General features: G+C 47.4%; 3 protein-coding genes across 5 annotated transcripts in view; 1 reads left to right on the top strand and 2 right to left on the bottom strand.

Annotated features, from left to right (window-relative positions):
- The window catches only part of pkmyt1 (protein kinase, membrane associated tyrosine/threonine 1), a 22,244-nt gene extending 16,139 nt beyond the window's left edge, over positions 1-6,105 (top strand). Inside the window, exons 7-8 of one of the 2 annotated variants that reach the window (XM_063062565.1) lie at positions 207-278; positions 662-6,105. In XM_063062565.1, the coding sequence (XP_062918635.1) occupies positions 207-278; positions 662-815 (226 nt within the window). In that variant the 3' untranslated portion in view covers positions 816-6,105. The remainder of the gene's footprint in view (positions 1-206; positions 279-661) is intronic. The other variant, XM_063062566.1, reaches the window with a different exon arrangement.
- A 15,307-nt stretch (positions 6,106-21,412) lies between these two features.
- paqr4a (progestin and adipoQ receptor family member IVa) lies at positions 21,413-48,891 on the bottom strand. Of its 2 annotated transcripts, none has more exons than XM_063062563.1 (3): positions 48,644-48,891; positions 22,549-22,767; positions 21,413-21,944 (listed from the first exon to the last, which is right to left on the bottom strand). In XM_063062563.1, the coding sequence occupies exons 1-3, from the start codon at positions 48,801-48,803 to the stop codon at positions 21,514-21,516; spliced, it is 810 nt and encodes a 269-aa protein (XP_062918633.1). In that variant the 5' UTR covers positions 48,804-48,891; the 3' UTR covers positions 21,413-21,513. The 2 variants fall into 2 exon arrangements, with proteins under 2 accessions (XP_062918633.1, XP_062918634.1); XM_063062564.1 differs by lacking the exon at positions 48,644-48,891 and adding an exon at positions 25,751-25,929.
- Positions 48,892-62,859: 13,968 nt separating this feature from the next.
- The window catches only part of LOC134354357 (kremen protein 2-like), an 11,260-nt gene continuing 2,859 nt past the window's right edge, over positions 62,860-71,260 (bottom strand). Inside the window, exons 2-10 of the mRNA XM_063063299.1 lie at positions 71,104-71,196; positions 70,212-70,392; positions 69,521-69,612; positions 68,469-68,593; positions 67,203-67,356; positions 66,373-66,705; positions 64,842-64,952; positions 64,262-64,334; positions 62,860-63,221 (exon numbers count right to left, since the gene is read on the bottom strand). Of these exons, the coding sequence (XP_062919369.1) occupies positions 62,999-63,221; positions 64,262-64,334; positions 64,842-64,952; positions 66,373-66,705; positions 67,203-67,356; positions 68,469-68,593; positions 69,521-69,612; positions 70,212-70,392; positions 71,104-71,196 (1,385 nt within the window). The 3' untranslated portion in view covers positions 62,860-62,998. The remainder of the gene's footprint in view (positions 63,222-64,261; positions 64,335-64,841; positions 64,953-66,372; positions 66,706-67,202; positions 67,357-68,468; positions 68,594-69,520; positions 69,613-70,211; positions 70,393-71,103; positions 71,197-71,260) is intronic.

Below are 71,260 nucleotides of genomic sequence, written 5' to 3'. Positions count from 1 at the left end.
ATGGGACGGTGTGGAGGGAGCTTCACCTTGTATCTGACCCTGGGTGTGTAATGGGACAGTGCAGAGGGATCTTCACCCCGTTTCTGACTCTGGGAGTGTGTGATGGGATGGTGTGGAGGGAGCTTCACCTTGTATCTGACCCTGGGAGTGTGTGATGGGATGAGACACTTGAATTTTGGCATTAGTAATTTGTCCTCTCTCAACAGTGTCACCAGACCTTCATTAGGGAGCACATCAACCCCACGAAACCTGACTGCTGAACATTCCAGTATCCAAAGGTGTGCCATATTCAGCATGGTTATATTTCAGGAACTACAGGCTGGGATGGGGTTTATATATAATCGCCAGGAGAGGGTTACAGGCTGGGATCTAATCCAGATGTTCGGGGTGTTTATATATAGAATAACAGATCCCCAGGAGAGGGTTACAGGCTGGGATCTAATCCAGGCATTTGGGTGTTTGTGTGTGTGTATATATATACACAGAATAACAGATCCTGGAAGTGGGTTTATATAAAGAATAACAGATCCTGGGTGTGGGTTACAGGCTTGGATCTAATCCAGGGGTTTAGGGGGTTTATCTATCAGGTTGTCTGAGGTATTGTGACTGTGTCTGGTCTCTGCTCTCTCCACCCATTCCCGCACCCCTTCGTTGTCTGCAGGACATCCTACCGAGCCAGCCCCAACCTCAGCCGTATCGGAGGGGACTCGCCCCTCCCTTTCGCCGAGGAGGACAGGATGGGCCCCCCTTCTGCCCGGCCAGCCTTGGAGCCCCGCAACCTGCTCAGCCTCTTTGAATCAGCCGAATGTGACTGAGTGCATTACTGTTTTGTGGGGGGGTGGTGATGGTTATTTTATAGGGATGTATGGATGAATCCTTTTCTGGCGGTATTGGGTACGGGCAGGGGAGTACCATTCCTGAGGAGCTGGGAAGGTGTGAAAACTGTGGCACCATTCTGCAGTGGGTGGGGATGTACCTTTGCTGCAGCGCTGGTGGCGGGGAGGGGAGAAGGGGGTGGGGCTAACCGTTCCATAGTGGGGGGGAGGCTCTTGGGCTATACTTTTGCCAGTTTGATGGGTGGAATGGTGGGCAGAGGTGGCTTTTATCATTGCATGGCAAGAGAGTGGAGTGTATTGTGCGTTCAATTCTGGTTCCTCTCCCCCTCCCCACCCCACTCCCTCTATCTTTCCCCTCCCAATCCACTCAGAGTTCACTGATCAGATCCAGGTATTGTAGTCTCGGGATCGGAACTGATTACATTCTGCGCACTGCCGTTGTGTACATATTAAAATGCTGGAGTTTTTGTGTATGTTTCCTTGAAATAAACAGCTTGTTCTTCGGCTGATCGGTTGTGCGGTTAATTATCCAGGCAGGGTTCTGTCCACATGTCCCAACTGTACACTGTGACAGTCGAGGGAAGTACCTCTTTCATGAGCGATGATTTGACAGAGATGTCCCTCCTCTAGACTGTCGTTGTCACGTGTACCCCAGAACAGTGAAACACTTTGCCCACATGCCATTCACACAGATCGTTTCACCACGTCAGTGGACTGAGGTTGCACAAGGGAAAACAATAACAGAATGCAGAAAAAAGTGTAACAAAGAAAGTGCAGTGCAGGCAATAACCTGCGAGGACCACGCCAAGGTAGGTTGAGAGATCAAGAGTCCATCTTATCGTACAAGAGGTCTATTCCAGAGTCTAATAATAGTGGGGTAAAACTGTCCTTGAGCCTAGTGGGATGTGCTTCCAGGCTTTTGTATCTTCTGCCCAAAGGGAGAGGGGTGAAGAGGGAATACGTCTCCAGGGTGGGTGGTGTCTTTCATCAGTCTGGCAGCTTTACTGCTGCAGCAGGAAGTGTAGACAGTGTCCGTGGGGGAAGAGGCCGGTTTCCATAATGTGCTGAGCTGTGTCCACAACTCTCTTCAGTTTCTTGTGGTCTTGGCTGAACATTTGCTGTGTCAACCTGAAATGCATCAGGATAGGATGCTTTCAGTAGTAAATCAATAAAAATTGGTGAGGGTTGTTGGGGGATATGCTGAATTTCTTAAGGCTCCCAAGGAAGTAGAGAGGTTGGTGAGCCTTAGCTGTGATTTCAATAATGGCTGGCTCAGGACTGGCTATTGGTGATGTTTACATCTAGGAACCTGAATCTTTGAAACCTCTTGACCTCAGAGTTGTGTATTGTACAGGAGACAGAGTGACTAAGAGTTCCCCTCTGTGGCCATTGGCTTTATATCAACCTTGCCCTGAAGCAAGAAGCTTTCTAGTCTAATCTCACTTCCCTCCTTTGAAAAGGTCCTGGACAGATACACAGATAGGAAAGATTTAGAGGAGGGGTTCCCAACTTGGGGTCCACAAACCCCTTGATAATGGTATTGGTCCATGGCATAAAAAGGGTTGGGAACTGCTGCTTCAGAGGGATGTGGGCCACACGCAGGCAAATGGGATTGGGATTAGCAAGGATAAATAGGGCCATAGACTCTATTTCAATGCTTCCATTTACTATCAGAGAATATATAGAGTACAACCTGAAATTTAAAAGCCTTCCTGTTTGAGTGTCCCTACAAGCTTGTGACCACAGTCACTCAGTACAGCTTCCACCACCGACTAAACATGCCCACAATTTACTAACCCGTTTATCTTCTGGAATATGGTGGCGGGGAGAATGTACAAACTGCTTTCTGACGGCAGTGGGAACTGAACCATGTCAGTGGCACCGTAAAGCATTAACATACGGGGAGGGGGTGGTGTAAAGAGGTAGTTTTTTTTAAACCCAGAGTGGTGGGTGTGTAAAACGCACTGCCAGGGTGACGGCAGAGGCAGATACGCGAGGGACATCTGAAAGATTATTAATTAGGTGCATAGATGAAAGGAAAAATGCAGGGCTATGTGGGATGAAAGGGTTAGGTTGATCTTAGAGTAGGTTAAAAGATCGGCACAACATTGTAGGCCGTTCCATGTTTTAACCACCATACTACGGTGCCGCCTAAGTGCACATTCACCATGATTTTATACACCTCCGTACGCGGTCACTCACCTCAGTCTCCTATATTCCAAGTAATACAGTCCCAACCTCTCTCCAGCATCAGTCAGGTTTAATATCACCAGCATATGTCGTGAAATTTGTTGACGTTGTAGTGGCAGTACATGATATGGGGGGAGGGGGAACGGGGGGGGACTGCATAACAGTAAGTATATATGTGTGTATTAAGTTGTTAAAAAAAAGTGCAAAAAAAAAACAAAATTTTAAAAAATAGTGACATAGGTTTGTGGTTTCAATGCCCATTCAGAAATCAGATGGCAGAGGGGAAGAAGCTGTCCTGAGTTGCTGAACGTGTCCCCTCAGGTTCATATACCTCCTTCCCAGCGGTAACAATGAGAAGAAGTCATGTCCTGGGTGGTAGGGTGCTCAATGATGGACACTGCCTTTTTGAAGCATCGCTCCTTGAAGATGTCTTGGATACTATGGAGGCTAGTACCCATGATGGGGCTAATTTTACCACTCTGCAACTTACTTTGATCCTGTGCAGTAGCCCCACCATACCAGACTGTGATGCAGCCAGTTAGAATACTCTCCATGGTACATAACTTAGTCTCTTGAGTCCTGGCAACATCCCTATAATTCTCTGTACTTTTTCCAGCTTAACAGCATCTTTCCTGCAGCAGGGTGACCAAAAGAGAACACGTTACTCTGACTGTGCCCTCATCAATATCTTGCACCACTTCAACATAACGTCCTAACTTCTGTACCCGGTGACCTGACTAATGGAGGCCAGATGGCCAAACACCTTCTACGTCACTCTGTCTATCTGTGACACCACTCTCAGGGAATTGTGTACCTGTAATCCTTAGTTCCTCCGTTCACTGTGAAAGTCATATTTCTTACCAAAACTTTGCACTTATTCAAATTAAACTCCATTTGCCATTCCTCAGCCCACTTACCCAGCTAATCATGTTCTCCCTGTAAACCATGATAACCATCTTCACAGATGAAAGCACCACCTATTTCAGTGTTGTCTTCAAACCTATGGCTTTAGTCACTTGCTGAGACTGTTTTGCTTCTTGTATGCAGTATTATCCTCTGCCTTGATCCTCTGGCCAGTAACTCAAGAGGCACAGAAAGTATAAATGTAGTCATTTTTCCCAGGGTTAGGGACCCAAGAAACAGAGGGCACAGGTTTAAGGTGAGAAGGGAAATGTTTAAAGGGGATCTGCGAAGCAACTTTTCCAAAGTGCAGTGAGTGTATGGAACGAGGCAGGTACAATAGTCTCATTTAAGAAGAACTTGGATAGATAGGTAGATGGAGAGTGGTGAAACAGGAGCTGGGATCTCACCACCCTCCCTACTCCCCAAGGGCAACATCCTACCTCTTTATTGCCACCATTGCCCTTCTTGCTCCTTGCAGTTTGAGAGGTAGCAGCTTAAACCTCCTTTGCTCTTCACATCCCTACCCAGTTGGTAGGGGGCCTGTGGAAGCCTCCTCTTACAACATATTCCCAGTGCCCCTTGCTTATACAGACCGTTCAGCCCAACTCATCCATGCTGACTCAGTTCCCTTCCGGAACTAGTCCCATTTGGCGCATGTCCCTCTAAATGCCATAAGAAAGCAGCAACCACCATCCAGGCTACACTCTTTTCACTACTACAATTGTGCAGAAAGTACAGAAGCCTCAGTGAAAAGATTGTCTTGTATACTGTTCATACAGGTCAAATCATTACACAATGTATTGAGGTAGAACAAAATAAGACAATAAAAGAATGCAGAATAAGATGAGAAAGATAAAGTGCAAGCAGGCAATCAGGTGCAAGATCATAGCAAGCTGGAGTGTGAGATCAAGACCCCATCTTATTGTATTAAAGGTGGTTCAATAGTCTGATAACATTGGGGTAGAAGCCTGGTGGGATGTGCTTTCACACTTTTGCATCTTCTGCACAATGGGAGAGGGGTGAAAAGAGAATATCCAGGTCTTTGATTGAGCTGGCTGCTTTCTCAAAGCAGTGGGGTGTAAAGAGCCCATAGAGTTGCAGGGGATGGGAACCAGGTTGCCAGAACAGTTAGTGGAGAGGTTGTGGAGACAGATGTGGTTAAGATCTCAGACAAAGTCAGGAATCAAAAAGTTGAGCACGGTGTGACTAGTGTCCTGAGCTGTGTATATTTCAATGCATCATTGTACCTTCAGAAAGGCAGATGAACTCGGCATGGATCAACACATGGAAGTATAATATTGTAGCCTTTAGTGAGAGCTGGTTGCAGGAGGGGCAGGACTGTCAGCTCAGTGTTCCAGGGTTCCGTTGCAACAGAGCAGGAGGCATTAAAGGAGGAGGAATGGTGTTACCAGTCAGGGAAAACGTCACGGCAGTGCTCAGTCAGAACAGACTGGAGAACTCATCCAGTGAGGTGTTATAGGTGGAACTGAGAAATAAGAAGGTCTGACCATGTTAAAGGGGTTATATTACAGATCACCAAGCTATTTAAAGGAACAAATTTGTAGAGATTGCAGACTGTCGCAAAACAACACAAGGTTGTTAAAGAAGGTGATTTTAACTTTTCACATATCGACTGGGACTCCCATACTGTAAAAGGACTATATGGGATAGAGTTTGTCAAATGCTTTCATAAAAGTTTCCTTAATCAGTACACAGAATTCCCAACAAGAGAGTGCGCAATACTTGATTTCTTATTCGGGAATGAGACAGGGCAGGTGACAGAAGTTTGTGCAAGGGGAACACTTTGTATCTCGTGATCACAATGCCATTAGTTTCAAAGTAAATATGTAAAAAAGATAGGTCTGGTCCACAGGTTGAGATTCTAAATTGGTCAAAGGCCAATTTTGATGTTATCAGAGAAGATCTGGCAAGTGTGAATTGGGTCAGGCTGTTTTCTTGCCAAGTTGTACTTGGCAAGTGGGAGGCCTTCAGAAGTGTAATTTTGAGAGTATACAACTTGTCCATCCTTCCACTATGGATCAATCTTATTTAGATAGGAAAATCAAAGGTATAGTATGATTTTGTGATTTATTTTTGGATAATTGTTTTATGTCCTTCGAACAACCATCTAATAAATATAAGCAACATACATCAAAGTTGCTGGTGAACGCAGCAGGCCAGGCAGCATCTATAGGAAGAGGCGCAGTCGACGTTTCAGGCCGAGACCCTTCGTCAGGACTAACTGAAGGAAGAGTGAGTAAGGGATTTGAAAGCTTTCAAATCCCTTACTCACTCTTCCTTCAGTTAGTCCTGACGAAGGGTCTCGGCCTGAAACGTCGACTGCGCCTCTTCCTATAGATGCTGCCTGGCCTGCTGCGTTCACCAGCAACTTTGATGTATGTTGCTTGAATTTCCAGCATCTGCAGAATTCCTGTTGTTTACATCTAATAAATATAATTTGCCTAGATCTCACTTTTTTTTTAGATATCTACAGGTTAGAAACTTTTTAATTACTGTTTCTCCTAATTTTCCACATTTATATCCAATGGATATTTTGGAAAAATATTTAGATTTAAATCTTTTTCAGAAAGGTGTTGTAGCAATTATTTATAATATAATTATGAATTTATGTCCTGATGTATCTAATAAAATTAAAACTGATTGGGAAAGAGAACTTAAGATCACTGTACCGATTGAAAAATGGGAAAAAATTCATCTATATGTGCTAAACATGGGTTGATACAGTTTAAAGCAGTGCACAGGGCTCACATGTCCAAAGATAAACTATCTCATTATTACTCTTATATAAATCATATATGTGATAGATGTCATTCCAAGATAGCTTCTTTAGCTCACATGTTTTGGTCATGTCCTTTGTTGAAACAATATTGGATATTTTTGATATTATTTCAATAGTTCTGAATATAGACTTACAACCTCACCCAATTACTGCTATTTTTGGGTTACCAATGATAGAATCAAATCACTTAACCTCTTCAGTTCATCGGGTGATTGCATTTCTTACTTTAATGGCTAGAAGATCCATTTTGCTGAATTGGAAAGAGATTAATCCTCCTACCACATTTCATTGGTTTTCTCAAACTATGCTGTGTTTAACTTTGGAAAAAAAATAGAAGTGTTGTTTATGATCCCTCTATTAAATTCGAAAAGACTTGGAGGCCATTTATTCAACATTTTCATATGATGTAATTTGACCTTTTCAAAACTTATTTTATTTCTTTGTAATATTGGTTGAGAGGAACAGAGTCGTCGACACTAAGGTTTTCTCTTTTTTTACGATGTTACAAAACAGCCCATGTCTTTTTTTTTAGTTTAGTTGATTAATTCTGTTTGGTTCTGTTTTTTTTGGGGGGGGGGGTTATAATTTTTTTTTCCTTTTTCATGATTTTTTTTAGATATTTTTCTTTGTTTTATATTGTTCACTTGTATCCTATATGATTGGGAGTTTTATCATTTAAGTGTCAACTGGTTTTATTATCACTTATGCTAATTATAACAATGTATTCCCAATAACTTTGTACCATTACCATGTTATGTTTATTTTTATGAAACGAATAAAAAGATTGAAAAAGAAAAGAAAACTTGTCCGTCAGAATAAAAGGTAAAGATAACTGATGTAGGGAACCTTATTTTTAAAGAGATATTGAGACCCTGGTTATGAAAACAAAAAGAGGAAAGTTTGCAAACACGAGGACTTCTGCAGACGCTGGAAATTCAAGCAACACACATCAAAGTTGCTGGTGAACGCAGCAGGCCAGGCAGTATCTCTAGGAAGAGGTACAGTTGATGTTTCGGGTCGAGACCCTTCGTCAGGACTAACTGAAGGAAGAGTTAGTAAGAGATTTGAAAGTGGAAGGGGGAGGGGGAGATCCAAAATGATAGGAGAAGACAGGAGGAGGCTGCGTTCACCAGCAACTTTGATGTGTGTTGCTTAGAGGAAAGACTGAATAGGTTAGGACTTTATTCCTTGGAACATAGAAGTTTGAGAGGAGATTTGATAGAGGTATACAAAATAATGAGAGGTATAGATAGGGTAAACCCAAGCAAGCTTTTTCCACTGAGGTTGGGTGGAACTACAACCAGAGGTCTTGGGTTAAAGGTGAAAGGTTTAAGGGGAACAACTTCATTCAGTGGGTTTCGAGAGTATGGAACAAGTGGTACAGTCAAGCTCAATTTCAACATTTAAGAGGTTTGCATAGGTACAGGGATGGTAGGGATGGAGAACTATGGTCCCAGTGCAGGTGGATGGGGGTAAGCAGTTTAAATGGTTCAGCATGGACTAGATGGGCTGAAGAGCCTGTTTCTGTGCTGTACTTTTCTATACTTATAGAGAGGAGGCTGGTGTCTCTGATGTGTTGAGCTGTGTCCACAACTCTCTGTGGTTTCTTGGCAGAGAATTTGCTTCAATAAGTGTGATACATCTGGATAGGATACTTCCTGTGGTGCATCGATAAAAACTGGTGAGGGTTGACGGGGACATGACAAATTTCTTCAGCCGCCTGATGAAGTAGAAGCACTACTGACCTCTCTGGGCCATGGTGTCTCCATGCTTGGACCAGGTCAGGCTAACGGTGATGTTCACACCAAGGAACATGAAGCTCTCAACTCTCTTGACCTCAACACTGTTGATGTAGGCAAGATAATGTATACCATCTCTCCCTCCAACACCACCACTCCTGAAGTCACTGAGCATCTGTTTTGTTTTGATGACATTGAGGGAAAGGTTGTTTTCATGACACCATGTCACTAGGTTCACTATCTCCTTCCTGTACATTTTTCTGACGCTGTCTGCCTCTCCAGCATCATGCATAGACTCTACAATGTAAAATTATTGTTAGAACCTTAGACAGTGATGAGGAGGCATACAGGAGTGAGGTAGATCAGCCAGTTGAGTGGTGTCACAGCAACAACCTTGCAGTCAGTATCAGTAAGAACAAGGTGTTTGACTGTGGTCTTCTGGAATGGGAAGTCATGGGAACACACACCAGTTCTCACTGAGGAGTCATCAATGGAAAGGGTGAGCAGCTTGAAGTCCCAGGGTGTCAACATTGCTGAAGATCTATCCTGGGCCCAACATATTGATGCAATCATGAAGAAGGCACACCAGAAACTCTACTTCATTAGAAGTTTGAGGAGATTTGGTATGTCACCAAAGTTTCTACAAATGTAACGTGGACAGCATTCTGACTGGTTGCATCACAGTTTGGCATGGCAAGGCCAATGCACAGGATTGCAAGAGGCTGCAGAGGGTTGTAGGCTCAGCAGGCTCCATAATGGGCACAACCCTCCCCACTGTGGAGGGCATCTTCAAGAGGCAGCATCCATCACTAAGTATCTTCACCACCCAGGGCATGTCCTTTTCTTGTTACTACTATTGGGGAGGAGATACAGGAGCCCGAAGACCCACACTCAATATTTTAGGAACAGCTTCTTCCCCTCCACCATCAGATTTCTGAATGGTCCGTGGACACCTCGTTAATCCTCTTTTGCACTGATTATTTATTTTTATAACACCATCATTTTATGCATTTTACTTGCTGCCACCTTAAAACAATAAATTAATGATGTACATCAGTGATAATAAACCTGATTCTCATTCTGAAGTAAATATTTGTTGCTTTCTGAGTCTTGTGCAGTCCCAAACCTCACCTCTAGACTGGCCTTTCCAAGATCTTCTCCTCCTCATCACGAGAACTCAATCCATGAGGATTGAGAAAAATGTCTTCACCTCGCCAACCATCAACACAGGCACACATCAAGCTATGCGTGTTGCTCTCTGCTCTATTCCACAGGTACAAAATGACTGCATGGCTAAACATAGTTCCAACGCCATCTACACATTTGCTGACAATACCACTGCTGATAGGCGAGTCGCGGGTGGAGATGAGTCAGTGTACTGGAGCCAGAGAGGTTACCTGGTTGAGTGGTACCACAACAGGCTCTCACTTCACGTCAGCAAAACTAAAGATCTCATCATTGACTTCAACAAGGGGAAGTAGGGTGAATGTACTCCAGTCTACATTGGGGGCAGGGTTGGCAGTGCAGAGAGCCAGCAGTTTTAAATCCCTGGACATTAGCATCTTAGGTGACTTGTCCTGGATCCAGCACACCAATACACCAGTTCTCACTGACGGATCAGAAGTGGAAAGGGTGAGCAGCTTCAAGTTCCTGGGTGCCAACATCTCTGAAGATCTATCCTAGGCCCAGCATATTGATGCAATTACACAGAAGGCAGAACAGCAGCTGTACTTCATTCGGAGTCTGAAGAGACTCGGTAATGTCACCAAGGACTCTTACAAATTCATACAGATGTACCATGGAGAACATTCTAATAGGTTGCCACTGCACAGTACTGGAAAAATTGCAAATTCAGCCAGTTCCATCATGGGCACTAGCTTCCCCAGCACTAAGGAAATCTTCAAAAGGCTATGCCCCAATAAGGCAGCATCCATCATTAAAGACCCTCAACACCCTGAACATACCCTCCTTTCATTGCTACCAGCAACAAGGAGCTCCAGGAGCCTGAAGACACACACTCAACAGCAAGGGTAAAAAGACCCTGATGGGAGTTATATACAGGCCCCCGGACAGTGGCTGTGAGACACAAATGACAATGGGAAATAGAAAAGGCATGTAAAAAAGGCAATGTTACAATACTCATGGGGATTTCAATATGTAGGTAAATTGGGAAAATTAGGTTGGTGCTGGATCCCAAGGAAAGGAATTTGTAGAATGCTTACGTTAGATGTCTTGGATTGGGTCCATGGCTTTCTAAAGGGGGAGGATGAGCAGCTCGAAGTCTTGGTACATATTGGCACCAATGACATAGGTAGGAAAGGAGATGAGATTCTGAAGAGAGATTTCAGGAAGCCACTGCAAGTAGAAAGCTAAAAACCAGGACTATTGGGTTGGCAATCTCTGGATTGCTGCCTGTGCCACATGTCAGTGAGGGTGAGAAAAGGATGATTTAACAGATGAATGTGTGGCTGAGGAACTGGTGCAGGGGGCAGCATTTCAGATTACTGGATCAGTGGGATCTCTTCTGGGGAAGGTATGACCTGTGTAAAAGGGATGGATTACATCTGAACCTAAAGGGGACCAATATCCGTGCAGACAGGTTTAGTGGTGCTGTACAGGAGGGTTTCAACTAATTTGGCAGGGGGATGGTGACCAGAGTGATAGGGTTGAGGATGGGGTAGTTAGTTTACAAACACAGGCAGTGTGTAGTGTAGTGGCTGGGCAAAATTGCAGTGAATGGGATGAGTTGCAATGTAAAAGGGGGACAAAATTGAAAAGGGTGACAAAACAGGACTGAAGGTGTTACATTTGAATGCACACAGCATACCGAATAAGGCAGATGAACTTGCAGCACTGTTTGGCATGTATAACGTTGTGGGCATCACTGAATCGTGGTTGAAAGAAGATTTCTGCAGGGAGCTTAATGTCCAAGGATACACAATGTATTGAAAGGACAAGCAGGTGGGTAGAAGTGGTGGGGTGGCTCTGTTGGCAAAAAAATGAAATTATTAGAAAGAGGAAATAGGATCAGAAGGTGTAGAATGGTTGTGAGTAGAGCTAAGAAGCTGCAAGTGTAAAAAGACCCTGAGGGGAGTTATTTACAGATCTCCAAACAGCAGTAAAGATGTGGTCTACAAATTACAAGAGATAGAAATGCATGTCAAAGGGGCAATGTTATGATAGTCATGGGGGATTTCAATATGCAGACAGATTGAGAAAATCAGGTTGGTGCTGTATCCCAAAAGAGGGAATTTGTAGATTGCCTACGAAATGGCTTTTTAGAGCAGCTCGTGTTTGAGCCCACCTGGGATCAGCTGTTCTAGATTGGATGCTGTTCAATGAGCTGGAATTGATTAGAACTTAAGGTAAAGGGACCCTTAGGGGTCAGTGATCATAATATCTTAGAATTCACCCTGCAATTTGAGGAGAAGCTAAAGTTGAAGATGCATCAGCATTACAAAGGAGTGAAGGGAATTAACGAGGCTTAAGAGAGGAGATGGCCAAAATTGATTGGAAGGGAACACTAGCAGGGATGACAGCAAAGCAGCAATGGCTTGAATTTCTTGGAGCAATCCGGAAGGCGCAGGATATATACATCCCAAAGACGAAGTATTCGAAAGGCAGGATAATGCAACTGAGGCTAAGAAGAGAAGTCCCAAGCCAACATAAAGGCCAAAGAGAGGGCATACAATATAGCAAAAATTAGTGGGAAATTAGAGGATTGGAAAGCTTTTAAAAACTAATAGAAGGCAACTAAAAATCATAAAGAAGGAAAGGATGGATACCAAAAGTTTCTAGTTTCTTCACACACACATATAAGTGTAGAAGAGAGGCGAGAGTAGATATCCGACCACTGAAAACTGATGCTGGAGAGGTAGTAATGGGGGGGGGGGGGGGAAGGGGACAAGAAAATGGTGGATGAACTGACTAAGTACTTTACATCAATCTTCACTGTGGAAGACACTAGCACTATGCCGGAAGCTTGAGAGTGCCAGGGGGTAGAAGTATGTCAAGTTGTCATTACAAGAGAGAAGCTGTATGGGAAACTGAAAGGTCTGGAGGTAGATAAGTCACCTGGACCAGATGTTCTACACCCCTGGGTTCTGAAAGAGGTGGCTGAAGAGATTCTGGAGATGTCAGTAATGATATTTCAAGAAACAATAGATTCTGGCATGATTCCAGAGGAGTGGAAAATTGCAAATGTCACTCCACTCTTCAAGAAGGAAGATAGGCAAAAGAAAGGACATTAGAGGCCAGTTAGTCTGACCTTAGTGATTGGGAAGATATTGAAGTGGATTATTAAGGATGAGGTCTCAGGGTACTTGGAGGCACATAATAAAACAGGCTGTAGTTAGCATGGTTTCCTCAAGGGAAAAATCTATTGGAACTATTTGAAGAAATAACAAGCAGGATAGACAAAGGAAAATTGGTGGATGTTGTGTACATAAGATTTTTAGAAGGCTGTTGACAAGGTACCACACATGAGGCCGCTTAACAAGTTAAAACTCCATGGTATTATTACAGGAAAGGTACTAGTATGGGTGGAGGAGCATTGGCTGATTGTCCAGAGGTACAGAATGGGAATTAAGGGAGCCTTTTCTGGCTAGCTGACAGTGACTAGTGTTGTTCCACAGGGGTTTGTTGGGACTGCTTCTTTTCACGTTATATGTCAATGATTTTGAAAGAAGCAGAGAGGTTACAGAAGGACCTAGACAGATTAGGAGAATGGGCAAAGAAGTGGCATATGGAATACAGCGTCAGGAAGTATATCGTCATGCACTTTGATAGAAGAAACAAAAGTGTAGACAAAGAAATGGCGGATGAACTTGATAAGTATTTTGCATCAGTTTTCACTGTATGCTGGAAGTTCAAGAGAGTCAGGGGCCAGATGTGAGTGTAATTGCTATTACTAAGGAGAAGGTGCTTGGGAAGCTGATAGGTCTGAAGGTGATAAGTCACCTGGAACAGATGGACTACGCCCTAGTGTTCTGAAAGAGGCAGCTGAAAAGAAGGTAGAGTCATTAGTAATAATCTTTCAAGAGTCATTAGATTCGAGAATGTTACTGGGAATCACTATAGAAATATCGAAAACCTACAGCACAATACAGGCCCTTCAGTCCACAAAGCTGTCTCAAACATGTCCTGTCCTTAGAGATTACCTAGGGTTACCCATAGCGCTCTATTTTTCTGAGATCCATGTACCTGTCCAGGAGTCTCTTAAAAGACCCGATCGTATCCGCCTGCACCACTGCCGCCAGCAGCCCATTCCACGCGCTCACCACTCTCTGAGTAATAAACTTACCCCTGACTTCTCCTCTGGACCTACCTCCACTATGACTGCAAAATTACAAATGTCACTCCACTCTTTAAGAAGGGAGGGAGGGAAAAGAAGAGAAATTATAGGCTAACTAGGCTGACTTCAGTGGCTGGGAAGATTCTTTGTTGTAGTCCACTATTAAGGACGGGGTTTTGGGGTCCTTGGAGGCACACGATATAATAGGCCAAAGTCAAAAACAAGAGAAAGTCTGCAGATGCTGAAAATCCAATCAACACACACAAAATGCTGAAGGTCCTGCCAAGGGGTTTCAGCCCAAAGCATCGATTGTACTTTTTCCATAGATGCTGCCTGGCCTGCTGAGTTCCTGCACAATTTTGTGTATGTTGCTAGGCCAAAGTCAGCATAGTTTCCCCGAGGGGAAATACTGCCTGATTCAGTTCCTGTCTTATGGTTAATGTTTAAGGAACAGCTTCTTCCCCTCCACCATCAGATTTCCGAATGGACAATGAACCCATGTACAATACCTCACTTTCGTTTTCTTCTTTTGTTCCCCTTTTCAACTATTTAATTTATCATCTTAAAATATATTTCTTATTGTAATATAGATTACTTTTTTTGTGTATTACAATGTACTGCTGCTGCAAAAGAACAAATTTCACTGCATATGCTAGTGATGTTGAACCTGATCCAGATGAGGAAGGCCTCTTTACTTTGTTGGGAGGTTAAAGAAACTCAAGTTTGTCACCAAACACTCTAAGTTCAAATTTCTACAGATGCATCTTAGCAAGGTATCCTGACTGGTTGCATCAGTCTAGTACAGCAATTCAAATGCGCAGGAACATAAGAAGCCGCAGAGAGTAGTGGAGTCAACCCAATACATCACAGGCACATTCCTCCCAGCCATCAGTGGTACCTACAGGAAGCAATACTTCAAGAAGGCAACATCCATCATTAAAGATCCCTGCTATCCAGACCATGGCAGCTTCTCACAGCTACTATTAGGCAAGATGTACAGAAGCCTGAAGTCCCACACCACCAGGTTCAACAATAATGACTTCCCTTCAACCAGCCAGTTCTTGAAGCAGCCGGCACAACCCTAATCACTGCCTCAGTACAGTAACACTGTGATCACTTTGCATTTGAACAGACTTTATGGTTTGCTCTGATTGTGTTAATTTTGTAATTTTTATTGACGCACCATCCTATTCGGACACATCATGGCTTGGAATGGCAATTGTTCTGTCTGCAACCACAAGACACTGCAGAGAGTTGTGGACACAACTCAGCACACCACAGAATCCAGCTTCCCCTCCATGGACTCTGTCTACTCTTCTCATTGCCTCAGTAAGGCAGCTAGCACAATCAAAGACCCCACCCACCCCAGACATTCTCTCTTCTCCCTCCTTCTGTCAGGCAGAAGATAGAAAAGCCTGAAAACACATCCCACCAGTCTCAACAACAGCATCTCCCCTGCTGTTATAAGGCAATTAAATAGTTCCCTAGTATTTTAAGATGGCCTTTTGATCTCACAATCTACCTCGTTATGAAAAACAGAGAACGGTAGAGCACATTAGAGGCCTTACAGCTCATGATGTTGTTCTGTCCCATTAACGTACTCCAAGGTCAACTTAACCCCTTTCTCCTGCATAGCCCTCCATTTTTCTTTCATTTATATGTCTGAGTCTCTTAAATGTCCACCACCCCTGGCAGTGCTTTCCATGCACTAACCATGCTTTGTAAAAGACTTACCTCTAACATGTCCCCCATACTTCCTTCCTAATCACCTTAAAGTTACACCCCCTTGTGTTAGTCACTTCCACCCAGGGGGAAAAAAAAAGTATTTGGCTGTCAATTCCATTTACGCCTGTTACCATCTCGTACACCTCTATCAAGTCACCTCTCGAGAACTTCACTCCAAACAGAAAAGCCCTAGCTCTATAACCTTACCTCAAAATACATGCTTTCTAATCCAGGCAGCATCCTGGTAAATCTCTTCTGCACCCTCTCTTAAAGATTCCACATGCTTCCTATAATGAGATGATCAGAACTGAACACAATACTCCCAAGTGTGGTCTAACCAGGGTTTTCTAGAGCTACAACGTTATCTTGCAGCTTTTGATCTCAATCCCACAACTAATGAAGTCTAACACACCACACACCTTGTGAACCAGAAGAGGTTCAGCAGATGCTGGAGGAACTCAGCAGCTCAGACAACATCTGTGAAAGGTCAATATTGCAAGCCAAGACCATTCATCAGGACAGCTTTTCAAGAAAGTTGTTGATAAAGAAGCAGAGAGATTTAAGGTCTCCTTGATGGGGGATAGAAGTGATAATACCAATGGTGAAAATCAGGACCAAGGCATGAAAAGATGTTGAAGAGACTGAGAGATGTGAGAAGTTGTAGAAATGGGTGGGACGGGATTGAACCAAGAGGGATAAAATGGAGTAAGGAATGTGCGCAGGAACAGGCAGAAACAATGGGCCTATCCAGTCAGTGAGGTTTGTGGATCTTAGGTAGGAGGTAGAACTGAGCAGAGCAGGATAAGGGACTATGAGGTTGGTGGCAGTGGAGAGATCCCAGAGATGATAAGATTAGTGACTGTGCAGGGGACAATGACCTGAAGTTCCTGAGTGGGGTGCTGTGCAAGAGGTAAGTAATAGGAGTTGTTTGAGACATGCTGCCTGGCCTCAGCAAGGTAGAGGCCAGTCTATAAGACTACAACAGCAACCATTTTTCTGCAAGTGTGATGGTGAGGATGGGATTGGTGTAGAGAGAGTGAAGGGCAATGTGTTCAGAGGCACACTGAAATAGGAGAGAGGAATGCTGATCAAGACCATAAGACACAGGAGCAGAATTAAGCCATTCGGCTCATCAAGTCTGCTCCACCATTCCATCATGGCTGATTTATTATCCCTTTCAACCTCATTTCCTACCTTCACCCATAACCTCTGACACCCTGACTAATGGAAAAAAACCATCAACCACTGTTTTAAGTAGACTGAATGACTTGGCCTCCACAGTCGTCTACGCCAATGAATTCCAGAGATTCACCACCCTCTGGCTAAAGAAATGCCCCTCATCTCTGATCTAAATGGACATCCCTCTATTCTGAGGCTGCGTACTCGGTCTTAGATGCCTCCCCCCCAACCCCTATAGGAAACATCCTTTCACAAGAACATAAGAAATAGGAGCAGGAGTAGGCTATCTGGCCTGTCAAGCCTGCTCCGCCATTCAATAAGGTCATGGCTGATCTGGCCATCGACTCACCTCCACCTACCTGCCTTTTCCCCATAACCCTTATTCCCCTACTATGCAAAAATCCATCCAGCCTTGTCTTAAATATATTTACTGAGGCAGCCTCCACAGCTTCATTGGACAGAGAATTCCACAAATTCACCACTCTAGAATCCCCCCAAATCTTGAGGCTCTCCCCTAGTTCTAGTCTCACCTACCAGTGGAAACAACTTTCCTGCCTCTATCTTATATATTCCTTTCATAATTTTTATAAGATCTCCTCTCATCCTTCTGAATTCCAACGAGTACACTCCCAGGCAACTCAAAGTCTCCTCTTAGTCTGACCCGCTCATCTCTGGAATCAACCTGGTGAATCTCCTCTGCATCGCCTCAAAAGCCAGTACATCCTTTCTGCATCCACCTTTCAATATTCAATAGGTTACAATGAGTTCCCTCTTCACTCTTCTAAACTCCAGTGAGTACAGGCTCAGAACCATCAAATGCTCCTCATACAATAACCCAGAGTTCCTAGAGTCATTCTCGTGAACCTCCTCTGGACCTTCTCCAATGCCAACACATCTTTTCTTAGATAAGAGGCCCAAAACTGCTCACAATACTCTGCGGTCTGACCTTGCTCTTGTATTGTAATCCTCTCGAAATGAATGCTAATGTTGCATTTGCCTTCCTTACCACTGACTCAACCTGTGAGTTAACCTTTAGGGAATCCCGCACAAGGACTCTCGAGACCTTTTGCACCTGATTTTTGAATTTTCTCCCTGTTTAGAAAATAGACTATACTTTTATCCCTCTACCAAAGGGCATGGCGATACATTTCCCCACACTGTTTTCCATCTGCCACTTCTTTGCTCATTCTCCTAATTTGTCTATCCTTTTGCAGAGTCCCTGCTTCCTCAACAATACCTGCCCCTCCACCCATCATCATATTGTCTGCAAACTTGGCCACAACATCATCAATTCCATCATCTAAACTATTGATATATATGAAAAGAAGCAGCTCAACACCAACTCCTGTGGAACACCACTAGTCACTGGCAACCAATCAGAAAAGGACAGCTTTATTCTCACTCTTTTCCTCCTTTTGATGTCATGTTAGCAATTGGAAATGAAAAGATCCAGAATGGCGTCCGCCAGAAGAGGAGGGGTGGAGACAGGAGAAAGGGTGAGAGTCATTAGTGTAGGGTGGGGAAACCTTGCCAAAGTGGGCTTGGTGAAGGAGGCAATGAAAGAAGAGCTCAGCATCTTGGTAGGTGCTGAACTTACTGAGGTGCGGATGCAGGGGGACAAAGGTAAGGCTTTTGCTGAGGACAGAACATTCCACCTCAAAGAGGGGAAGGTCAGAGAGATGATAAAGACAAGGCAGGGATTACAGCTGGGATGAGGGGGGAGAAGAGAGTTTGAGGCGTCAGTGGAGAAGGAAGGATTGGGGTGTTCAGTAAAGATAGGATGAGGAAGATTGTGTGAGAAATGAAGCGGTGTCAGGGGAGCCTGAGAGACTCAGGGTTGGTGGGAGGTACTGCTGAGGGAAGGGAAGTCAAGGGACCCAGTAGCACTGAGAATGGTCTTGGCCTGGAGGTGAAGGTGGCCAAGGTTGGGGATGCAGCCGGAGCTAGAGGATGCATAATCGGTGGATTGGAAGCATCCAGATCATTGGAACTGGAGATGTTGGGATCTGTTGTCAGTTCTGATTTAGGGTCTTACCCAGAAACGCCAACTGTTTACTCCTCTCCATAGATGCTGCCTGACCTGCTGAGTTCCTCCAGTGTGATACACATTCTTAGCCAACCTAACAAACTTGGGTGGAAACTTTCAGCAACGTACTGTATGGTCCTGGTCTCCTAGGTCCCTCTGCTCCTCCACACTGCTAAGAAATCTGCCGTTTATTCTACCTTCAAGTTCAACCTTCCAAAGTGGATCACTTCACACTGTTCCAGATTTAACTTCATCTGCTACTTCACAGTCCAGCTCCGCACCCTGTCAATGCCTTGCTATAATCCCCAACAACCTTCTAAACTATCCATAACTCCATCAACCTTCATGTATTCTACAAAATTAATAACCCACCCTACCACTTCCCTACAGGGGTCTCAGAACAGATCCATGTGGAAAACCACTAGTCAGTGACCTCCAAGCAGAATGCTCTCCATTTGCTACAACCCCTCTACCTTCCATAGAAAAGCAAATCCGGATGCACGGGGCTAAGTTTCCCCAGATCCCGTGCCTCCTGACTTTTAGAGTGAGCTTACTGTGCGGAACCTTGTCAAATGCTTACTAAAATACATATACACTTTAACCACTGCTCTATCTTCATCAATTTGATTTGTCACTTCCTCAAAGAATACAATCAGGCTCGCAAGGCGCGACCTGCCCCTCTCAAAGCCATGCCGACTTTCGCTAATCAGATAATGCTTCTCCAGATGGTCGTAAATCCGCTCTCTAAGAATCTTCTCCAATAGTTTGCACGCCACTGAAGTAAGACTCACTAGTCTGTTACAATTAGAGGGCACGGGTTTAAGGTGAGGGGGGAGAGACTTAAAGGGGCATATTCTTCACCCAGAGGGTGGTCCATATATAGAACAAGCTGCCAGAGGATGTGGTTGAGGCAGGTACATTAATAATATTTAAAAGACACTTGGACAGGTACATGGATAGGGAATGTCTAAAGAGATATGGGCCATACACAGCTGAGTGGTTGTAGGTTCTACCTCATTGTGACCCTTACACCTTATTGTCTGACAGAACGGCACTTGCTCCGTAACTGTAACACTATTTTGCATTCTGCTACTTGTACGGCCTCAATGCGTTGATGTGATGAAATGATCTGCATGGAACAAAATGTTTCACCTTACCAGGGTACACGTGACAACGATGAACGAATTTCCCAATTCAGAATTCCCTGACACACCTATCAAGTGCACCGCGTCAGTCGTAATTTATAACAAACACTCTTTATTTTGTGAAGAAGTTCCCACGGGGGTTGGGGGGGTGAGGGGAGACCTTGGGGGAGGGGGGAGTGAGACACAACACAACCACCCACCCCCCACCACAATCTGTGCCCTTTCCTTCCCCAGTCGAAGACTGACGCTGTGAGATATAAAAGTTGCAAAGTGCGGGGAAGGTGATGACGAGGGTCCGGGGAGGAGGGTAGGGCAGGAAGACACTGGGCTCCCAATCCCAGGACAGGGCGAGGGAGGAATTGCACTGGGTCCCCCCTACCCACCCCTGGGACCCACCTCCCTCTTTGCCCTGTTGTATTGCTGGTGGGTGGGGCAAAGGGAGGGGAGTGGGTGGAGGAGCTTGAATAATCACCCTGCTCATCCCTCCCTTCCTGATTTGTGTTTTGTTGGGGGGAGGTGGGTTGGAGTGTGGGGTCACACAGACTATCCTGGTCCATGTTGTTTTGGAAGGGGGAGGGAGGTCAGTTTCCCACTCACCTCTTGGGACGTAGAGGGATCCCAGGCATGGTGACAAGTATGGGGGGGGGGCGGTGGTGAGGAGAAGAGGGAGAGAGTGAGACTGCGGTGGGGGGTGGTGTTGAAGGAGGAAGAGGAGGTGGAGGGGTGTCCTGTCTCCAGAAACACCCCTTTAGCCATCCCAAATCCAGTAAACACCCCATTCCCCCCCACCCCATCACAATTCCCCGACTGTCTCCTGTCTCCCCATGTCCCGGCCTTCTCCGAGACCCTCTCCTCGATTCCTCCCCTTGGGTATGTTATCGTTTCTTGATCAGAGCCCTTGTTTGGGCCGTTGTCTGAGCCCACGATCTGGTCCGGTGTCTGAGCCAGTGTCTGGGCTGCTGTCTGTTGTCTAAGCCTGCACTGGGTTGTGTCTGGACCATTGTCTATGGTCTGGGCCTGTGTCTGGCCTATTGCTTGGGCCCAGTCTGTTGTCTGAGCCACTGTCTGGGCTGATGTCCGCACCATCGTCTGAGCTGTCATCTGAGCCATCTGGACCCTGCTAGGCCACCATCTGTTATCTGTTCCTGTTTTCTCCGGCTGGAGTCTTCGTGTTCTGGCAGTGGGGTTTGGGGACAGAGGGAGAGGGGAATGTTGGGGGTGAGGATGGAGAGAGGTCACAGGAAGGAACAGGGAACATAAAGGTCAAAGGTCGCAGGGAGTCCAAGGGTTGGGGGAACAGGAAGACTGGCATCGGGGTCAACAAGAGGTTGGCAGGGAGGAACTGTGGGAGAGGGGTCACTGAAGGGGGGTGTGGGAAGTTGAAATGGAGGTCAGGGGTCACTGGCAGGGGCTGAGGGAGAGCAGAAGTCACGTTCACAGAGGTCCAGGAGGTCAGAGGAAATGGAATGAGGAGGAGGGTGACGGGATACTTAGAATCCAGTGTCATGAGGGGGTCAAGGGTCAATTGGAGAGGAAAAAAGTCTGGGGTGAACAAAGGTCAGAAGGGGACGAGAGGGACTGGGGTGAGTGGGAGGTGGGGAACGGGTTCAGGAGAAGGAGCCAGGAAGATTGGGAAGGCATTCAGAGAGAAGGAGGGGTTGGGGAGAGAGGTAGGAGTCAGGAGGGGCAACGGGGGACACTGATCCAGCCTAGGTCATCCAGGACACCCCGGTTCAAGCAGTAAATGCTGGCCACCACCAGTAGGTGCATGATCTGGTGGCTGTTGAGGCAGTAGTCGAAGGCGCCAGGGAACCAGCGCTCAGGGATCCGGCCGGCGTTGATCAGCCCCCCCAGCGCCCCTAGCCCGTCCATGGCCAGGTAGCGGGGCAGGGCGGAGGGGGAGCCCCAGGCCAGGCCGCACCACCGGAGGAGGAGGAGCACCAGCCGGAAGCAGGCTGGCCCCAGGAAGCAGCGCAGGCGCCCGAGGGTGGTAACAGCCGCCAGGGCCTGACGTACCACCCAGAGCGAGAGAGTGGCGTAGGATAGCAGGGCCAGAGCACGCAGGGCCGGGCGGCACAGGAGTGTGGCATAGATAATGGGCAGTGCGCCTGGGGTGGGGGTGGGGGAGGGACAGAGGGCGGGAGAGGGGTGGAATCAGGAGCAACAGGTGGGTGGTGCAGCCAAGGGGGAAGAGGGGGGTGAGGGGGTGGGGGAGAGAAAGATGATTATAGACAATACATACTCCACACCCCTTCCTCACTGATGTAATGGTTCCCTTTGACCGATCTAGGAGTGTGAAGGGGAGAGAGGGAGCAACCAACCAGCCCAGATGTGGGGGACAGAGGGAGACCAGCCCAGATGTAGCGGGGTAGAGGGACAGGCCGGGCCAGATGTGGCGGGGTAGAGGGACAGACCAGGCCAGATGTGGCAGGGTAGAGGGACAGACCAGGCCAGATGTGGCGGGGTAGAGGGATAGGCCAGCCCAGATGTGGCGGGGTAGAGGGACAGGCCAGGCCAGGCTAGATGTGGCAGGGTAGAGGGAGAGACCAGCCCAGACATGGTGGGGTAGAGGGACAGACCAGCCCAGATGTGGTGGGGTAGAGGAAGCAGCTGGCCAAGGTGTGGGTGGTCCAGTAGTGGGGAGAGTGGGTGAACGAACAGCCCAGACGCGGGAGAGAGGGGAAGTCTGGCCCGGATGCGGGGTTCACTTACCCAGAGTGTTGAGCAGGCAGATGCCGCACATGTCGATAGTGAGGAGAGTGTGGTAGACGGGCGCCCCCCCCTCATGGCTCATGAAGAGGTGGTAGAGGACACTACCCAGTTGGGGGGCGACACAGGCCAGGCAGTGGGACACGGCCAGCCATGGGACACTCAGCTGTGACCACTGAATTTCAGCTGGCATCAGGAACAGGAAATACAGCAGTGGGATTCCTGAAGGGGAAGGAACAGGAGTTAGTCAAAGGCAGGGTAATACTGTTCCCGGCTGATCACTCCATCTCCCTCTTTCTCCATCCTGTCTCTTCCCTCCTCATTCCCCTCTCTCCCAACCCTGACAACCATCCTCCCCTCCACCCATCCCATTGCCAGCTGACTGCATCAGTTGCCTCCCCTCGTCCCCTGCATACGCCCCCCGACCTTTCTTATCAACCCCTCCATCTCCACGCCCCCCTCTGCAGGGTCAGTATCTTTTTTCTCACAGAGGCTGGTAAGGATATGGAACGATCTGCCAGAGGAAGTGGGGGAGAGCCCAGATGTGGCAGAGTAGAGGGAGAGGCCAGCCCAGATGTGGCAGAGTAGAGGGAGAGGCCAGCCCAGATGTGCCAGGGTATAGGGAGAGGCCAGCCCAGACGTGCCAGGGTAGAGGGAAAGGCCAGCCCAGATGTGCCAGGGTATAGGGAGAGGCCAGCCCAGATGTGCCAGGGTAGAGGGAAAGGCCAGCCCAGATGTGCCAGGGTAGAGGGAAAGGCCAGCCCAGATGTGCCAGGGTATAGGGAGAGGCCAGCCCAGATGTGGTGGGGTATGGGGAGAGGCCAGCCCAGATGTGGCAGGGTATGGGGGAGGCCAGCCAAGGAGCAGGTGGCTCAGTAGTGGGGAGAGTGGGTGGACAAACCAGACGCGGGAGAGAGGGCAAGTCTGGCCCGGATGTGGGGGTTCACTTATCCAGGGTGTTGAGCAGGCAGACGCCGCACATGTCAATAGTGAGGAGAGTGTGGTAGACGGGTTCACCACCTGGTACAATTTAAAGGCACTGAGACAGGTACACAGACAGGAAAGGTTTAGAGCAATACAGGCCAAATGAGACCAGTTTGAATGAGAATCTTGGTTGACATGGACCAGTTGAAAGTACATCAGGCTACATTATGGGGATTGGCAGTGGAGAGAGAAGCTTTAGGTCAGCAGCTTTAAATCCCCCAGCACTAACACCTCAGGTGATCTGTCCTGGGCCCAGCCCAGGAGGGAAGTGGGAAGAAGGGGTGAGCAGTAGTGATTAGGGGAACAAACAGGAGGTTCTGTGCATGAGAACAAGATTCTCAAATGGTACATTGCCTCCCAGGTTATCAATGTCAGGAATGTCTCGGATTGATAGCAACTTTAAGGCAGAGGGTGATCAGCTGGTGTTCATGGCCCACAACGGTACCAATGGCGCGGCAGGAAGGGTGACAAAGTCCTGCAAAGTGAGTTCAGGGAGTTAGGTGCTAAGTTAAAGGACAGGACCTCCAGGATTGCTATTTGTGTCATGCGCAAGTGAGGCCAGAAGTAGGAAGATCATAAAGTTTAACACACGGCTAAGGAGATGGTACAGGAGGAAGGGCTTTAGATCTTTGACTTGGTCTCTCTGCCAGGGAAGGTGGGGCCTGTATAGGTGAGACAGTTTGCACCTGGACTGGACATGGACTAATATCCTCCTGGGAAGGACTGTGAGTGCTGCTTCAGGGGTGGGGTTTAAACTAGAGTTCCAGGGGATGGGAACGCCAGGGCAGCTAGTGGAGTGGTTATGGAAAAAGTGGAAGTTAGGTTGCATCAAGATTGTTTAATGTCATTTCCAGAACACAAGTGTAAAGGAGAAGAAAATAATTGTTACTCTCAGTCCAATGCAGGACAACAAAAAAAAACAAGATATAGAACACAATAATAAAAAAGACACATAAGATAGCTTATATACATAGATTGATTGAATGTCCATAAAGTGACACTAGGTACAGAAGTGTCCATACATAAGATGACTGACAGGAAATGGTAAAGTAGTGGTGGGGGGTGTGGAGAGGTGGGTTTGTGGGTGGAGGTATTGATCACCCTTACTGCTTGGGGAAAGTAACTGTTTTTGAGTCTAGTAGTCCCAGCATGGATGCTGCATAGCTTCCTCCCTGATGGGAGTGGGACAAACAGTCCATGAACAGATCCTTCATGATACTGTTGGACATTTTCCGGCACCGTTCAGTATACATCTCCTTGATGGCGGGTAGGGTGGTGCTGGTGATGCGCTGAGTAGTTTTCACTAGCCATTGTAGAGCTGCAGCACCACACAGTGATGCAGCTTGTGAGGATGCTCCTCACTGTGTATCTGTAGAAGGCCATGAGTATCGCTGTGCATAGCCCACTCTCTTCAGCCGCCTCAGAAAGCAGAGGTGTTGATATGGTTTCTAGATGTGGAGGATGTATTCTGGGACCATGAGAGGTTGTGTAAGGTGTGCACTCCCAGGAGTTCGAGACTGCTTGCGGTTTCCATTGCTATGCCAGCGATGTGCAGTACTGTGCAAAAATCTTATATACAGCTTGGGTGCTGAAGACCTTTGCTTAGCACTGTATTCGACAACGTGGAGCAGAGCGCAAGATCATACGTAAGTCTGGTGGGAGCAAAAGATGTTGGGAATGATGAAGGTGGAGCATCTCGGATGGAGTGCTAGGGATTGGGGGGGGGGCGGGAGTGGCACGGGTGTAGACACACCCAGCCCTGAGACAGCAGGCAAGGTCATCTGATTCCAAACAATTGGTTTACTTATCATTACAGAATGTCTCTCTGGTGCTTCCCGCTCCCTCCCCTCTCCCTGCCCCCTTCCCACAACAGAGAGCCATATCAGAATCAGGTTTACCATCATTCACAAGTGTCATGAAATGTGTTTCTTTTTATGACAGCAGTGCAATACATAACATTCTTACAGTTTTAGGTATCCTAGCCATATACATGTGCCTAAGACCTTTGTTCCTTAAGTCTATAATCATCTCCTTTGCCTTAATGACATTGAGGAAAGGGCTATTTCCCTGGCACCAGCCTCGAGCTACAAAGACAGAAACCAAAAGGCTCAGCATGGTGGAAGTAATATTCTGAACTGTGTACATTTCAATGCAAGGAGTATTGTAGGTAAGGCGGATCAGCTTAGAGCCTGGATCAGCACATGTAATTAAGATAATGTACCCATTAAAGACTTGGTTGCAGGAGAGGCAGGGCTGGCAGCTCAGTGTTCCGAGATCTGTTGCTGTAGACATGATAGAGCAGGAGGTATTAGTGATGGTGCGGTGGCATTACTAGTCAGGGAAAATGTCATGGAGGTTCTCAGACAAGACACACAGGAGGGCTCATTCACTGAGATGGAACTGAGGAATAAGAAAAGGATGAACTCGTTAATGGTATTATAATACAGACAATCCAAAATTCCGCAGGATTTAGAAGAGTTAATCTATGGAGAGATTGCATACTGTTGCAAGAAACAAAGTTGTGATAGTAGGTGATTTTAACTTTAGACATATTGACTCAAACTCCCATAATGTAAAAATGCTGAAAGGGATAGAGTTTGTCAATATGTAGAGGTCCCAGCTGGAGAGAACGCAATACTGGATCTCCTATTAGGGAATGAGACAGGATAGATGGCAGAAATGTTTCTAAGGGAACACTTTGGATCTAGTGATCATAATTCCATTAGTTTCAAGATAATTATGGAGAAGGATAGGACTGGTCTTCTGGTTGAGATTTTAAATTGGGACACAAACAAGAGAAAATCTGCATATGTTGAAAATTTAAGCAACACATACAAAATGCTGGAGGAAATCAGCAGGCCAGGCAGCATCTATGGAAAAAGAGTAAAAAGTCATTGTTTTCGGCCGAGACCCTTCACCAGTCATGGAAAGTATTGTAAGGGATGGGATATACAAGTATTTGGATAGACGAGGCCTGATTAGGGATAGTCAACATGGATTTATGTGTGGTAGGTCATATCTAACCAATCTTAATGCTTTTCGAGGAGGTTACCAGGAAAATTTATGAAGGAAAGGCAGTAGATGTTGTCTGCATGGACTTTAGCAAGGCCTTTGCCAAAGTCCTACATGAGAGGCTGGTCAGGAGCTTCCGTCACTGGGCATTTAGCATGAAATAGTAACTGGATTCAACACTGCCTTAGCTCGAGTGGCAGCAGATGGTCAATTACTGAAGAAGGGAACCAGGGATAATCCTGGAAACTATAGACCAGTGAGTCTCACACTGGTGGTAAGGAAATTACCAGACAGAATTCTTAGGGACAGGATTTACCAGCATTTGGAAAAACATAGCCCAATCAGTGAATACCAGCATGGCTTTGTGCGGGCAAGAAATGTCTTACTAACTTGATTGAGTTTTCTGAAAAGGTGACAAGGGCGATTGATGAAGGTATTGCTGTGGATGTTGTCTATATGGCTTTTAGTAAGGTGTTTAATAAGGTCCCTCATGGTAGGCACATCCAGAAGATTAAGAAGTATGGGATCCATGGGGAATTGGCCATTTGGATTCAGAACTGGCTTACCCACAGAAGACAGAGAGTAGTGGTCGAAGGCACTTATTCTAGCTGGAGGTCAGTGATTCATGGTGTTTCGCAGGGATCGGTGCTAGGAGTGTTGTTTGTCATTTATATTAATAATCTGGATGATAATATGATAAACTGGATCAGCAAATTTGCAGGTGAAACCCTCCCACACATTCCAAGTCCTCCCACATGCTGTTGCGGGAAAGCAGCATCCATCATATATATATTACACGTATAAATGATCTGGATGATGGGGTGGTCAATTGGATTAGTAAGTATGCAGATGATACTAAGATAGGTGGAGTTGTGGATAATGAAGTAGGTCTTCAGAGCTTGCAGAGAGATTTAGACCACTTAGAAGAGTGGGCTGAAAGATGGCAGATGGACTTTAATGCTGATAAATGTGAGGTGCTACATTTTGGTAGGACTAATCAAAATAGGACATACAGGGTAAATGGTCGGGCATTGAAGAATGCAGTAGAGCAGAGGAATCTAGGAATAATGGTGCATAGTTCCCTGAAGGTGGAATCTCATGTGGATAGGGTGGTGAAGAAAGCTTTTGGTATGCTGGCCTTTATAAATCACAGCATTGAGTATAGGAGTTGGGTTGAAATTGTACAAGGCATCGGTGAGGCCAAATTTGGAGTATTGTGTACAGTTCTGGTCACCAAATTATAGGAAAGATGTCAACAAAATTGAGAGAGTACAGAGAAGATTTACTAGAATGTTGCCTGGGTTTCATCACCTAAGTTACAGAGAAAGGTTGAACAAGTTGGGTCTTTATTCTTTGGAGCGTAGAAGGGTTGAGGGGGGACTTGATAGAGGTATTTAAAATTATGAGGGGGATAGATAGAGTTGATGTGGATAGGCTTTTTCCATTGAGAGTGGGGGAGATTCAAACAAGAGGACATGAGTTGAGAGTTAAAGGGCAAAAGTTTAGGGGTAACATGAGGGGGAACTTCTTTACTCAGAGGGTGGTAGCTGCATGGAATGAGCTTCCAGCAGAAGTGGTTGAGACAGGTTCGATGTTGTCATTTAAAGTTAAATTGGATAGATATATGGACAGGAAAGGAACGGAGGGTTATGGGCTGAGTGCAGGTCGGTGGGACTAGGTGAGAGTAAGAGTTTGGCATGGAATAGAGGGGCCGAGATGGCCTGTTTCCGTGCTGTAATTGTTATATGGTTATAGCATCAGGGACCCCCAGCACCAGGTTCAGAAACAGTTATTACCCCTCAACCATCAGGTTCTTGAACCAAAGGGGATAACTTATCTCCCCCATTCATTGAAATGTTCCCACAACCCATGGACTCACTTTTAAGCACTCTTTATCTCACATTCTTAATATTTATTGCTTATTTATTTATTATTTCTTCTTTTTGTTTTTGCACAGTTATTGTCTTCTGCACTCTGGTTGAACCCCCTAGTTGGGCAGTCTTTCTTTCATTGATTCTATAATGGTTATCATTCTATAGATTTATTGAGAATGCCCACAAGAAAATGAATCTCAGGGTTGTATATGGTGATAATAAATTTACTTTGAACTTTGAATGACACCAAGATTGAGGCTGTGGTAGTGAGGAAGGCTGTCAAAACCTGCAGCAGAATCTAGACTAGCTGGAAAAATGGGTTGAAAATGGCAGATTCAATTTCATGCAGCAAAGTATGAGGCTTGCAGATTTGTAGGACTTACACAGTGAACATTAGGGGCATTGAGTACAGTAAAGTAGAGGGATATGGGCATACAGATAATATTTCCAAGAACGTGACGTCACAGGTAGATAGTGTTGCAAAGAGAACTTCTGGCACATTGGCCTTTATAAATCAAAATACTGCCTACAGGAGAAGTTGTATGAGACATTGGTGAGGCCTAATTTGTGTGTAGTTCTAAAGTCACCTATGTACAGGAAAGTTTTCAGTTGGATTGAAAGAATACAGAAAATTTACGTGGATGCTGCCGGGACTTGAAGACCTGAGCTAATATTGGAAAATGTAAACGCATACATTGTATTTTCTATGTATTACAGTATTTACAATATTTACTCAACAGTATTTCAGTATTCACTCAAATGCACACATTATATTTTCTATATTTACTATGTAACCACTGCTAGCTGAATAGAGGGTATTCACTATGTAGCCATGACTTTTGACCTAATCACTATTAATTCATGAAGAGAACTAGAATGAAACCAAGTAGGAAGATAACGGTAATGAAAGTAAGGTAATGAACTATGTGGCAGTATGTCAAAACAAGACCAATTAAGAAATAACTGTGGTTAGGGATGAGGAGACACCTGGTCTAAAAAGTAAACTAGGACATAATTAAATTGGGGAGTAAAACAATAGTGGAAGGTCGAGAGCGGATGTATTGATATGTGATCACAGGCCGTCTGGATATGATAATGTAGCTAAGATAGGAGATTGCTATAAAAAATGCTGTGTACAAGCCTCGATGGGCAGTCAGCTACTAGCTTTCTGATTGTCTCAGCTTTGATTTGCAAATTAAAGTTTAAAACGTCTTGAAGGATTTTCTGCGTCTCCTTGTTGTTTGTAAGAAACGAGAAACCTCGACAAAATTGGCGTCACGAACAGGATCGGATAGAGACCCGCGAGGAAGGGAACGGCAGATTGGGACGCTTCCCGGTCTCGGGGACCCTCACGAGGCTAACATAATTAAGGGTGCACCCAAAGAAAAAAGTGAGCGCTTTTTGCGATAATTCGGACTAAGAATTCTGTTGGTTTTGGGGGGTCTCGGGGACTCAGAAGTGTGAAGCAACTGCCGAAAGGTCTCTCCGATCCAAAGAATCTGGCAGAATCGGGGATAAAAGGAGGCTCAGAGGATTAATCAAGAGCACGGCAGTGGGGGTAAGTACAAGATAAGTAAGAAAGTTCCACGTGGTGTTGGTAAGTCCCTGTGGATACCGCTTCGCACGAAACGGAGGTCTGAACAGGCAGGGAAGGAGAATTAAAAATCCTCGTGAATACCGCCTTAAGAAGTGTAAGGGTCTGCATAGGCGAGGTGTAAAAGGTTCTGTGGATATCGCCCTAAGTAGGGATCTGCACGGGCAGAACGTAGTAAGAGACAAAGATAGTTTGATAGAGAATTCAGACGCTGGTGAGATAAACCATAAGGCTAGGCATAGAAATAGAGTTAGAAAAATAGTACTATTAAATAGGCAAGTAGTGAGATTCTAAAAATACCATAATAGAAAAAGGAAAAAGAGAGCAACATGACAGAGAAAGGAACAGCAGTAGAACTATTGAGCAGAAAATTCCCGGTGTGTCAAGGTAAGATCGTGGAAATTTCAGAAAAATGGGAAAAAAGAACTAAAGAACTGGTCACGAAATGGCCAAGAGAAGGAACGTTTGATGTAAGCTTATGTGAGGAAATGGAAGCGCTAATTAAAAATCACAAACCCAAAGATAAATCTAAGAAAAGAGAAGGAAAAAGGGAACAAGAAATTGAAGTGTTAAAACTCTTTAGGCTGGAGGGAGAAAGATTAAGAAAGACGGGAGGTATATTAATAGTAAGTAGAAAAGACACTGAGAAACGAAACGAGCAGGCTGATAAAGAAAAGGAAAAGCATAACAGGGAGCCGGCTTCGGCTCTATACCCAGACCTGAAAGACGTAGAAAAACCTCCTCCCTATTACGAGAGAAAAACCCTTAAGCAGTGTCCGATGATAACAGGAAGAGTGGATCTAAATGGAGAAATTATAGGCTGGGATACCGAGGAAGAAAGAAAGAATCACGAAAAGGAGCAGGAGAAAAGGGAAATAGAAGAAGAGATCAAAGGGTTACAGGAATTAAGAGCGAAAAGGGATGAAGAGAAATCTTTGTTACATGGACACGGAGCTGAGCAGGCTAGAGCAGAAGGTAACTTGTCGGGTGGGCAAGAGTTAAGTAGCGAAAGAGAGGGTGCCGGAGAATGTAGGCAGAGGATAGGAGACAAGAGCCTTGAAGGGGAAAAAGAGAGAGTGAAAAGGCAGATATTAGAAACAGAGGGAGAGATTAGGGAATTACAGCGCAGACTGAATTTCCAACGAGAGTTTGAGGATTTCGCATGGGCCAAAGCAAATGCTAGCTCAAGGCAGAAAGAAAGAACTCCACGAGGAGGCCAAGGGAGAAAGGAAACCCCGGAAAGAATCATGTGGCAGCCAGTGAAAACGTGCTCAGAAACAGATGGGGAGTCAGGCGAGGAGGAGAGTCAGGAGATGTGGGAAAGGAGAGGAAGAATGATGCCGTTGTTAGTAAAAGGATTGGAACAAGTACAGTATATTCCTTGGGGATCCCAGGACCTGGAAGGGCTGAAAAACACCCTGCCCAGCCTACATGAGGGTGCAGGGAAATGGATTAGGGCCTTTGAGGAAGAAACCACGGGACGAATGTTGGCTATGGGAGATTTGAAGGCGCTGCTGATAAGGCTGATGGGAACCTCCGGACTGCGAGAGCTGATGGAAGCGGCTGGCATACAGAATGCGGACAGCACACTGATTGACGGGGCCAGATTTGACACAGTGAGGCAGAGGGTATGGGGGGCCCTCAGGGAGCTCTATCCACCCAAAATGGACCCCAAAGCCATGAAAAGGGATCCACTGGGAGACACTGAAAATCCAGTAGCCTACATAGAAAATCAGTTGAAAAGGTGGGAGACTGGAAACTGAACAAGAGGTGGAAGGCAACCCGTTTATGACCTGGATGTTCCGAAGTGCTGTTTTGGATGCGATGCCTTCCCAAGTTAAGTCTAAACTTGAGGAAGTGGCCGGACTGATGTCAATGACCCCACAGGAATTCAGGGACCACGTAGCCCATACGGTCGAAAAATATCGAAAAGACAAACGAAAGTTGACTGAGCAGCAAGAAGCAAAGAAAGCTGATACAAACGCAGCTTGGAGAACTTAAAAAGGAAAAAGAAAAAGGCAAGAAGATGCAGCCAGCAATGACCGATTTAAGCACAGCCGTTGAAATGAATGAAATGCCATTATATGGAGGGACCGGTCGTGCCGTAAGACAGAGTCCGGAAAACCCCATGCCAATAATAAACGTCTTTGAGGGAGCTTTTCTCGCAAATGCCCTATCAGGGACAGAATAAATTTAAACAGCAGCCCAGACAGGACTGGAAATCCCAAGGAAGGGGGCAGAGAGATAACAGGCTAGATAGGTTACCATCTATTCTGTGGTCACAACATGACACGGATGTAGGGAAAATAAGAACAGCTAGTCCAGTAGAAATAAAGCTGAAAAAGGGAGCAGTTCCACCCAGGAGACCACAATATCCCCTGAAACCAGAGGCAGAAGAGGGAATAGCGCCAACGATACAGGGGCTACTGGAGGCAGGAGTACTTAAGGACAGACAGCCCATGTAATACCCCACTGTTACCTGTCCTTAAAGCGGATAAATCTAAATGGAGACTGGTGCATGACTTGCGAGCGGTGAATGAGGTAATGAAAGACTGGCCAGCGGTAGTTCCCAACCCACACACGCTCTTGACTAATGTTCCACCAGAGGCAGACTATTTTTCAGTGATTGATTTGTGTTCGGCTTTTTTCAGCGTTCCCCTGGCAGATCAGTGTCAGTATCTATTTGCATTTACACACAGAAATAACCAGTATACCTACACTAGAATGCCTCAAGGATTTAAACATTCACCACACGTATTTAATCAAGAGTTAAAAGCGGACCTAGAGGGCATATCGTTGGAAAGTACATTGATAGAGTATGTGGATGATTTGTTGATTTGCTCCGAGAGTGAGGGACAGTGTGAACAGGATACCATAACCCTTTTAGAGAGACTGGCGCATGGAGGGCATAAGGTATCTAGAAAGAAGCTGCAATTTTGCAAGCAACAGGTAGAATACCTAGGTAGAGTGATATCCAAGGGAGTGAAGGCGATAGCGCCGGATCAAATTGAGGCTATAACTAAAGCTCTCAAACCCCAGACAGTGAGACAGATGATGACGTTTCTGGGACTGACAGGATATAGTTCAGATTGGATTGGGGAATATGCTGAAATTGTAACGCCACTAAGGAAAATAATGAAGGAAGTAGGACATACAAGCTTGGGGAGTAATCTACAGTGTGGAAACAGAGAGGTTTTAAAAAGAGCAGTGGAGATCCCATACAGCACTGTCAGCGGATTTTAGATCTAATAAAAGCGCTGATGAAACCTAAAGCACTGGCTATAGTAAAATGCCAGGGACATAAAAAAGGAAACGATACAGTAACAAGGGGAAATCAAGCTGCAGATGAAGCAGCCAGGAAAGCGTCAGGGTGTACATCCGTTGTCAGCGCACCCCAGGTAAGTCTAGAGCCGGAACCTATGGTAGAGGACCTAATTGAAATACAGGGAAAGGCAACTTTGGCAGAACAAACACTGTGGAGACGAAGTGGGGGGGGGGGGCAAGCAAATCCCAGAAGGCCTATGGACCACGGAAGATGGCCTACTGGTAGCTCCCACCCCTTTACTGACTATCCTGATCTCAGAAGCACATGGGATGGATCATTGTGCAAGGGGGGAAGTAATAAGAAAAATAAAAAAGAATGGATTTTGGTCGCCTTATTTACAGGCTTCAGTAGACCATGTGTTGTCACAGTGCGAGATATGTGTGCAGAATAATAATCGGAAAGGAATTACAACCCCAATAGGTCATATACCCGTACCTGAAGGGCCATTTAAACACCAAGTGATTGACTATGTAGACATGATAAAAACAGTAAGAGGGAAAAGATACATGTTGATGGTAATGGACAGATTCAGCAGATGGGTAGAGGCAGCACCCTCGAAAGATCAAGGGGCAGGAACAGTGGTGAAATTCCTGACAAACGAAGTGATCCCAAGGTTTGGGATACCGACAGAAATTAGCTCAGACAATGGTTCAGCTTTCATTCAAAAAGTGGTCAAGTTAGTTCTGCGAGCACTGAGAATAAAGCAGAGATTTGGATGTGTGTATCACCCTCAGTCGCAGGGTATGGTGGAAAGAATTAACGGGACCTTAAAAACCAAACTAAACAAAATCTGTGCAGATACTAAACTTAATTGGGTCGATGCACCACCATTAGCATTAATGAGTTACCGCATGCAGACTAATCGGATGACGTGTCTAACACCGCATGAAATGCTAACCGGAAGGCCCATGCCAGTGCCCCAGTGGAGAGGACCATACAAAGGGCCTAGTTTAGAACAACTGGAATTGGAATTAAAACAATGCATGCGGCAATTAACTATGATGCATAAGTCTATTTATGTACAGGAAAAACAGAAAGAGCCAGAGATTGATCAAGGGGAAGGACCAATCAAGCCAGGCGATCAGGTCTACGTGCGAGCGTTTCGAAAAAAGTGGAACGAACCCAGAAGGCAAGGGCTCTTTACAGTGACCAAAGCATCACCCACCGCAGTTCAAGTGGAAGGACGCTCCACCTGGTATCATCTCAATCACTGCACTAGAGCAATCCCGCAGGTACAGTCAGGTGGGCCACCCGAGGTAAGTGGTGAAGAGGAACAAACAGTAGGGGACAGACAAGAGCAACAAGAAGCTGACACTGAACCGCAGGAACTTGACCGAGTAATAAGGGAAATTTTTGGTCCTGAGGACAGGCCCGAAGATCCTAAGGATGGGGTTATGGATGGTAGTACTCTTCCAGATAATGGGGACGACTTGGGGGCGACCAGTCCCGCACCCCCCCCCCCACCCCCCGGGATGATACACTCAGATCTTGTGCAGATTTGGAGACCATTAATTTGGCAGATGTGGCATGGGACTGTTAGGATCCCACCAAATCTGAGAGAAAGGAGTAAGAGGAGCACAATGGTTATCTCCGTACCATGGTACCAGAACACGTGGTACCAATGGGCAAATTATACAGCAGGGATGATGAAGAGACAGAATTGTTATCTATGCTCAAGGGCAAGTCCAGTGCAATATGTAGTCCCCATGCCATACAACTCTTCCACCTGCACGCAACGGCGAAAGGAGCGGAGGGGGCAGTGTGCGCAGCAGTGTCCAAGTATAGTCAAGACCTGCAGTATGGGAATTTGTAGCAGGATAGATCCTTGTTATCGGAAATGTATTGATAACACACCAATGTGCCCTTATTGGTGTATGTTATACCAGGCTTCCTCGCAGTATGATCAAAACAAGCTTGCCTCTAACCGCAATTACAGCAGACCGTGGGCTATGAATAAAAGAAGCCAAACACCCACTTTGGGAAAGCTCAAAGTGCAGGAGCATTTGAGTTATGAATGTTTCACACGGACGGGTGATCTCTTGGTTGGACATTTCAGTGGTAACTGTGCTAAGACTTGGGATGTAACCCCAGGCCAGAGATACAAGACAGGTACCCCTCCGCCCGATGGTGCACTGGATGCCCAGACCATCCTGTTAGCAGATACCTGGTGGCTCTGTGGGAAGGAGGGAGGTCTGAGATCCACGCTCCCCCTCGGTTGGACAGGTACATGTACACGAGTTATGCTGATTCAAGAAGTTGTAGTATCCCCTGAAGTACAATTTGACGCTCTGAAGCAGCAGATACTGCGACGAAGGAAGAGAAAATATGAACCTGATCCAACAATCCAAATCGACAGTATAGGACAGCCGAGAGGTATACCTGATGAATTTAAGGCAAGAAATGAGATTGCTGCGGGCTGGGAGGCACTTACACCTATAATAGGGGTTAGTAAAAATGTTGAATGGATAAATTATATATATTATAATCAACAGAGATTCATTAACTACACTGATGATGCACTAGAGGCCTTGGGGCAGCAGCTAGATGCAACCAGCAGAGTGGCGTGGCAGAATAGACAGGTACTAGACTGGCTATTGGCAGAGAAAGGAGGAGTTTGTGTAATGCTTGGGGAACAGTGCTGTACTTTTATACCAAATAATGCTAGTCTGGAGGGATCGTTTACCAGAGCAATGAATAAACTGAAAAATTTAAGAAAGGAAGTTAAACAAAATGCAGGGTTTGGACATCAGTTCTTTGACTGGTTAAATAGTAAACTAGGAGGATGGGGAGCATGGCTGACCAAGATTGCAGTAACCATTGGTATTGTATTGCTAAGCTGTGCGGTCATTCTGTGCTGTTTTCTTCCATGCCTCAAGTCGCTTGTAGTGCGTGCTGCAATGAAACGGTTTCCAATGCTCCTGGAAATTGTTGGGTCGAGCCCTATGGAGAAGGAGACACCAATGATGTATTCGTACAGTCTACGAGACACGCAAGACGAACAGGAGAGAGATGAGATATGTGGGGATTAGGCTGTGAAGGCTCCCGAGTCTTTTTTCCTGTCTCAGTTACGAAGGGATGGGTTTTTGGCTCAGCGGCCTAGGGAGTTAGGGAGAGAACACTTTGAGTCTTAAGCGCAGAAAACTATAGTTTAACCCAAATTTGGGAGTAAATGCATGGCTTTATTTGAGCTTTTGTGCATAGACTCTCAGTCCTCTCTCTCTCTGTATGAGACCCTGTGGGTCTCAAAGGGCGGATTATATTGGAAAATGTAAACGCATACATTGTATTTTCTATGTATTACAGTATTTACAATATTTACTCAACAGTATTTCAGTATTCACTCAAATGCACACATTATATTTTCTATATTTACTATGTAACCACTGCTAGCTGAATAGAGGGTATTCACTATGTAGCCATGACTTTTGACCTAATCACTATTAATTCATGAAGAGAACTAGAATGAAACCAAGTAGGAAGATAACGGTGGCGAGTAAGGTAATGAAATATGTGGCAGTATGTCAAAACAAGACCAATTAAGAAATAACTGTGGTTAGGGATGAGGGGACATCTGGTCTAAAAAGTAAACTAGGACATGATTAAATTGGGGAGTAAAACGATAGTGGAAGGTCGAGAGCAGATGTATTGATGATATGTGATCACAGGCCGTCTGGATATGATAATGTAGCTAAGATAGGAGATTGCTATAAAAAATGCTGTGTACAAGCCTCGATGGGCAGTCAGCTACTAGCTTTCTGATTGTCTCAGCTTTGATTTGCAAATTAAAGTTTAAAACGTCTTGAAGGATTTTCTGCGTCTCCTTGTTGTTTGTAAGAAACGAGAAACCACGACACTAATAGGTTAGGATTGTATTCCCTAGGGCGAAGGAATATGATAGAAATATACAAAATTATGAGTATAGATGGGCAAATTTCCACAGAACTAGAAGTCATGTTGAAGGTTAAAGGTGAAATATTTAAAGGGAGGTTGAGGGGGAACTTCTTCACTCAGAGGGTGGTATGCGTTTGGAACAAGACGCCAGTGGAAGTGGTGGGTGCAGGTTCGACTGCAACATTTAAGAAAGGTTTGAATGTGCACATTGATGAGAGGAGTATGGTCTATGTGTGGGTCGATGTGACTAGGCAGAATAACCATTCGGCATGGGGTAAATGGACCAAAGGGCCTATTTCAATGCTACAATGCTCCATGACTGACCATTCAGTTCTTGAACCAATCTGCACAGCCCTAATCATTACACCAGAAGAGCAATAAGGTGACTATTTAGCACTAAAATAGATTTTGTTTTGTTCCGACTGTGTCCTTCATTGTCATTTTTAATTGATGCACCACAGCTGTATCACAGTTTGGTACGGCATATTTCCGCCTGTGACTGCATTAAACTGCAGAGAGTGAGGACACAGCTCAGCACATCACAGGAACCAGACTCCCCTCCATGAAGTCCGTCCGCACTTTCCACTGTCTCTGTAACGCAGTCAACACAACCAAAGACCCCACCCACCTCAGACATTCTCTCTTCTCCCATCGGGCAGAAGATATAAAAGCCTGAAAGCACATCCCACCAGACTTGAGAACAGCTACTTAACTTTGATCACTTTACGCGAAAAAGTACTTTATTTATTTTTGTTGCATTTTCCATCTGTTTAGTTGATGCTTTTCCTGTGAATGTTGTATATCTGATGCTATCTGTCTGAGATTCTGTTGTATGAAGTTTTTCCATTGAACCTGTACTTATGTGTGACAATAAACAGTTTTTGATTTTGATTTTCAAACTGCTGGAGAAAGTCACATACTTGTGCAATTGACAATAAACTCCACTTTGACTTTAAGGAGAAAAGGAGAAGCAAATGGAGACAGACAGCAGAATGAGAGAGATTAAAAGATAGAGAACAAAAGAGAATTAAGCAGGTTAAGGGAGGGATTTCCCAGCCCTAACAGCAGTGTTATTCAAACTCTTGACGCGCTATGGTTGGGATGAGGGTTGAATTTTACAACACTGCTCCCTCTCCAACCACCCACAGCCCTGAATAACTGCAATACTGCACCCAATACCCATCACATCCCACCCCCCACCCAGTCTGTGGCAGGGGATAGGCTCACCCACTGGCTACGAGGCTGATGCAGATGGGAGTGGACGCGATGTGCATCAAGCGGGGGCTCAGTGTGCTAATCCAATCACAGGGAATGGAGCGTCAGCTAATTCCCCTCAAGGTGACCAGCTCTACAGTTTGAAATGGGGACACTGCTGGCTGGGAAAGATTAAGATTATAAGACATAGAAGTAGAATCGGGACATTTCTCCTCTGGTCCATTCCACCATTCAATAGTGGTTGATTTTATAATCCCTCTCAACCCCATTCTCCCACCTTCTCTCCATAACCTTTGACTCCCTTACTACATTAATCAAGAACTTCTAAAATTCCTCTTTAAATATACCCAATGACTTGGCTTCCACAGCTGTGTTGGGCAATGAATTCCACAGATTCACCACTCTCGGGCTATAGAAATTTCTCCTCATCTCTATTCTAAAGTGACTTCCCTTTATTCTGAGGCTGTGCTCATGGTCCTGGACAAATTTGGACTCACCCTCTCCACATCCCCACTTTAGGCATTTTAATAGTAATTATTAACAAAAATCCCTTCCTGCTCTGACAGCGGAGACAGTGGCTTGTTTGTGCAGCTTATCCTGAGAACATTTGGTGTCTCTCACTGCAGGACTGGTTTCTGAATAGTTCCCCTTAACCTCCATCTGCATGGGACACTCCCCAATTCTTTCCACATCTGCCACTTTAACTCTCCCCTATCTTCCCCCTTCTCAAGAGGGAGATGAAGGGTAGGTGATAAATGCTGGCAAGTTCCCCACCCTCAGTGGGAGATGACAGCTATACATGATGTCCGTGAGGCTGCACCGTGCAGTTCTGGTTGCCCAGCTATAGGAAGCATGGGAATAAGCTGGAGATGGTGCAGGAAACTTTCACCAGGACATTCCCGGGACTGGAAGGCTTGAGTTGCAAGAAGAGACCGGACTAGTTTTCCTTGGAGTGAAGGAGGCTGAGGGGTAACCTGACCAAGGTTTATAAAACCACAAGGGACATAGATAAAGTGGGAGGTCATGGTTTCTCTCCTCCAGGGCACAGATTTAAGGTGAGAGAGGAAAGGTTTAAAGGGTCAGGACTTTCAGCCAGAACGAGCTCCCAGAGGAAGACACTTGGACTGGTACACAGATAGGAAAGGTTCAGAGGGATATGGGTCAAATACAGGCAGATGGGATAAGCTCAGGAAAGGATGTGGGCTGGCATGGACCAGTTGGGCTGAAGGGCCTATTTCTGTGCTGCGTGACTCTGGGACACTGATCCGCATTGAGTGGAGATTGTGTTGGTATCTTTTGAATCTGACACCTTCCATCGCCTCTCAAAACCAGAAGTTTACAGAAACTTGTTACGTGGGATTGCACTGTGCAGCCCTCTTGCAGCCACACATAGGCTCTGTAATGTATTTAATATTTCAGTAATATTTGATTAAGCATTTTTTGTTTACATACTCTTACATATAACCCATATGAAGTATGTGAATGGGTTATGTTATTACGCCACCATATCATAAGTGAGCAAAACAAAGCAGATGTGCATCTCCCAGTTCCTGTGTTTTCCTTTCAATAATTTTCGGAGTTCCAAAACACAAGTGGCGATGAGGTAGTTTTAAAATGAACCCTACCTGTTGAAGTGCAGCACATTCTTTTTTCTTCTCAAGGGGAGAGAGAGATGTTCAAGTTTTAAAAAAACATGCCGCAAGTGTTTCTTCAGAAGCGGGCAAAATTGGCATTGACCTCTCATAGGCTATTCCATTTGCTTTCAAATACCTCAACTCGTTAAGTTAAACAAGGTGGAAAACTGAAGAAGTTCATGGGTTTATAAACAGTGAGTACCAGGTGATAATCATAAATTTTTTAAAAAGGCAGAAATGGTTGGCTACATCAGAAAGGTAGACATGTTCGATTGCACAATAGATAACTGGATTATGTATGCTGATGAATTGAGCAGTTTTTTTAAAAAGCAAATGGAATAGCCGATGAGAAACCAGTGCCAGTTTTGCTGGGTGCAATAGGTGGAAGAGCATAAAGATTGCCAAGAAGTCTGACTATTGCAACCAAACCAGTCAAAATGGGCTTTGCTGATATCATGAAAGTAATGCAGGATCATTTAAAACCGAAACTATTGTTGATTGCAGACGCTTTAGGTTTCATAAGCAGTATCAAAAGGATGTGGAGTCTATTTCAGCTTACACAGCTGAATTGAAGAAATTGCCTAAGCATTGCCAGTTCATCAATGGGTTTAATGATATACTGAGAGATTGTTTAGTTTGTGGAATTTTACAAGAAAGCATTCAAAAATGTCTCCTAACCAGAGCATAACTCAGATTTAAAAGAGCAGTTTTAAATCACTGTATCAATGGAAACCGCGGCTAGAGATGCAATTGAGTTGCAGTCAGGAATGAAGAGAGCGTGAGCAAAACTACAATGTCTAAACAGAAACCTGCCTAGCCAAACAAATTGTGTTACTGTTGTGGCAGGGGCTCACATACAATGCAGATTTAAAGGCAAAACTTGCAGGAAATGCAACAAAGTAGGACACATACAAAGGGCACATTGGGCAGACAAAAATAAATGGACTGTACAGGGAAGAGAAAAAGATAAAAAGTCCAATTGCAGTTTCAAGAAGAATCTACATGCTACTGATGAATGATGTGATAATGAGAGTGATAAAAGACTCAGTAGCCTTGGTATTTACAATGTGAAAACTAACCAGAAATGACCAATATGGCTTACACCAGAAGTGAACAGCAAATTAATTAAAATGGAATTGGACAATTGCTTGGCTGTTTCAGTCATTACACAAAATGAGTTTGAAAGGCATTTTAAAGATGCTGAACTGAAGCCTGCAGATATCCAACTATACTGGAGAAAAGATAACTCCTATAGGAATGTCATTCGTATCAGTGAAATCCAACAACCAACAAGCCACATTGGGCTTGTACGTGGTAAAAACAGGAGGGCCAGCATTGTGGAGCTATGACTGGCTAAGAAAACAACAACTTAATTGGAGATCCATCCTTCATTTGCATGCCACATCCCCTGCAATAGAGTCAACTAAAAGCAAATTAAGAAAGGTACTGTATGATGCTAGAGAAGCGTACAAGCATAGCACGAGTTTTAAAAACCCATCTGGTTCCTTATAGCCTCTGTAATAAAGTAGTAAGTGAGCTAGATTACATGGAGGCTGAAGGAATTCTTTCCAAGGTCGTGTTGAGCCCTTGAGCAATACCAGTGGTCCCGGTAGCCAAGAAGAATGGGTCTGTCAGGATCTGTGGTGATTTTAAGGTCACCGTCAAACAGTACTGGAAGTAGCTCAATACCCACTGCCCAGGGATAGAGAACATCTTTGCAAATCTTCCTGGAGGGGAAGGTTTTGTCAATTACTATAACAGGTTCCTTCTCCAAGAGAACTACAAGCTTGTCATTGATTTTGGAGGCTCGCATGCCTCAATATCCTGGAGAGCCACGTTGACTGAGTCAGGCCTTGTGCTTTGGCTCTTAGCAGGGTCACCCATGACAAATAGGTCAATGTGTATAGGCCAGACCAGGAGTGGTCCACTGGTCCTCCAGGTTCGGGAGGTGGGGGTGGGGTCAGCTCAGGGCTGACAACCCTGACTTGTAAAACAATATTGTTACAGAAACAGCAATGAAGAATCCTTCTACATCCGAACGTGACAGTATTATTGAGTCTCCACCCAGCACTTGCATGACTAACAGTAGTGAAAAATCGAGAGCAAGCTTTGACATGATGAAGATCCTGAATACCATCAGAGATGGAGGACTTTCATTGCTGCCCTAAACATCAATGGCATAGTAGGCAATCATTTTCATTTCAGCACAGGCTCCTGCTGAACCTGGTTACTGTGCTTCACATCTTGGCTCATTACTACAGATCGGGAAGAAATGGCAATGGACAAAGCAGTCGGAGGTGGCTTTCCAAAAGAATAAGGAAATGGTGACATCAGACACAGTACTGACACATTATCTACATCACCCAGTGAAGCTTGCCTGTGAAGCCTTGCGTTATGGTATCGGTGCCATCTTGTCATGTTATGACTGATGGAAGTGAACGCCCCATAGCCTTTACATCACATTCCCTTACCACTGCAGAGAATATTACCAACAGATCGACAGGGAAGCCTCAGGTTTGATGTGGGGTATAAACGTTTCAACCAGTACTTGTATGGGATAGAGTTTACGCTCATTACTGATCCACCACAAGTGTCCAACTTCAATCCACAGAAGGGTGTTCCACTAACAGCAACAGCATGAATGAATGCAGAGATGGGCTCTGATTCTTGGAGGACACAATTACAAGATTGAATTCAAGAAGACAACTAATCGTGGAAATGCTGATGGATGTCCCTTTTACCCTTGGAAAAGGAAGTACCAGAAAAATTTACAATAGAGGACACTTCCCTGTACGTATTTTTCACAATGCAAATCAAAAATCTCTCAATTACAGCAGAGTTGATCCAAAAGGAAACCAGAAGGAAAAAAAGACAGTCTCAGGTCTACATGGCAAGCAAAAATGGCTGGAATGTGCAGCAAAAATTCCAATTTCCCCCCATTTTTACCAGTGCCAGGATGAACTTCCCCTTGACAGGGGTTGCCTTATGTGGGGATTGAGAGTTGCTGTACCATCCATGCTGAGAGCTAAAATGTCAGAAGAGTTACACGTCGGTCACCTCGGCGTGGTCAAGTTGAAAGCATTGGCTCAAAGCGTTTGCTGGTGGCCTGGGATAGATCAGAAGATCGAGCAGCCGTGCACTGTTTGGGATGCCGACATGCCCAGATGAGGCCAAGAGCTGCATCTCTCCATCCCTGGGTATGGCCTGCATTACCCTGGCAGATGACACATGTGGATTTTGCAAGACCGTTCATGGGCACAAATTTCTTGGTGGTAGTGGATGCAGCTACAAAGTGGCCAGAAGTGTTTCCAGTGGCCTTCACTATGGCCTCACACGCCGCTGATATGTTGAGAAGCCTCTTCTCAAGTACTGGTGCTCCAGAACACTTAGTCAGTGACAATGGACCAGTTTGTCGAGGAACAGTTTAAGTCATTTCTGAAAATGAATGGAGTAAGATGCATTACATCTGCACCGTACCACCCAGCCAGAAATGGCTTGGTGGAAAGTTTTGTCCAAAGTCTAAAGAACGTTCTGTGAGCAATGTCAGCAGAACACACTACACTTACTCTGAATCAGAAGCTCAGCAACTTCCTCCTTGCATATTATAATGTAACACACTCCACAATCAACAACTCACCAGCTATGCTGCTCCTGGATTTATTATGCTGTGGATGTCTATATAGTAGCTGAGAGTTGAGATCCATTCTGTATTGAGTTGGGAGGATTGCGGTGTATTTAATATGTCAGTAATATTTGAGTGGTATCGTAAATATATTAAGTATTGTGTTTACATAATTCATTATGGGTTATATGTAAAAGTATGTAAATGGCATACATTATTATGCCACCATGTCACAGGTAAGCGTCTCATTAAAGTAAGACTAAGTAGCCATGCACCTCATGGTTCCCATGTTTTTCTTTCGATAAGATTTGGAGTTACAGAACATAATGGGTTCAACCCCTCAGACCGTGAAGGGTGGTGGGTGGGGAAGAGTAGTAGTTGCTCTGAGTGGGGATTATGGGCTAGGCTAACCTAATCATCTACTGGGTGACAGCAGATTATCGCTGACCTGGGGGCCCCACTGCTCAGTGCTGTCTCTCTCCCTTGTTCTGACACACCCTCGCATTGTCTGCCCCACCTTACCTCCCTCTCTGTCCCACTCTGAGAATTTACCCCTCCCACTGCTTGCTGTTGTGTCTTCCATTATGATGAACCCTCACATACACTGCTTCTCCCTCCTCTCTCTCCCTACCCCAAAGCACTGCAATTGCTACCGCTCAGCCACAGACTCTCATTTTTACACACCCTTGCATCCATGTTGTTTCCACTTTTTCCTGTTTACCCCCACCCCCGCTGTCCTTTCTTCTTACCGTGGCTTCTCTCTGCCTCTCCTCCCACCCACCAGCATCTGCCTCTGCCCCACATAGAGATGGCGTGGGTGGGGGGGGGGGGAGAAAAAAATGTGGAACGAGCAGGTCAGGCAGATAATAAGGACCATCTCATCTCAGATGGTGATGAGAGGGCATAAGGAGCAAACGAGTGCTGCAAAAACTTTGCACTCAACATCAGTAAGATCACAGAATTGATTGTGGACTTCAGAACGGGTAAGATGAGCGAACACACACCAGTCCTCAGAGGAATCAGAAGTGGAGAGAGTGAGCAGTTTGAAGCTCCTGGGTGTCAATATCTCTGAGGGCCAAACCTGGTCGTAATATATTGATGCAGCTGGAAAGGCAAGACAGCAGCTACATTTCATTAGGAGCTTGAGGAGATTTGGTTTGTCACCCAAAACACTCGCTAATGTCTACAGATGTATCATAGGCAGCATCACCGCCTGGTACGGGGTTGGGGGGGAGGCTAATGCACAAGATCGAAGTTGTAGAAACCTGTAAAATTAATCAGCTCCATCATGGATACTAGCCCCCATAGTATCCCATACGACATCTTCAAGAAGTGGTGCCTGAAAAAGGGGGCATCCATCATTAAGGACCCCCACCTCTCAAGACATGATCTCTTCTCGTTGCTGCCAACAGGAAGGAGGTACAGAAGCCTGAAGAGACACACTCAATTCAGGAACAGCCTCTTCCCCTCTGCCATCCGGTTTCTGAGTGGACAGTGAACCCATGAACACTACCTCATTACATATTTTTATTTCTCTTTTTGTATTACTTCCTTAATTTAACTGTTTAATATGTATATTCTTGCTGTAGTGCAGTTTTTTTTACTATATTATCATGTTTTGCATTGTACTGCTGCCACAAAGTTAACAAATTTTACAACGTCTGCTGGTGATATTAAACCAGATTCTGATCTATCATAAGCGAGAGATTTTGCAGATGCACACACAACAAAATGCTGGGGAGCTCAGCAGGTCAGGGAGCCTGGAGATGGGTAAACAAGGCAGCCTAAACGATTGCCAATGTTCAATGTCTACTGTAACCCGGACAGAGTACACCAAGTTACACAGCATCCCGGTCCAGGGATACAAACTGCCTGTTTGAGGGCTGAGCATGGTAGAGTACACGGGGGCCCCACACACCGATGGCTGAGCTTCAGCGGAGAGAAACCAAAGGCACCCCTCCCCACCCACACACATTCCATGAGCCGACCGCATTTGTTGCAGTGATGGGGGTGGGGGGGAGACATCAGTCCAGACAACCTACGGAGGGGAACGGCGGACGGGTCTTGAACAACACAAGGATGAGTGATACGGGGAGGACAGGTGCACGGCTTAGCTGGGAGAAGCACAGCCAGCCCCAACCGTGACCTCCCTCGAGTGCCTGGTGTTTACCCTGTTGCTCACTCAGGCAGGCTCCTCTGGGGACCAATTAGCCCAAAGTGCATGTCAGGGCTGATTTACAGAGGTCCTGGAGGAGGTGTTGGAGCTTTGCAGCCAGAGACCGTTACACAGTGTGCATTCTCAGCACACCTCCAACCCATGTTAATACACAGCACAGACCAATTGCTTCACTGATGATCCAACAATATTTCCTCCAAAAACACCTCCCATCAGTTTCCTGATGCTCTGACACACCGATCAAGCCTTTCCATCAAATTCCTGACATAGCAGAATTAGGCCATTTGGTCCATTGCGTCTGCTCCACCATTCAATCATAACTGATTTATCATCCCTCTCAATCTCACTAGGGTGTTTGGGGCTTGCAAGGCTTTGTTTCTTTTTCTTTTCATGTGGGGGGAGGAAATTGATGTCTTTCTTTCAGCTACTTGTATGGTTTTCTATATTCAATGGCTAACTGGATGTCTCAGATATATTCTGCATACATGCTTTGATAATAAAATGAACCTTCATTCTCCTACATTCAGCCCTTAGCCTTTGACACTAACTAATCGACCTCCACTTTAAATATACCCAATGACATGGCCTCTAGTGAAATCTGAGGCAATGAATTCCACTAATTCACAACCCTCTAGCTAAAGAAATTCCTCATCTCTGTTGTAAAGGTAAAAAATTGCCTGACAGATCTCATGAACGCAGCAGGCCAAGCAGCATCTATAGGAAGAGGCGCAGTCGACATTTCAGGCCGAGACCCTTCGTCAGGACTAACTGAAGGAAGAGTTAGTCCTGACGAAGGGTCTCCGCCTGAAACGTCGACTGCGCCTCTTCCTATAGATGCTGCCTGGCCTGCCGCGTTCACCAGCAACTTTGATGTATGTTGCTTGAATTTCCAGCATCTGCAGAATTCCTGTTGTTTGCCTGACAGATCTGTTGGAATTCTTTGAGGCAGCATAGAGAAAGGAGAGTCAGTGGATGTTGTTTACTTGTATTTTCAGAAGGCCTTTGACAAGGCAAATCTAATATTAGCATTCATTTCCAGTGGATTAGAATACAAAAAGCAAGGATGTAATTCTGAGTCTTTATAAGGCATTGGTCAGACTGCATTTGGAGTACTATGATCAGTTTTCGGCTTCGTATCTTAGAAAGGACCTGCTGACATTGGAGAGGGTCCAGTGGAGATTTGTAAGAATGATCCCAGGAATGAAAGGGTTAACATATGAGGAATATTTGATAGTTCTGGGCCTGTACTCACTGGAATCAGAAGAATGGCAGGGACTGTAATTGAAACTTTTAGAATATTGAAAAGCCTAGACAGAGTGGATGTGGAGAGGATGTTTCCAATAGTGGGAGAGTCTAGGACCAGAGTACACGGGCTCAGAATATGAGGTCACCCCTTTAGAATACAGACATGGAGGAATTTCTTTAGTCAGAGGGTAATGAATCTGTGATATCATCACCACAGATGCCCGTGACAGGCATGTCATTAGGTATATTTAAAGTGGAGGCTGATAGGTTCTTGGTTAGTATGGGTGTCAAAGGTTACAGAGAGAAGATAGGAGATTGGGGTTGAGAGGGAAAATAAATCAGATATGATGGAATAGCAGAGCAGATTCGAGGGGCTGAATAGCCTAATTCAGCTCCTATGTCTTGTGGCGAACTCACACATGCATACCAACAGTCCTCTTTAAACTTCCTTCCTCTCTCCCAAAACCTAACCCCTTGATTTGCTTCCACAGGGGAAAAGTGGAGGAACAAAGATTCTCCTTCCCCCATTGATGCCTGGGATAATCTTTCACACACATCGGGTCACCCCTGAGCCTCCTTCACCCCAGGAAGGTGGCTGAACACCTGCTTCCTTCATGGAAACCCACCAGGATGCTGCAAGGAAGCAACACTTCTCTGGGGAGGGGAAGGGGATTTCACACAAACAGACTTGATTGGATGATTTGTTGGGGTGAATGGAACAGGCTCAAGGAAATGGGGACTGGGATGACAGGATGCTGGGCAGAGGAGGTTGGCTGGCTGGCTGTGGTTCCACACCCAGAGAATGGTGGATATATGGAATGCTCTGCCCCAGAAGGCTGTGGAGGCCAAGTCTCTGGATACTTTCAAGAAAAAGATGGATAGAGCTCTTAAAGATAGTGGAATCAAAGGTTATGGGGATAAGGCAGGAAGTGGATACTGATTGTGGGTGATCAGCCATGATCACAGTGAATGGTGGTGCTGGCTCAAAGGGCCGAATGGCCTACTCCTGCACCTATTGTCTATTGTAAGGTGATGGGCCACAGAGGGAGGCTGGAAACAGATTGGTTCTCCACCCTACCAACCTACTCTCTTCCCTCATACCCCGTGGCAAGCCACCGACCCCTCCTATCCCACCAATCTGCTCCAACTCTTCCATCCCATCAACCCACGTTCCCTCCTTTCCCCATCATACCAACCTCCCCCACCTCACTCTCCCGTCCGTTCCCACCACCCTGGTCAACCCACTTCCCGGCCCGTAAACCCACCTCCCTCTCCCCCGTCCACCCCAGATCAACACCTCTTTCCACCTCTCCTCTACCTCCCCCCACCCGGAACAATCCCTCCCCTAGGTCACTGGGACCTTGGGTGTAGATGTTACCGAGCTCGTTGTACTGGCCCGAGCTGGCTGCCCATGACCCTACCCTGGATCTCTGCCCCCACCCCACACACACCGAGAGTGGCTCTGGACCGCTCCCGCCCCCCAGCATCCCGTCCTTCCCTCTGGGACTCCCCTCTCGGACACTGACCGTGGGTGTAGATGTTACCGAGCTCGTTATGCAGGTAGAACAGGCTGCTCACACAGCCTCGCAGCGGGGTCACGGGCCGGTAGCCGCCCAGCACGAACCGGTTGAACTGTAGGTGGGCCGGGCTACTGGCCCAGTCCTGGAGCCGGGGCCCGCTCGGCATCGGGCCAGGAGAGGGCAGAGAGCCCGGACCCACCGAACCGCCAACTGTCCGCCGCTCCCCCTTCCAACTATAAAAGGGGGGCGGTCCCTACTCGGTCGGCAGTGAGCAGGCGCACTGGAAACGGGAACCGGCGGAGAGTAGAGGAGAGACGGCACGGCACAGGCGTACCGGCAACGGGAACCGACGGGGAGTTGAGGAGAGACGGCACGGCACAGGCGTACCGGCGGAGAGTTGAGGAGAGAGCAGGATACGGTAGTAGGAGGGGACAGCTGAGCGCAGACGGACTGGCAGAAAGGAAGAGAGGAACGATGAAGAAGTGCATGCGTACTGGGCGGTGAGCAAGTACGCTAAAACCGTGGACAGCAGCATGTAGAAGCGACGACCTTGTGGGGGGGGGAAGTGGTTTAAAAAGGTGCGCAAGCGCGGAAGAAGCTGTCGGCGCCCAGCTGCCCTGTACCCGGGACCGCCTGCCGGCAACGGAATAATCCCGCCATTTATCGTCATCCTGTCAGTCATTGATAAGTCCTGCCCTTCAGTTCACCCTGTCAGCTAATGAAATGTCCCGAGCTTCCTCGCACACCTGTCAGTCAACTATTAGTTCCGCCCCTTTGCATCCTGCCAGTCAACAAGGAAAAATCTGCAGATGCTGGAAACCCGAGCAACACACACACAATGCTGGAGGAACTCAGCAGGCCAGGCTGTATCTATGGAAAAGAGTATCGACGTTTCGGGCCGAGACCCTTCGGCAGAACGATCAGCCAGTCAATGATAGATCTCTAATGACAGACCCCGACCTATCCTCCTGTCAATCAACCTTAGGCCCCGCCCTTTTCCAATCCTGCTGCCAGTCAGTGACAGCCCCCAACTCATCCTCCTGCCATTCAACCATATGCCCCGCCCCTAGTTCCCTCAGACCCGCCCCTTTCTCATCCACCTGTCAGTCAATGTTTTGGCCCACACGCACAAAATACTGGAGTAACTCAGCATGTCATGCAGCATCTATGGAGGGGAATAAACAGTCGATGTATCAGGCTGCTGCTCTTCATCAGGGCTTTATGGCCCACCCGCTCTCATTCTTCTGTCAATCAACACTAGGTGACATCCTCTTCTCATCCATCCATTAGTCCGTGCTATGGTCTGCCCCTTCTCCCCTGTCAAACAGTCTCATCCACCTTGTCAGTCAATGCTGCTCCTTCTCATCTATCTGTCAATCAATCCTAGATCCTGCCCCTTCCTATCTACCCGTCATTTAAATTTGCTTTGCTTGATATCCTCCTGTCAATCATAGGCCCTGCCCCTTCTCACCCTCCTGTCCGTCAACCATGATCCCTGCCCCCCACTTCTCATCACCCAGCACTCAGCCTTCTACTTGTCATAGTAACATCATATTTTTACATATCACACTGTTTTGCTGCCTAAAAAGAACAAATTTCACAACATATGACATACCAAGTTCAAGATTATTGTCATTCAACTACATTCATGTACACCGCCAAACGAAAGACCAAGGTGCACAACTATAAAACTCACACACAACGTATAATGTCATATTACTGCAAATAAATTAACAAATAATAAAATATATTCCAAAGATTGACATTTAGGATGAGAAAAACAGGAGTTTGCATAAAAATTAAGTAGTCAGAGTACCCAAGGTGAAGCCTTGTATGTAGCACAGAGGTCGGTGTAAATATTCTCACCTCTGGTAGCAAACCCAACATGCTGATAGAATTTAGACAGGATTGTTTTAAGTTAGCTTGGTTGAAGTCGCCAGTCACAGTAAAGAAACCACTGGTGTGTGAGTCTTGGAGATCACTGATGGTGTCAGAGAGTTCATGCAATACCTCCCCAACATTAGCACAGAGGTGAGGGGATGTATACGGTCATAACCACAATGTCAATGAACCGTCCCCGTCCCCCCTCCCCGCAAATAGAGGGGCTTGCACTTCCCGTTAAAAGCTCTGCCACAGGTAAACACTACCAAAGTATTCAGACACCAGTACTTATTAGCGTGGATATACAGTCCTCCCCCCGTGGGTCTTAGCAGAGTCGCAGAGTTTCTGTTGGCCTGAAAAGAGATGAAAACCTCTAGCTGGATGGCCGCTTCAGAGGTGGTATCCTGGAGCCATGTTTCCGGCAGGAAGAACACGCAGCAGTCTTTCATCTCACGCTGATTCAGTCGCAGTGTATTTTCTAGCGATCGGACATTTGAAAGTTGAATCGATGGGGGAACAAGCCTGCGAGGTTTTGCCGTTCATCTCACATGAATACCACCACATTTACCGTGTTTCTGCTCGCCTGCGCACAACTTCTGATACCTTCTACCCTCGTTGTTTGCAGCAGTATTCAATAAGCCTCTTTGTCAGTGATAATACACTTGATTCAGATACAAATCACTAGATTGTCACACGTACCGAGGCACAGTGAAAATCTATTGCTCCACTTGTCATTAACACAGATCAGTAGGGCACCTTAACAGTGTTGCAGAGCAGAGAGATCTTGGGATCCAAGTTCACAGCTCCTTGAAAGTGGCTACACGGGTCGATAAGATGGTTAAGAAGGCTTTTGGAATGCTTGCTTTGTCGAGGCATTGAGTTAAAAAGTCAGGAGGTTATGTTACAACTTTATGAAACTCTAGTTAGGCCACATGTGGAGTATTGTGTGCAGTTCCAGTCCCCCGCTATAGGAAGAATGTTGAGGCTTTGGAGATGGTGCAGATGAGGTTTATCAGGATGCTGCCTGGTTTAGAGGGCATGAGCTATCAGGAGAGGCTGAATGAACTTGGGTTGTTTTCTCTGGAGCAGTACAGGCTCAGTGGTGATCTAACAGAGGTTTCTTCTTCAGCTGTCCATCAATTTTTGATGCTGACTGAGGCCTGAGCAAGGTTGTATGGTTGCCTATGCTGCAAGTCTCCCCTCTCCACGCCACCAATGTTGTCCAAGGGAAGGGCACTAGGACCCATACAGCTTGGCACCGGTGTCGTCGCAGAGCAATATGTGGTTAAGTGCCTTGCTCAAGGACACAACACGCTGCCTCAGTTGAGGCTCGAACTAGCGTCCTTCAGATCACTAGACTGACGCCTTAACCACTTGGCCACGCATTTGTAAATAGAGGTTTACAAACTTATGAGAGGCATAGATAGAGTGAACAGAAAGTGTCTGTTTCCCAGGGTTGAAGTGCCTAATATCAGAGAGCATGCATTGAGGGTGAGAACGGGTAGGTTCAAGGGGAATGTGAGGGGTGAGTTTTTTTACTCAGAGAGTGGTGGATGCCTGGAATGGTGATAGAGGCAAATACAATAGAGGCTTTTAAGAGACATTTGGATAGGCACATAGATGTAAGGAAAATGGAGGAATAGTGTAGGTAGGAGGGATTAGTGTTTGGGTGTTTTCAATTTGCTTCAGGACAATGTTTTGAGCCGAACGGCCTGTTCCTGCGCTGTACTGTTCTACATTCTGTTATTTTGTCACATCATTACATTGAGGTAGGACTCGTGATAAACAGTAACAGAATGCAGAATAAAGAGTAACATCTGCGGGCAGGTGCAGTGCAGGCAGGCAATAAGGGCTACTACACAGTAGATTGGGAGGTCAAGAGTCTGCCTTATCATACCAGGGAACCGTTCAAGTCTTCCAACAGTGGGGTAGAAGCTGTCCCTGAGCCTGGTGGGACGTGATTTCAGGCTTTTGTATCTTCCGCTCGATGTGAGGGGTGAGAATAGAGAATGTCTAGAGTGGGTGGGGTCTTTGATCATGCTGACTAAGGCAGGGGGAAGTGTAGACAGTGTCTATGGTGGGGAGGGCTGTTTCCTGATGTTCTCTGCTTTCTTGCAGTCACAGGCAGAGCAGTTGCCAAATCAAACCACAATGCGTCCAGATAGGATGCTGTCTGTAGTGCATTGGTAAAAATTGAGTGTCGATGGGGACATGCCGAATATCTTTATCTTCCTGAGGAAGTAGGGGCGTTGGTGCGCTTTCTTGGGTGATGGAGCATTTGTATTTGAAGCAGCACAGGTTATTCTGAGGTTCATTGAAGCTTTCGAACTCAGCGCCGTTGATGTAGACAGTAGCACATGCAGACATCCCCACTGCCCCCCCTTTCCTGAAGACAATGACCAATTCTTTTTTTTCCTTTCAACATTGAGAGAAAGGTTATCGGTTCACTGCGTCACGAAGCTTTCTGCCTCCTTCCTGTACCCTGACTCATCGTTATTTGAGGTACAGTGGTGCCAACTGCAGCCTTGCAGATGGAGATAGAGCAGGTTTACTATCACTGACATAGGTTGTGAAATTTGTCATCTTGCAGTGCAACAACGTAGGAATTCTGAGGAGATTTGGTATGTCACTGAAGACTCGAGCAGATTTCCACAGGACAGCATTCTGACTGATGGCGTCTCCGCCTGCTATGGAGGCTCGAGCGGACAGGATCGGAAAGGGCGGCAGAGAGTTGCTCCGTCACAGGCACACCAAGGACAAGGACATACCAAGGACATCTTCAAGAGGCATTCCCTCGAGGAGGCAGCATCTGTTAGGACCTCCACCATCCAGGACATGCCCTCTTCTCGTTACTGCCATCAAGGAGGAGGTAGAGGAACCTTAATGATTTAGGATCAGCTTCTTCCCCTCCACCATCAGATTTCCAAATGGTCCATGAACACCACCTCACTATTCTTCTTTTGTGCTCTTTTTTTTATTTTTTGTAACTTAATGCAATTTTTACGTCTTGCACTGTACTGCTGCCACGAAACAACAAATTTCACAACATATCAGCGATAATAAGCTCGATTCTGATTTTCAAAACATTTCCGTTTTGCCTTACAACATTTTGCATCACACATTTTTACAGAGACTGAAGAGGGATCAGACAATGCCCCAGCACATTTAACTCTCTCCCTCTCTCCTCAGAAGTCGGGGAGGTGGGGAACAAGATCTCAATGTAGAAGAAGAATGAAGTCATCACCGGGGAGGGGGGGGCAGCAACAACAACAGGAGATGAGGTGTACAAACACCATTCCAGTACGGTAATCCCAGTGCCCGGTGGGGCGATGCACTGGGATGGAGACCCAGAAACTGGGTTCCAGAACTGGCAGGATAACTGGGAGAGGGAGAGGAAGAGAGGGACAAAAAGAGAGAAGGAGGGAGATAGTGGAAGAGAGAGGGAAGGGAGGGGGAGGTAGGACAAAAATGGGAGAGAAGGGGAGAAACAAGGGACAGGAAAGAAGGTTGAGAAGGGGAGAAGCAAGGGACAGGAAAGAAGGTTGGGAAGGGGAGAAGCAAGGGACAGGAAAGAAGGTTGGGAAGGGGAGAGTGGGAGAGTTGGAGAGATGGGGAGCAGATCAGTGAGAGAGAGAGAGTGGGAGAGGTACTGAGAGCAGGAAGGAGCATTGGAACGAGATGGCGAGAGAGAGGAAGAAAGGGTGAGCAAGAGATATATGGGATGGGGGTAGGGAAACAGAGAGGGAGAGGGGAGGGAACGAGATGGAGATAGCATAGACAAAGAAAAATGGAGGGATATGTAGGAGAGAAGATACAGGGATCAACAGGAGTGAGATACAGGCTGGGATCTAATACAGGGGTTTCCATATAGAATAACAGAACCCTGGGAGTGGGATACAGGCTGGGATCTAATAAAGGAGTTCAGAGGTTTATATGGTATACAGAATAACAATTCCTCAGGAATGGTCACAGGCTGGGATCTAATCCAGAGGATTTGGGGGTTTACATATAGAACAACAGATCCCTGGGAGTGGATTGCAGGCTGGGATCTAAACCAGGGGTTTAGGGGCTTACGTATAGAATAACTGATCCCCTGGAGTGGATTACAGGCTGAGATCTAATCCAGGGGATCGGGGTTTATATATAGGATAATAAATCTCTGTGAATGAGTTACAAACTGGGATCTAATCTAGGCTTTCACAGGGTTTATATATAAAATAACAGATCCCTGGAGTAGGACACAGGCTATGGGCTAATACAGGGTTCGGGGGTGGGGCTGGGTGGGTTATATATAGAATAACAGATCCCTGGAAGAGGAAGAGGAACTTGTGAGCCACTTTGAACAGCTGTGTTGTTTATTGACATCCGTATTTACATCATACATGATATCCCTGTGGATTGTCCGTGTTCCATAAATTGGAATTCACTGTGAAACTCTGTGGCTTTTCTCCACAGTCCTTGGATGGAGAGCTTCAGTCACCAGATCACAAGTGGGAAGCTCTCACCACCGATTTGCCTCAAAGGCATAGGCTGCTTCTATGTGGCCCTTCATCCATCCAGCCTCTGCTATCCCTCTCCCATGTCTGGAGGAGGTAGGTGAACTTTCCGTCCAGAATATCTCTTCTCTCCCAAACACACCATCCTCTCCTGCCCCCAATCAGGCATTGGACACACCATTCGCCACCACTGCCCCAACATTGGCAATTAACCCATGAGGGACTTGGTGAGATGCCTTACTAAATTCCATGTAGACAACATCCACTGCCCTAACTTCATCAATCTCTCTCGTCACCATGTCAAAATTATCAAAAAAAAGTTGGTAAAACACTACTTGCCCCACACAAAGCCATGTTGGGTCTTTCTAATTAGCCCAAGGGTTTCCAAATGTTCACATATCCTATCCCTAAGAATTTTCTCCAGCAATTTCCCCAACAACTGACATGAGACTCCCCAGTCTATAGTTCTCAGGGTTTTCCCTTGTTCCCTTTTTGAATAGAGGTACATTAGCCACTTGCCAGTCCCCCAGGACCTCGCCTGTGGCTAGAGAGGACACGAAGATACTGGTCAAAGCCCCAGCAATTCTGTCTCTTGCCTCCTTTAAGTCCCATCAGGCCCTGGGGACTGATACTAATCCTCATTAGGAGGCCCAACACTTCCCCCTCCTTGACCTCTAAACACCCGAACATATTTTTTACACTCAGCACTGACCCGCTGTTGCTCCATATCCTTTTCCTTGGTAAATACTGAAGAAAGTACTCTTTAAGTACCTCACTCACATTCTCCACATCCAAGCAAATGTTCCCCTCTTTATCCTTGAGTGGTCCCACCTTCTCCCTGGTTATCCTCTTGCTCATGATGCATTGGGATGCCTTGGGATTCATCTTAATGCCTTTTCATGGCTTTCCAAATTCCCTTCTTTAATTCTTTTCTGGCTTCTTTATAATCCTCATGTGCTCCATTTGACCCTAACTTCCGAAGCTTTAAATACCATTTCCATTTTCTTCCTAACTAAATTTATCACCTCTCTGGAGATCCAAGGTTCTCTGAACTTTCCATCCTCATCCTTCCTTCTGACAGGAACATATATTTCCTGCACTCTGTGCGATTGATCTTTAAACACGTTCCACATGTCTGATGGGGATTTGCCAGAAAAAAAGGCGTTCCCAAATAATGCTTCTTAGTTCCTGCCTAATGCCCTTGTCATTTGCCCTAATCCAATTTAAAACTCTCCTGCAGGTCACCGTTCCCTAACTGCTCACCCACTGAAAGGTCAGTCACCTGGCCTGGCTCAACACCAGGCCCAGTACGGCCCCTCCTCTTGTCAGACTGTGCACATATTGATTTAATAAACCCTCAAGGATACACTTAACAAATTCTTCCCCATCTAAACCCCTGCACTAAGGTCCCAGTTTATATTAGGGAAGTTGAAATCCCCCATGACAACAACCCTATTATTTTTACACATTTAGACAACAGACAATAGGTGTAGGCCATTCAGCCCTTTGAGACAGCACCACCATTCACTGTGATCATGGCTGATCATTCACAATCAGTACCCTTTTCCTGCCTTCTCCCCATATCCCTTGACTCCACTATCTTTAAGAGCTCTATCTAACTCTTCCTTGAAAAAATCCTGAGAATTGGCCTCCACTGCCTTCTGAGGCAGAGCATTCCACAGAACTACAACCCTCTGTGTGAAAAAGTTTTTCCTCAACTCCGTTCTAAATGGTCTACCCCTATTCTTAAACTGTGGCCTCTGGTTCTGGACTCCCCCAACATCGGGAACATGTTTCCTGCCTCTAGCGTGTCCAATCCCTTAATAATCTTATATGTTTCAATCAGATCTCCTCTCATCCTTCTAAATTCCAGTGTATACAAGCCCAGTCGCTCTAATCTTTCAACATATGACAGTCCCGCCATCCCGGGAATTAACCTCGTGAACCTACACTGCACTTCCTCAATAGCTAGAATGTCCTTCCTCAAATTTGGAGACAAAAACTGTACACAATTCTCCAGGTGTGGTCTCACCCCCAGGGCCCTGTACAACTGCAGAAGGACCTCTTTGCTCCTATACTCAATTCCCCTTGTTATGAAGACCAACATGCCATTAGCTTTCTTCACTGCCTGCTGTACCTGCATGCTTACTTTCAGTGACTGATGTACAAGGACACCTAGACCTTGTTGTACTTCCCCTTTTCCTAACTTGACACTATTCAGATAGTAATCTGCCATCCTGTTCTTACCACCAAAGTGGATAACCTCACATTTATCCACATTAAACTGCATCCGCCCACTCACCCAGCCTGTCCAAGTCACCCTGCATTCTCATAACATTCTCCTCACATTTCACACTGCCACCCAGCTTTGTGTCATCTGCAAATTTGCTAATGTTACTTTTGATCCCTTCATCTAAATCATTAATGTATATTGTAGATAGCTGCGGTCCCAGCACCGAGCCTTGCGGTACCCCAATAGTCACTGCCTGCCATTCTGAAAAGGACCCATTAATCCCTGCTCTTTGTTTCCTGTCTGCCAACCAATTTTCTATCCCTGTCAGCACCCTACCCCCAATACCATTTGCTCTAATTTTGCCCACTAACCTCCTATGTGGGACCTTATCAAAGGCTTTCTGAAAGCCCAGGTACACTACATCCACTGGCTTTTCCATGTCCATTTTCAGTTATATTCTCAAAAAATTCCAGAAGATTAGTCAAGCATAATTTCCCATTCATAAATCCATGCTGACTCGGACCTATCCTGCCACTGCTATCCAAATATGCCGCTATTTCATCTTTTATAATTAATTCCAACATCTTCCCCACCACTGATGTCAGACTAACTGGTCTATAATTGCCTGTTTTCTCTCTCCCTACTTTCTTAAAAAATGGGATAACATTAGCTACCCTCCAATCTGCAGAAACTGATCCTGAATCTATAGAACATTGGAAAATGATTACCAATGCATCCACGATTTCTAGAGCCACCTCCTTAAGTACCCTGGGATGCAGACCATCCGGCCCTGGGGATTTATCAGCCTTCAGTCCCATCAGTTTACCCAACACCATTTTGTGCCTGATGTGAATTTACTTCAGTTCCTCTGTTATCCTAGGTCCTCTGGCCACTATTACATCTGGGAGATTGTTTGTGTCTTCCCTAGTGAAGACAGATCCAAAGTACCTGTTCAGCTCGTCTGCCATTTCCTTGTTCCCCGTAATAATTTCACCCGTTTCTGTCTTCAAGGGCCCGACTTTGGTCTTAACTAATTTTTTCCTCTTCACATACCTAAAGAAGCTTTTACTATCCTCCTTTATATTCTTGGCTAGCTTACCTTCGTACCTCATCTTTTCCCCCCGTATTGCCTTTTTAGTTATCTTCTGTTGCTCCTTAAAAGTCTCCCAATCCTCTGGCTTCCCACTCATCCTTGCTATGTTATACTTCCTCTCTCTTATTTTTATACTGTCCTTGACTTCCCTTGTCTTCCACGGTCGCCCCTTACTCCCCTTAGAATCCTTCTTCCTCTTTGGAATGAACTGATCCTGCACCTTCTGTATTATTCCCAGAAATACCACTGTCATCCCTGCTAGGATATCTTTCCAGTCAACTTTGGCCAGCTCCTCCCTCATGGGTCCATAGTCTCCTTTCTTCAACTGTAATACTAACACTTCCGATCTTCCCTTCTCCCTCTCAAATTGTAGATTAAAACTTATCATATTATAGTCATTTCCCTCATCTGATTACATATCTATTCCTCAATGTTCTGGTGGCTATTGGGGGGTCTGTAGTACAATCCCATCTGTGTGACTGCACCCTTCCTATTCCTGAGTTTCACTCAAATGGACTTGTCTGATCTTTCCACTATGTCTCTCCTAAGTGCAGCTATGATATTGTCCCTGATTAGTAGTGTAACTCCATCCTCTCTTTTACTTCCTCCATCATCTTTTCTAAAACTTCAAAAACATAGAAACATAGAAAACCGACAGCACAATACAGGCCCTTCGGCCCACAAAGTTGTGCTGAACATGTCCCTATCTTAGAAATTACGAGACTTCCCCATAGCCCTCTATTTTTCTAAGCTCCATGTACCTATCCAAAAGTCTCTTAAAAGACCCTATCGTATCTGCCTCCACCACCGTTGCCGGCAGCCCATTCCATGCACTCACCACTCTGAGTAAAAAAAACTTACCCCTGACATCACCTCTGTACCTACTCCGCAGCACCTTAAACCTGTGCTCTCTTGTGGCAGCCATTTCAGCCCTGGGAAAAATCCTCTGACTATCTACACAATCAATGCCTCTCATCACTTCTATCAGGTCACATCTCATCCTCCATCGCTCCAAGGAGAAAAGGCCGATTTCACTCAACCTGTTTTCATAAGGCATGCTCCCCAATCCAGGCATCATTCCTGTAAATCTCCCCTGCACCCTATGGCTTCCACATCCTTCCTGTAGTGAGGCAACCAGAACTGAGCACAGTACTCCAAGTGGGGTCTGACCAGGGTCCTATATAGCTGCAACATTACCTCTCAGCTCCTGGTATATTAATCACCTATTCCTGCCCGTCTCTCAATCAAGATTCAGTAATAGCTACAGCATCATAGCTCCTTGAACTGACCCATGCTCTAAGTTTATCACCCGTACCCAGAATAGCCCTAGCATTAAAATATACACACTTCAAACTATCTGATCCATCATACCTGTTATTTCAATTTTGCCTTTCAATACTTTCCCTGACATCCACCTTCTGGTCTGATCCTTCTCTTAATGACCTGGGTCTCCAGTTCCTGGCCCCCTTCAAAACTAGTTTAAACCCTCACGAGCAACACTAGCAAACCTCCCAGTCAGGATATTGGTTCCCCACCAGTTCAGATGCAACCCGTCCCTCCTGTACAGGTCACCCCTCCCCCCCCCGATAAAGTTCCAATGATCCAAGAACTTGAAGCCCTGTCCCCTGCATCATCTCCTCAGCTACTCATTCATCCGTGCTATCACCCCATTCCTACCCGCACTAGCCCGTGGCACCGGAAGTAGTCTGGAGATCACTAATAATTTTTTATATTTTGCACTGTACTGCTGCTACGAGACAATAAATTTTGTGATGCACGTCACTCACCTGAGACTGATTCAGTTCTCCAGGTATTGAGGCAAAGAGTGAGACAGGAGGGCGTCCATCACATCTCTCTCCTGAAGCAGTAGGATGGCAGAGTTGTACAGCCTTCTGCCCAGGACGTCCATATGGACCCCTTCCCTCCCAATCCCTCTCACCTGTTTTCCGACTCTGCCCTTGTACATGCTGTTTCTGTCTAAATGCCTCTTAAACGCTGTCACGATGTGCGCTGACAATATCAGAACTCATAGGTAGAGGAAAGACAGACTCTGTTGTATAGAGACGGCGACAAGAGTTTATTCATAATAATTCCAAAAGAAATTTGGCTCAGCCAAGCGACACCGTGAGAAGTAACATTCTCAAAACTAGGACCCCATGATTGGCGCTAATTGGGCGTCCGCTTAAATAATACAAGTAACACAGAATCCCGAAGCCTGTCAAAATAAACTTAACAAGCTTAAACAGAAAGCACCAGGACAGCACATTACAAAGAGCGAGTCGCTTGAGAAAAACACTATGAACTCTAAACAATTAACGGCTCTCATTAAACAATTAACCAATTCAGGTGCTCTAAAAGCCTCAGCGCCTAATGCTCTCTGGCGCCCCACACAGGCCTGAGGAGCTCATTACAAATGCAGTGACTGCATCAGATTCCACCACCTCCTGTAGCAGCTCATTTCAAATGTCACTCACACTTGGTGTGAAATATCTCACCTCTCAGGTCCCCTTTAAATCACCTTCCTCTCTCCACAGCCTACTGCAGGGAGAGAGAGGGAGGGAGAGGGGGTGAGAGAGAAGGGGGTGAGAGGGGGGAGGGGGAGAGAGGGGTGAGGGGGGGAGAGAGAGAGAGAGAGAGAGAGACCATGACCACCCTCCTTATTTACGCCCCTCTTGATTTTATAAACCTCTGCCAGGTCACCCCTTCAGTTCCGTTTGCCCCAGGCAAAACAGTCCCAAATTGCCCAGTCTCCGCTTACAACTCAAGCCTTCCGGTCCCAGGAATGTCCTGGTGAATTTTTCTTCCACCCTCTCCACCTTCATATTGCTGGGTGACCAGAAAGGCACATATTACTCCCAGTAAGTGCAGCCTCACTGATGTATAGCTGTCACAGGACATCCCGACCACTGTACTCGGTGCTCCAAATGGTGAAAGCCAGTGTGCCAAGCACCTTCTTCCCCTTTCCAGTGACTGCACTCTCAAGAAACCATATACTTGTACCCTGGGTCTCTCTGTTCTACAGCAAACCCCAGGGCCCTGACGATCTATCATCTGTCCTGCCGGGCAACGAGAATGCACACTATCCACTGAATTCCCTCTTGTGTTCGATACCCTGACCACACAGAAAAAGTCCCTGATGATCTACCCTACCTGTACATTCTTAGGAGGTTGAGAAGGCTTGGCTTATCACCGAACACTAACAAACTGCTACGGGTGCACTGTTGGAAGTGTCCTGGTTGCATCACGGTCTGGCCCAGCAATTCAAATATGCAGAAATGTAAGAAGCCACAGACAGTAACGGGTGCATCCCCTCCCCACCGTCAGTAGTATTTACAGGAAGCAAAGCCTCAAAAAGCAGCACTATCAAAGAGGAAAGTTTATTCTTAATTCCAGAAGAACATCGGTGGCTTGGCCAAGGTACACAGCGAGAAGTAACATTCTCAAAACTAGGACCCCGCGATTAACACGAATCAGGCGTCTACTTAAATAATACAAGTATCACAGAATCCCCGACCCTATCAAAGTAAACTTCATAAGCTTAAACAGAAAGCACCAATGCCCCTCATCAACGATCCCCACCACCCAGGCCATGCCATCTTCTCACAGCTCCCATCTACAGAAGCCTGAAGTGCCACACCACCAGGTTAAGGAGCAGCAACTTCCTTTCAATCATTTGGTTTCTGAACCGCCCGGCACGACCGTAATCACTACCTCAGTACAGCAACAGCGTGACCACTTCATTCTCGGGTGGACTAGTTCTAATGGTATTCTCCACTGTAACATTTCTACCCGACGCATGTTTGATTGATGTTCTCATCGCCGTCCAGTTGGATGGGCCACTGCACAGGATCAGAAATTGCTGCAGAGGGTTGTAAACTCAGCCAGCTCCATTATGGGCACTCGCTCCCCCAGCACCAAGTACATCTTCAAAAGGTGATGCCTCAGAAAGGTGGCATCCATCATTAAGGACCCCCTCACCCACGACGTGCCCTCTTTTCATTACTACCACCATGGAGAAGGTATAGAAGCCTAAAGGCATACAGGAACAGCTTTGTTCCCTCCACCGTCAGATTCCTGAATGGATAATGAACCCATCAACACTAACTCACTACTGCTTTTACTTCTCATTTTTGCACTATTTACTTTTAATTTAACTTCTTATCATAATTTATACTTTTTTTATCATCATGTACTGCTGCCGCAAAATAACATATTTCACGAAGTACGCCTGTGATATTAAACCTGATTCTGATTCAGATTTAGTATATTTGATGCCATGTCTGATTTTGGATCTTTAGCAGCCAACAGCAGGTTACAGGTACACACGTCCTTGATGTGACCGTACCTCTCCCAAGGTCCTCCATTGGCACCACATTGCGCCCTCCACCTCCTTGGCCTCTGATGCTCTAGGGCCAAATGGCATCAACCTCTCCCCACCCACCCTGGCTCCAGAACACTCTCCTCTTCCCTCCCCTCCATTGAGACCTCTGCGAGGCACTCTTGTGTGCCTCTCTCTCTCTGTCACACACCTCTCTCAGGTGGGGAGGCAGCTTGAAGTGTTTCTCCCACGGTAGAAGAGACGGGAGAGTGGAAGGGGAGGGAGAGAGTGGGTACCGTAGATATCAGTGTCCAACCCCTGGTGGGGAGAGAGGGGGCATCTAGTTGCTGTTGAGGAGGGATTTAAGAGAGGAGCTGGAGAGGGTGTCGGGAGAGGCCAAATCAGCCCCCACACTCTGGGCTGTGGAAGGCCCCACAAGGACCTCTGTCGAATGCTTGTAGGTGACTGCCCAGCCTTTGGTGGTGTGGCAAGTGCCGAGATCTGACTGCCTTCTCAATGCCAAGAGGCCCAACGCCATCTTCTGCTGAATTCGAGTGCAGGTGCTTGGGGGAGGGCATGGTTGGAGAGAGGGGGGAGAAATGTCAGTGGAAGAGAACAGACAGGGTTGTCACACAGGCAGAAGGCGGCGAGGGGAAAGGTAGATGTCCAACATCCAGTCACAGAGGGAGGAGGAGAAGAGATAGATGTACAATCCCAGATAGAGGAGAGGACAGTGTGCCTGACGCCCAGTCCCAAAGGGGGTGGAGGATGTTGAGTCTGATGCCAAATCCCAGAGTGGAGCAGAAGACAGTGTGCCTGACCCCTGGTCCCAAACAGGGGAGAGGATGGTGAGTCCGATGTCCAGACCCTGGGGGTGGGGGTGGGGAGAACGGGAGAGGACAGTGTGTCTGATGTCCAGACCCTGGGGGTGGGGGTGGGGGTGGGGAGAACGGGAGAGGACAGTGTGTCTGATGTCCAGACCCTGGGGGTGGGGGAACGGGAGAGGACAGTGTGTCTGATGTCCAGACCCTGGGGATGGGGGTGGGGAGAACGGGAGAGGACAGTGTGTCTGATGTCCAGACCCTGGGGGTGGGGGAACGGGGGAGGATGGTGTGTCTGATGCCCAGTTCCTGGGGGTGGGGGTGGGGAGAACGGGAGAGGACAGTGTGTCTGATGTCCAGACCCTGGGGGTGGGGGAACGGGAGAGGACAGTGTGTCTGATGTCCAGACCCTGGGGGTGGGGGTGGGGAGAACGGGAGAGGACAGTGTGTCTGAAGTCCAGACCCTGGGGGTGGGGGAACGGGGGAGGATGGTGTGTCTGATGCCCAGATCCTGGGGGTGGGGGGGGGAAACGGGAGAGGACAGTGTGTCTGATGCCCAGACCCTGCGGGGGGGAGGGGGAACGGGAGAGGACGGTGAGTCTGATGTCCAGTCCTAGACGGGGGGAGAGGACAGTGAGTCTGATGTCCAGACCCTGGGGGTGGGGGGGGGGGAACGGGAGAGGATGGTGTGTCTGATGCCCAGACCCTGGAGGTGAGGGAACGGGAGAGGACAGTGTGTCTGATGCCCAGTTTCAGACGGGGGAGAGGACGGTGAGTCTTACCTCTTGTGCAGGTGACACACTGTGACAAGGATAATGATGCCTGTTAGAGTGACGGCTGTGTACATGGCCCAGGCTAGAACAGGAGAGAAATGGGAGGGAGTTAGAACCTGGGAGGAGACCCCCCCCCCGATGATCCTCCCTACCCGCCCCAAACAACACTCTCGCAACAGCCAAAGACAAGAATGGCAGGAAGAAAGAGGGACACAGGGACAGAGGACGACACCTGGTTCCGACCCAACCCATGGTGCCTCCTTCCCTGCTCACAGCTCACCCCTCTGGTGAATCAGGTGTTGCTGCAGCTCCCAGTGACTGGGGACACACCCCCTCCCTCCCTGCACCTCACTCTCACTACCATCCCTCACTCACAGCCGACACTCTACACCCTCCTCTCTCTCCCGCCTCAGCCCCTCTTTCCCCTATCCCCTTTCCTTTAACCCTCCTCTCTTTCATCCCCCCCTTCTCCACCCTCATTCCACAACATCCTTTCTGCCCCATCTAGTACCCGCCTCTGTGTTCCTGGGGGAGCGTGGTGGGGGGGAAAGGACGGAGTGACTCCCCCAGCCCTTCTCCATCCCCATACCTGCTATTCCGGTCATCATCCTGTTCGAACGTCCGGTCTCCAACCCCTTGGTCTCCGTGGGGGAGGATCTTGGGGCTTCTGTCCATGTTCTGACGTCATCATTCTCCAGACCTGGGTCAAAATTCAAAGGCAGGTTGGTATGACTGAGGCCAGGGGTCAATCCCAATCCTTCACCCTGTATCTGACTCCGAAAGTGTGTGATGCAATGGTGTAGAGGGAGCTCCACTCTGTGTCTGATCCTAGGAGTGTGTGATGGGATGGTGTGGAGGGAATTCCACTCTGTGTCTGATCCAGGAGTGTGTGGAGGGAACGTCACTCTACATCTGATCCAGGAGTGTGTGGAGGGAACATCACTCTACATCTGACCCAGGAATGTGTGGAAGGAACGTCACTCTATGTCTGACCCCAGGAGTGTGTGGAGGGAACGTCACTCTACGTCTGACCCAGGAGTGTGTGGAGGGAACGTCACTCTACGTCTGACCCAGGAGTGTGTGGAGGGAACGTCACTCTACATGTGACCCAGGAGTGTGTGGAGGGAACGTCACCGTATACCTGACCCAGGAGTGTGTGGAGGGAACGTCACTCTACATGTGACCCAGGAGTGTGTGGAGGGAACGTCACTGTACGTCTGACCCCAGGAGTGTGTGGAGGGAACGTCACTCTATGTCTGACCCCAGGAATGTGTGGAGGGAACGTCACTCTACATGTGACCCAAGAGTGTGTGGAGGGAACGTCACTCCACATCTGACCCTAGGAGTGTGTGGAGGAAACGTCACTCTACATGTGACCCAGGAGTGTGTGGAGGGAACATCACTCTACGTCTGACCCAGGAGTGTGTGGAGGGAACGTCACTCTACGTCTGACCCCAGGAGTGTGTGGAGGGAACGTCACTCTACGTCTGACCCCAGGAGTGTGTGGAGGGAACGTCACTCTACGTCTGACCCCATGAGTGTGTGGAGGGAACGTCACTCTACGTCTGACCCAGGAGTGTGTGGAGGGAACGTCACTCTACGTCTGACCCAGGAGTGTGTGGAGGGATCGTCACTCTACATGTGACCCAGGAGTGTGTGGAGGGAACATCACTCTACGTCTGACCCCAGGAGTGTGTGGAGGGAACGTCACCATATACCTGACCCAGGAGTGTGTGGAGGGAACCTCACTCTACGTCTGACCCAGGAGTGTGTAAAGCGATGGTGGGGGAGAGAGGGAGAGGGAAAAGGGAATAGAGGTGATGAGGGGGCAAGGAAGATAAAGGAGGAGAGAGGTGAAGTGAAGAGGGTCAGGAGGTTGGGGCTGTGTGGAGCAAGCTAGCCTCCCCCACCCAGATCTCGCCTCTGTAGATCAGTGTGAAGGGGATGAAAGGAGTGGGGAGGAGGAGGGGGAAGAGGGAGGGTCATGACACTTTGAGGGAGCCTCTGTTGACTGGCACGGAGTGAGTTTGGGGGCTGGACTGGAGGGAGGGAGGGAGGGAGGGAGAGGCGGAGTGAAGAGGTGGGATTAGTGAAGCGAGTGAGCCTTCCCCAGATCTCACCTCGGTAAACCAGTGCGAATCCCTGACCCTGGTGGACAGAGTTGGAGAGGAACCGGAGCCGGATCCAGCTGGCGTGGAAGCGGTGGGTCCCCAGGGGGGAGCTCCCCCCAGCGAAGGTGGCCAGCTGCAGCCCTGTCCGCCCCTCCTGCACTTCCAGCCGGTCGCCCCCCTCTCGCAGCTCAAACAGGCGGATGTCCAGTTCAACGGCCTGGGCGGCTGGTAGCCGCAGGTCCCAGAAACACTCCGAGTCTGGCTTGTAGGTATCCGGGTATTCTGGGGAGTAGATTACACCAGAGCGGGAGCGCAGATCTCCCCCACATGACCCCACGGACACTGGGGGAGAGAAGGAAGGGGAAGGGTTAAGGAATACTCCTCCCCTCTCCCATTCTCCCTCCCAATCCACACTGCTCACCCTTCACCTCCTCAATCTCCTCTCCCCATCCCTTCACTCTCCCCTCTCTCCCCCTCACCTTCCCAATCTCCTCTCTCCCCCTCCACTCTCCTCCCCATCCCTTCACTCTCCCCTCTCTCTCCTCACCTTCCCTCTTTCTCCTGGGACCTTCCCCCTCCCCCACCCCCACCCCTCTTGTATCCTCTCCTTTCCAAATCCCTGCTCTCCTTTCCCCCTCCCAGTCCTCTAGTTCCCATTCTCCTGCCCGGTCCCTCCCTTCCCAATCCACTGTGACCCTCCCCTCTCCCTCAAGCCTCTGCTTCTCCCCTTCCCTGAGAAAGACTTCCCCTGTCTGGGATCTTCTCCCTTCCCTTTCTCCTCTCCCCACCTTCCCCCCTTCACTCCCTCCTTCTCCCCTCTCCCCTCCCCCCAGACTCACCCTCGTAGACCCCGAGACGCCCGTCGCCCCCACACAGCTGGCTGGACTGCCCGAAGCAGACTTGGTTGCACTCCAGCAGGCTGGTCCGTCTCTGTCCGCGCAGGTCCGACCGGCTGCCGCAGAAACAGGCGTATCCCGCCTCCAGTCCTGCCAACTAAGGTGGTGGGGGGGGGGGGGGGAGAGCGGTGATGAAGATCTGGTGGTCCCGACTCAGCCAACCGCCCCCCCCCGTCCAACGTTCGTCCAACTCACGTCTCCCTCCTCCCATCACCTCTCTGACTCACCACACCTCTCCAAGGCCCCCCTCTCGTCCTGTACTGTGCACTACGGTGGGGGGGGGGCGGCAATGGTGGGTCTAACAACCCCAACCCCGTTACCTATTCCCTCCTACGGATCTCGGGGCTGGGGTCTCTGCCCATCCTCACCCCTCGCACACTCAGCACCCCGGTACACACTAACACGACGCAGAACGATTGGCACACACACTCACACACGAAGATGCACACTCAAAATCACACACACAGACACCAAAGTGATGCACACAGACAACTCGGGCACACAAGGGCAGACACACTCTCACTCACACACGCACTATCATCGGCTCTCACTCCACTGGAATGCGGGGGGAGGGGCGCCCCTCTCCACTCCTGCCCTGCTCCCGTAAGCAGGCAACTTGGCTCCCCCTCCCGACGCCACCAGGGCCGAGACGTTCTCTCAGCACCCCTCCGAACGCAAGCCGATGCAAGTCCGTGAGGACCACAGGAAAGTACAAACGCGACGAGGTCAAAGTCATAATACATATAATGTTACCAAATGGTACCCTGAGATTCGTTTTCTTGCAGGAAAATAAAGAAATTCTATTTCATAAATATAATTTATGAAGAAATGCGCGTAGACAGGGCAGCAAAGCTGGGGTGCGGACTGCAGCAGGAGAGCTGGCGAGCATTTGCACGTGGATTCGTGTGCACACCAGTGAGTGTGCATGCAGGGCGATGTGCGCGGGCAATGATACTCTGCAGATGCTGGGGCCAAAGCAACACTCACAACACGCTGGAGGAACTCAGCAGGTCGGGCAGCGTGATGTGTGCGGGAAGCTGCATGCACACGGGGAGAATCATGTATGAAGTCGTGTGCGGAATGCACTGCTGGCGAGCGTGTATACAGGGAGATGCACGCACACAGGTGATAATGTATACAGGGTGGCCATGCACTGCTAGCGGGGAGTGTGAACGGTTCCCCACACCCACCGTCCGTGGCAGAGCCTACCTCGTAGCCCTTCCTGCGGCAGAACCGGACGCAGACCTGGACCGTGAGTTTGGTGGAGGTGCCGCTGCTGCCACTCAGCGTCGCCGGGCTCCCCGTATCCACGAAGCAGCCCAGGTAGCCTGGCACTGTGGAGATGGGCGGGGGGTAAGTGGGGCTCCAACTGGCAGCGGTCTGCACCCCCCCCCCACAGGCTGCATGTTCGGTAGGGGTGGGGGCATTCACAAAAGGGGGTGCACGTGTGCATTTGTGAGTAAGAGTAGGAGGCTAGTGCATAGTGTACAGGGAATAGTGCATTGGGTGTGCAAGAAACTAGTACATTTGTGAGTGAGTGTGCCAGAAACTATTGCATTTCCGTGGAGAAATTGGTGTTCTTGCCTGCAAGAGTTGGTGCAGCTGAAAGCATTTGGGAATTAGCGCACAGAAAAGTGTGCTTGCAAGGGTTCAGGAAATGTGCACATTTGTGCGTATGTGCAAGAACCTACTGTCCTGACGAAGGGTCTCGGCCTGAAACGTCGACTGCACCGCTTCCTAGAGATGCTGCCTGGCCTGCTGCGTTCACCAGCAACTTTGATGTGTGTTGCTTAACCTACTGCACTTGTGAGTGTGCACAAAATTGGTGCATAGGGCACTTGGTGAGAGGAGATCATCGCACTGGCAAGCATGTGAGAAAATGGTGCAATGGCAAGTGTGCAAGGATTCTGTGCACCAGTGGGTAAGAATTCAGTGCATGGCAAGTATGCTAGAAAATAGTGTGTAAATGAGCATGCCTGAAATTAGTGCATTGGCAAGTGTACAAGAAACCAATCATTGGTGAGTGTGCAAGACATGCACACATTAGTAAGAAGATATGGGTGCACTGGTGAGAGGTGAATAGATTAGTGAGTGAGAAAGTAATTCAGTGTGTTGGCAAGTGTGTAGAAATCAGTGCACTGGTGAGTGTGCAGGGAATTAGTGCATTGGTGGATGTGCAGTAGTCAACCAGGAAGCAAGAAATGATACATTTGTGAGCGTGCAAGGGGCGAGTGGGTCAGCGACGATGTGAGGGTACTCACTTGTACAGCTGGGGATACTGCAGTACTTCCAGTAAATGCCTTCCTCGCTCTCCGAGATGTAACACCACGGCTGTACATCACCGTCCGGGTTCCTACCACACCAGGGAGGGACGAGAGTCCGTCAGCCTCGGGGGGTGAGGGAAAGGTGAGGCTGTACATCACGGGCTGGGGTGGGGTGACAGTCAGGGTGCTGGGGGGGTGGGTGCAAGAGTCCACCAGGGAGAGTTGGGGGTAGAGGTAATGAGCGCTGAGGGGTGGTGAGGAGGAAGGCGGGGCAGCAAGGAGGGAGGGTGAGGTGAGAGGGGAGATAGGGAGAGGGCAGTAATGGGGTGAGGGGTGGGGAAGGGAGGATAGGATGGGGAGGGGATGACTAGGAGAGAAGAGAGGGCGGGGGAGTAGAGGAATGGAGGGGAGAGTAGGAGGACGGCGTGTGGAGGGGAGACAGTCAGGTAGGGGAAGCAGAGGGGGAATGGAGAGGGGGAGGGGGAATGGAGAGGGGAGGAGGGGGAATGGACAGGGGAGGGGGGGATGGGGAGGAGGAGAAGAAGAGTGAGGGGAGAGTGGAAGGAAAGGAGAAGAGCAAGAGGAGTGGGGAGGAGAGGAAAGAAGGGGGTGGGAGGATGGGGGGAGGAGGGGAACGGTGGAGGAAAAGGGGAATATGCGAGGTGGGGAGCGAGATCATGATACCCACCGGCAGTAGTTATGATTCCCCAGCCCCCATTCCCCGTTGGGGTACACACGCGTGTTGTAAGCGTGCTGGCGCGTTTCGTTCCAGTACAAGCACCGCTTCCCGTTCTCGACAGACGTCTGGTCCTGGTTGCCCCGGTAATCGGCTCCATTCACCTGGAAACACTCTGAGACTCCTGGAGAGACTGGAGATCAGCCAGGTCAGAGATTCCAGTGACAGACCCACTCCGGCATCACCGTGCACAGTTCGTGTCTCCATATCCCCCGGGTCAGACCCACACCAGGAGCATCGTGCACAGTTCGTGTCTCCATATCCCCCGGGTCAGACCCACACCAGGAGCATCGTGCACAGTTCGTGTCTCCATATCCCCCGGGTCAGACCCACACCAGGAGCATCGTGCACAGTTCGTGTCTCCATATCCCCCGGGTCAGACCCACACCAGGAGCATCGTGCACAGTTCGTGTCTCCATATCCCCCGGGTCAGACCCACACCAGGAGCATCGTGCACAGTTCGTGTCTCCATATCCCCCGGGTCAGACCCACACCAGTAGCATCGTGCACAGTTCCCATCCTCATATCCACCTGATTTGGAACACACCAGGAACGAGAGAGGGAAGGAGCACAGGACAAAGAGAGAGAGAGGGGCGGGAGCACGGGAGAGAGGGGGGGGGCAGGAGCACAGGAGAGAGAGAGGGGAGCACAGGAGAGAGAGAGAGGGGAGCACTGGAGGGAGAGTGCAAGAAAGATTGCGCACGAGAGAGAGTGTGTGTGTATGTGTATGTTTGCCCTCCCTACACCCCTCCTCCCCATCTCTGCAAACCCTCCCCGTGCCCCTTCCTATCTCTGATTCTGCCTCCTTCCCCTACAGTCCCGTCTCTCCCCCAGAGACACCCACCTCTTTGTGTAGGGATTCTGATTTGATCACGGGACAGTTGTGTGGAATTCTTCGTTGGCAGTTCCGTAAGGTTATCAGAATACGGGAGTAGGTCTGTAACATTAACAGCCTGAGAATGAGTGTCAAGGAATGAACGCTGTGGGAGCAACAGGCAAAT

The sequence above is a fragment of the Mobula hypostoma genome, chromosome 11 (assembly GCF_963921235.1).
Source record: "Mobula hypostoma chromosome 11, sMobHyp1.1, whole genome shotgun sequence".
Lineage (NCBI taxonomy): Eukaryota > Metazoa > Chordata > Chondrichthyes > Myliobatiformes > Myliobatidae > Mobula > Mobula hypostoma.
The sequence above is the reverse complement of the archived record's forward strand: the minus strand, read 5'-3'. Positions and strand labels throughout refer to the sequence as shown.

Coding starts and splice junctions, on each gene's coding strand:
- paqr4a (XM_063062563.1), bottom strand. CDS start 48,803: ATGCCGAGCGGGCCCCGGCTCCAGGACTGGGCCAGTAGCCCGGCCCAC. Junction 22,768..48,643: donor CGGTAACATCTACACCCACG/GTCAGTGTCCGA, acceptor CTTCCCCTTCAG/GAATCCCACTGCTGTATTTC. Junction 21,945..22,548: donor CTGCCTGCTCAACACTCTGG/GTAAGTGAACCC, acceptor CCCCCACCCCAG/GCGCACTGCCCATTATCTAT.